This window comes from Medicago sativa, chromosome 6 (genome assembly GCF_051527215.1).
Source record: "Medicago sativa cultivar Bolivia chromosome 6, Bolivia_mono, whole genome shotgun sequence".
Lineage (NCBI taxonomy): Eukaryota > Viridiplantae > Streptophyta > Magnoliopsida > Fabales > Fabaceae > Medicago > Medicago sativa.
The window spans coordinates 76,965,804-77,037,892 of record NC_140754.1 but is presented as its reverse complement, the minus strand read 5'-3'; the positions used below and the strand labels follow the sequence as shown (position 1 = coordinate 77,037,892).

The 72,089-nt window shown below is 35.8% G+C and overlaps 3 protein-coding genes and 1 pseudogene across 4 annotated transcripts; 3 read left to right on the top strand and 1 right to left on the bottom strand.

The window, feature by feature from the left end:
• The first annotated feature begins 36,357 nt into the window (after positions 1-36,357).
• Positions 36,358-40,407, top strand: LOC146916959 (putative terpene synthase 2). The gene is made up of 7 exons (XM_085718822.1): positions 36,358-36,612; positions 36,883-37,120; positions 37,730-38,102; positions 38,206-38,424; positions 38,696-38,834; positions 39,580-39,828; positions 39,941-40,407. The coding sequence occupies exons 1-7, from the start codon at positions 36,496-36,498 to the stop codon at positions 40,232-40,234; spliced, it is 1,629 nt and encodes a 542-aa protein (XP_085574948.1). The 5' UTR covers positions 36,358-36,495; the 3' UTR covers positions 40,235-40,407.
• Positions 40,408-49,145: 8,738 nt separating this feature from the next.
• Positions 49,146-50,458, top strand: LOC146916958 (neryl diphosphate diphosphatase, chloroplastic-like; annotated as a pseudogene). Its single transcript, XR_015015398.1, has 4 exons — positions 49,146-49,352; positions 49,462-49,580; positions 49,679-49,936; positions 50,065-50,458. The product of XR_015015398.1 is annotated as a neryl diphosphate diphosphatase, chloroplastic-like (transcript).
• A 1,328-nt stretch (positions 50,459-51,786) lies between these two features.
• Positions 51,787-55,870, top strand: LOC146916957 (extradiol ring-cleavage dioxygenase-like). The gene is made up of 3 exons (XM_085718811.1): positions 51,787-52,225; positions 54,537-54,904; positions 55,571-55,870. The coding sequence occupies exons 1-3, from the start codon at positions 51,989-51,991 to the stop codon at positions 55,764-55,766; spliced, it is 801 nt and encodes a 266-aa protein (XP_085574937.1). The 5' UTR covers positions 51,787-51,988; the 3' UTR covers positions 55,767-55,870.
• Positions 55,871-56,801: 931 nt separating this feature from the next.
• LOC146916956 (Got1/Sft2-like vescicle transport protein family) lies at positions 56,802-64,523 on the bottom strand. The gene is made up of 6 exons (XM_085718812.1): positions 64,138-64,523; positions 62,359-62,412; positions 62,083-62,156; positions 58,244-58,361; positions 58,090-58,148; positions 56,802-57,121 (listed from the first exon to the last, which is right to left on the bottom strand). Exons 1-6 carry the CDS (start codon positions 64,288-64,290, stop codon positions 57,043-57,045), a joined length of 537 nt encoding a protein of 178 aa, XP_085574938.1. The 5' UTR covers positions 64,291-64,523; the 3' UTR covers positions 56,802-57,042.
• Positions 64,524-72,089: the final 7,566 nt, after the last annotated feature.

Sequence of the window (72,089 nt, the reverse complement as noted above, 5' to 3'; positions counted from 1 at the left end):
AAAAGGTAGCATCTCATGCCAGTCTTTGTAAGTGGTGACCATCTTCTGAACAATCTTCTTGATGTTCTTGTTAGCGGCCTCAACTACACCATTCATCTGAGGTCTATAAGGAGAAGAGTTGTGATGTTCAATTTTGAATTCTTCACATAAAGCCTGCATCATGCTATTGTTCAGATTGGAACCATTGTCAGTGATGATCTTGTTGGGAACACCGTATCGACAGATGATGTTATTCTTGATAAACTTGACAACCACTTGCTTGGTCACATTGGCATAGGAGGCAGCTTCAACCCACTTGGTGAAGTAGTCAATTGCCACTAGAATGAAACGATGTCCGTTGGAAGCTTTTGGTTCAATTCTTCCGATCATGTCAATGCCCCACATAGAGAAAGGCCATGGGGAAGATATAATATTGAGGGCATGTGGAGGCACATGAATCTTGTCAGCATAAATTTGACACTTGTGGCATCTCTTACCATGTTTGTGGCAGTCACGTTCCATAGTTATCCAGTAATAGCCGGCTCTTAACAGTTTTCTTGACATGGCGTGACCTGAAGCATGGGTCCCAAAGGTACCATCATGTACATCATGCATCAATTTCTCAGCTTCTTGTTTGTCAACACATCTCAACAAGACCATGTCATAATTTCTCTTGTATAGGATTTCTCCGTCCAGAAGGAATTTGCTAGCCCATCGTCTCAAGGTCTTTTTATCCCTGTTGGAAGCACCAGGTGGATATTCACGATTCTGCAAGAATTGTTTGATGTTGTAATACCAAGGCTTTTTATTATTCATATCTTCATCCACTTGATCTGGCATATTTTCAATGGTAAACACATGAGCGGGTCTATCAAGACGCTGCACTTTGATCACAGGCACATCATTCCAGTGATTGACACGAAACATGGAAGACAAAGTAGCAAGAGCGTCAGCCATCTGGTTTTCATCCCGAGGGATGTGGTGCAGCTCAACCTTTGTAAAGTATGTCAACAGACGTCTTGCATAGTCACGGTATGGGATCAGCTTCTCATGATGAGTCTCCCATTCACCCTTTATCTGATTAATAACAAGTGCAGAGTCTCCATAGATGTCAAGGTGTTTGATCCTCAGGTCAAGGGCTTCTTCAATGCCCAAGATGCATGCTTCATATTCAGCTATGTTGTTTGTGCATTCGAAAGTTATTCGAGCAGTGAAAGGAATGTGGTGCCCCTGCGGAGTTACGATGATGGCTCCAATTCCTTTACCATAAGCATTAACAGCACCATCAAACACCAATCCCCACTTGCTATTGGGATCTGGCCCTTCATTGATCAGTGGTTCTTCACAGTCTTTCGCTTTCAAATACATGATCTCTTCATCAGGGAAATCAAACTTAATTGGCTGGTAATCATCAAGAGGCTGACAAGCAAGATGCTCAGCAAGGATACTTCCCTTGATTGCTTTCTGAGCTTTGTACACAATATCATATTCAGACAACAGCATTTGCCAACGCACAATCTTTCCAGTAACAGCAGGCTTTTCAAAGATGTACTTGATTGGATCCATTCGGGATATCAACCAAGTTGTATGATTCACCATATAATGACGCAGGCGTTTGGCAGCCCAAGCTAAAGTACAACAGGTCTTTTCAATCATTGTATACCGCCTCTCACAGTCAGTGAACTTCTTGCTCAGATAGTAGATAGCATGTTCTTTCTTTCTAGCTCGTCTTGTTGACCGAGAACACAACCCACTGAATCGTCTAACACTGACAGATACATAATCAAAGGTCTTCCTTCCACTGGTGGGACAAGGATAGGTGGCTCTAATAGGTATTCTTTAATGCTATCAAAAGCTTCCTGACATTCATCATTCCATACAACAGGCTGATTCTTTCTGAGCAATTTGAAAATTGGTCCACAAGTAGTGGTCATGTGAGATATAAATCTTGAAATGTAATTCAGACGTCCGAGGAAACCTCTGACTTGCTTCTCAGTTTGAGGGGCCGGCATCTCTCTGATGGCTCGGACTTTGTCAGGATCAACTTCAATGCCTCTCTGACTGACAATGAAGCCTAGCAACTTTCCAGATCGTACACCGAACGTACACTTGTTAGGATTCAACCGCAGCTTGTACTTTCTCAATCTGTCAAACATCTTTTTCAAATACACAACATGCTGCTCTTCATCACTTGATTTCACAATCATATCATCAACATATACTTCAATCTCTTTGTGAATCATATCATGAAACAGAGTTGTCATACCTCTTTGATAGGTAGCACCAGCATTTATCAAGCCGAACGGCATTACTTTATAACAGAACGTTCCCCACGGAGTGATGAAGGACGTCTTTTCTCTATCTTCAGGAGACATCCGTATCTGATTATAACCAGAGAAACCATCCATAAAGGAGAACACTTTGGATTGAGCAGTACTGTCAACAAGCACATCAATATGAGGCAATGGGAAGTTATCTTTCGGACTGGCTTTGTTCAGATCTCTGTAATCAACACACATTCGAACTTTCCCATCTTTCTTTGGTACTGGTACGATGTTGGCAATCCACTGAGGGTATTCAGCTGTCATGAGGAAACCTGCATCAATCTGCTTTTGCACTTCAACCTTGATCTTAAGAGCCATGTCTGGACGAGACCTTCTCAATTTCTGCTTGACAGGAGGACATTCAGGTCTTGTCGGTATCCGATGTTCCACAATCTTGGGATCTAGACCCGGCATATCTTCATAGGACTATGCAAAGACATCTGGATAATCATGGAGGAGCTGAATAATCTTCTTTTTCACTTCTGGCTCAAGTGCAGCACCAATCTTGATCTCTCGCTTGTTCTCTTCAGTACCCAGGTTGATAAGCTCAATCTCTTCCTGGTGAGGCTGAATGGCTCTTCTTTCTTGTTCAAGCAGTTGAGTGATCTCATACGGTATCTCTTCATCATCATCATCATCCTCATCTTCAGCTTCATATACCGGGAATTCAAAATTTGGAGGAACCATAGGGTCACTGTGTTCAACGGGTTTATTATGGTTCAATCTGCATAATATGATTGGGATGATTTTAGAAAAAAGTTTTTTCATGCAGATTTTTGAAATTAATAAGAAAATACAGATGTTTTGGTTTTTTCTGGCATTACCATTATTTCCAAGAAAAAGGCACTAAAAAGTAAAAAAACAAAGAGTCGTGAAAAAGACGACAACTTTTATTGACAACGGCAATGCCGAAACAAACATGCCCTTACAATGATATCACTTTCGCCTTGGGCAGAGCGAAAGGATTGTTATTTTGAAAACAAAGAAAACATGAGCAACAAAACACATTACATGGAGGCATGCATGACTAAAGGAACATCAATGGCCTCCCAATTTCTCACAGTGCCTCCTGGTATAACAAATGTAGGAACATGACTACTTCCAGCAGCATCTTCAACAATAGCATTGATGAACCAAGCACTGTAGAAAGTTCCCGTTGAAACGGCAGATGTCGGGGAGAATCCAAGGTCCTCTTTACGCTTGTTTTCCAAGATCTGGATTACTTTGCCCCAGCCGGCAGCTTGCCCTTCTTGAACAGCCTTCTGGGCGTCTTTCAGTGAAGCTATGCTAGCACCAGCCCTCCGGGGTTCTGCACCCTCAACAGTCAAGCCTTGAAATGACGTCCCTTCAGCGGACCCTGCTTCAACACAAGAGAAAGATGACACTTGGCTAACCAGATATGCTTCTTCACCATGCACAGTGACAATCTTACCGTTCTTCATAAATTTGAGCTTTTGATGCAAAGTAGAAGTTACTGCACCAGCATCGTGAATCCACGGTCTTCCGAGGAGACAACTGTAAGAAGCATTGATGTCCATGACCTGGAAAGTGATCTGGAATGTCTCAGGACCAATGGTAATTGGCAAGTCTACTTCCCCAAGAACATCTTTGCGAGATCCGTCGAAAGCCTTAACCAAATAGCTGCTTCCCCTCAGAGAAATTCCATGATGACTCAATTGTCTTAGTGTAGACTCAGGCATTACATTTAAAGATGATCCAGTGTCCACCAACACATTGGATATCATGTCAGACTTGCAGTATACTGAGATATGTAGAGCCAAGTTGTGGTGTCTTCTCGCTTCGGGGAGTTCATCGTCACCAAACCCCAAGCTATTGCAAGCGGTAATATTACCCACTATTCCGTTGAATTGCTCCACAGAGACTTCATGATCAACAAAGGCCTGCTCTAGTATCTTCATCAACACCTTCCTGTGAGCTTCTGAGCTCATGAGCAGAGACAAGATGGATATCTTCGATGGGGTTTGCAGCAGTTGGTCAACAATCTTATAGTCACTCTTCTTGATAAGCCTCAGAATTTCGTCCAGATTAGATTCTTCAATAGATTGGCCTGATGGGCCGAGGTTTTTGTCAATAGGAGGAGCGACTGGTGGAGTTATTGTGGCAATGGGTGTAACCACCCTCTTTTGAAACAAGGGTGGACGGACTTTTCCGCTTCTCAGAGTTGTAATTTCACTGGCAACATTGTCAACTGTAGCTGGGGATACCAGAGGCACTTCTACTCCATTCTCAATCATGGTTGCACTGTACTTGTAAGGAATTGCTTTGGTAGAGGTATAAGATACCGGACCAGGTAACCTGATCACCAAAGGCTCAACATTTCTCGTCTGAGATACACTTTCAACAGGAGAGTCATGGAACACTGGCACAATCACACATACGTCGCTGGCAATCAAGTACTTGTCATCCATCAGATTCTGGATATCATCCTGCACCACACAACAGCCCATGGGATTTTGCAGACATTCTGAACAAGAATCATGATCATGTTTGAACAAAGAAGCCTGGCAGAGCTTGACATGTAGCGGTACCAAGGGAGTAACAACATTGCGGACATCCAACACGGGATCCTCTTGAGGAACAGGGACCCTTTCAAAAGCCTCAATCATATTAACAGCAGCATGGTTTGGGAGTGGATTGTCAAGAACATGAGGAACACTATTCTCAAAAGTCAACCGTCCCTTTTCTATTAGGTCTTTCACAATATATTTCAGAGCAAGGCAACCCTCAACATCATGGCCCTGAGCACCCTGATGGAATGCACATGTTAGATCCTGTCGGAACCTGGGAGGCAATGGATTAGGCGGAGGCTTGCCTGGTCTAGTGGCACAGTGTCCCTTGGCAAGTAAAGTTGGGAGCAGCTCACCATACCGCATTGGTATTGGTGGAAAAGAGGGTTTGGGTCGGGGACCCTGTTGTTGCTGCTGTTGCTGTTGAGCAGGAGGTTGTTGTTGCACTTGCTGAGCGATGGCATTGACGGGCACTGGTGGTTGGCCCGGTGGCAGAGGATATTGCTGGTAGAATGGTGGGAAGAAAGGATGCTGAGAGTACTGCATGTAGTGGTAGGGCAGAGGTAATTGTGTAGCCGCTGCAGATGGGTTACCAGACACCATCCCTACATCAGATTCTTTCTTCTTATGATGACCATTACCATACTTCTTTGGTGCACTGGTTGAAGATTCACCTTTCTCAAGGACAATAATACCATCTCGGACGGCCTCCTCTAGACGAGTTCCCATTGTAACCATATCAGAGAAGTTGTTTGGGGCAGAGACTATCATTCTCTCCTTATATTCCTTCTTCAGAGTCTTCAGGAATGTCTGTGTTAACTCTTCCTCATCAAGTCGAGGAGAAACACGGGCAGCTGCCCCTCTCCACCTCTGAGCATATTCACGGAAGGTTTCATCTGATTTCTGAGACAAGGCCTTAAGAGAGTCCCTATTTGGCCTCAGCCGGGTATTGAATTCATATTGACTCTCAAAAGCAGCAGCGAGTTCCTCAAAAGTATGGATGTTGTCTTTGCTCAAACTAGTGTACCAATCTGCTGCATCATCTGTCAAGCTACTCTGGAAGCAATGGATCATCAGTGCATCATTGTCTGCATAGTTAGCCATCTTTCGGACATACCGGATAACATGGTTGTGTGGACAAGAAGTTCCATTGTATTTGTCAAATTCTGGCTCTTTGAATTTCTTAGGAACCTCAAATCGGGACACCAAGCATAGATCACGAGCTTTAGCAGGAGCACCATTGTTTCCCCGACTAGCCTTGACCTCACGGAGTTCTCCAGCCAACTCCCTTAACTGTCTCTTCATAGCTTCCATTGCGGGATCTTGTCCGCGCGGAGTATCGACATCAATTACCTGTTGCACAGTGTGTACAATAGGGTCGGTAACAACGGTAGTTACCTGAGGCATAGCAGTGGACACAGGAATCTGTCCTTGACCAGCAAAACCAGAGACACCAGCAGCAGTATTAGGAGAATAGAAAGGTGGGAGTCCATAAGGACGGCCGTTGGGCATAACAAAACGAGCATCAGTAGCCACAGTAGACAGTGGGATAGAGGGAATCACCTCAGCAGTAACTGGAACAGAAGTGGCTGGTTGTTCCTGTGCAGCCATCATAGTGGACATAGCGTCATGAGCCTTAGCCAAGTCCTCTTTTATAGCAGCCAATTCGGCACGGAGCTGAGCATTTTCTTCCTCAAAGTTAGCCATAATTCTTCTCTTGTGAAATCTTGTCTGATGAATTCTATCTGGTTGGTAGACTTTGCGAGCACGAGCCACTTTTCAGACTGCGGCGGACAAAACCAGGAGGCAATGAGCACGAGAGAAGTTTTTTGTGACCAATGAATGCATATGATGCATGAAATGTGTTAATGCATATGCAAAAGACTCTGTTTTATGTTATCGAAAGGGTTTAGACAGATTAGAAACTTGTAAACATTACTAACAACAATTAACATAAACGGGAAACAAACAACCAACATATAGTTTTACAAGACAATTCCGACATAAACAAATGGAAATAAAAACAGGAAATGGAAGTCTTCAAGCATAGGAAGTGGAAGCATCATCCTCAGACTCAGACTCATAGTCGCAGTATCGTGCATAGAAGTCACGGGCACCTCTAGCCCTCTTGGAGTCCCTCATAAGCAACCTATCTTTCTCTTCAATCTCTCTCTTAGCTTTAGCTAACTCTTTCTTCAGTGTCAAGACCTCATGAGTCTGCTGCTCATCCTTTCCGTCCAAAGTCATGATCAAGTTCTCAGCCTCATAGTATCTAGCCCTCCACTGATGCTTTTCCCGACTCTCCATAGCTAGATGCTCCTGATACATCTCCTGGGTAGGTGGGAGTAGAGGCAAAGGCATGGTAGGAATAAATGCAGACACATATCTCATAGAAGGGTAAGGCATACCAATCTCCTCAGCTTGGTTTATCACCCACTGTGTATAGGCCTCATGAGCAACACCGGACCTTACACCCATATGCTTCACCTCTTTCTTCCGAAGCTTAGACCAAGCTTCCATGAAGTCCTCTCTTATGCCGGTGGGAGCATTGGAGTAGTGAAAGAAGTAAGGAGCTGTAGCAAGATTGATGGGCTTATCTTTCATCGGGAAACCGAATTGTCGCAAAGCAAGCTCCGGGTTATAGTTGATTCCACCCCGGGTACCAAGAAGAGGTACATTAAGAAACTTTCCACCACCAAAGATGATTTCCTTAACCCTAGAAGCGGGAGTGAGCCAAACCACCTCATTAGGAGTGAGAGCCATAATCCTCTGTGAAATAGACCAATTCTCCGGATTGTCGTGGAAAGACTTCGGAAGGTGCGAAATAAACCACCTATAGAGGAGAGGCACACAACAATGAATGTATCCACGACCTTTGCCGGAACGATCGTGAATAGCATGATACGTGTCAGCTAGCAAAGTAGGAACCGGATTCTTGGAGTGGAAGATCATAATAGCATTCATGTCCACGAAGTCATCAAGATTCGGAAAAAGAATAAGCCCATAGATGAGAAGTGCAAGAATAGCCTCAAGAGTGTCCTGACAAGTGGTATTGAGGTTGGCTTTCCCAAGGAGATACTCTGAAGTGAACCCTCGGATGCGAGCTTTAGTGACAAGATTCTTGGAGACATCGGTGGTCTTGAGATAGAGATCCTTAGCAATAACCAATGGAGTAGGAGGATTTTCAGGTCCCGAGAAAGGTACCCCCTTAGCAATAGCTAGACCCATCAAGTGAGAATAAGCCTCTAGAGTAGGCATCAACTGAAAGTCTGGAAAAGTAAAGCACCGATTCTTCGGATCATAGAATTGCACTAGAGTGTGCACAAGCTTCTCATCCACATTAGTATGGAGAATAGGAAGTAAAGCCCCGTAACGATGTCGGAAACCAGTCGGATTCTCAACCTTGAGTGCCAAATCTCTCAAACTAGCCAAATCCACTTCCTTGAACTTGTAGGACTTAGTCATCTTCATTCCTACAATGTTTACAAATTCAACTTGTCTAAGCCCTTCGATAACAATGCATGATAAAAAGGTTTATGCATGAATGCATGTATGCATGAATGCATGATTATGTTCAAGTTCGGAGAAAACATGGTGGGTTGAAGTTCAAAGTCGAGGAGTCATGGGTAGACACGGCGTCCGGTGAAACTAGGGCTTTAGGATAATAGTAACCGGGTTCTAAAAAAGGTTCCCAAGTTGCAACCTCTCCGACGTATATCACGGTGTCACGAGACAACACTCGCTCCATGATTATCCGTGGAAGGTCTAACTTGAGTGTAGTATCGCGTGACGACTAAAACTTGAGACAACACTCGGTTTAGCCTCCGCACTACATCCTAGAAAATGGCCATGGATGGGTTTGGTTATCTACGGTTCATAGCGTCATAGAACAATTAGAAGTAAAGTGCCTAAACGCGACAACACGCGCCGACAACATCACCCCCAAAATGCCTCAGCTATGTGGGATTGATCGCATAATCCAAAACACGAGGCAACCCCCGGAATGAATTGTCGATTATATCCCTCCTAAATCCTAAGTTCACTCAGCCCGGGTGCAGGACTTTTGATATTCTCACCCCACACGTTTGCAAGAAATTAAACATTTATTCACATAGGAAAGCAAGTAAAGAAACGAGTAAAAACGAAAGCGCAAGCGCGGAAATAAAGACTAGGCGTAACTCTCGAATCTCCCCAGTGAAGTCGCCAGCTGTTTTATCTTGGTTTTCGGGTGTCAAACATTGATTACGTTTGAACCTTTCTAACCGGTGATATCTTATTTTTTCTTGGGAAGGGAAAAAGTAAGCAAAACCCTTGAGAATCGAGGTCCGGGAGTTGGTTTCGCTACGGGAAGGTGTTAGGCACCCATAACGACTATAGTATCCTATAGGAACCGTCTTTATTTTCTACGCGCGCGCTTTATTTTTAAATGCTATTTTGAAAGTGTTTATTTAAACTAAAGGTATTCTAAGTGAAGAATTGGAGGGAGAAGAATGTTTTTGGATTTTTATTTTAGTTGAATTGAAGGAATTTTGTTCCTTGCCTACGTACCCGATTAAGGGATCAAATCCACCGTAGTTCTCTTCCAAAAATGTTTTTGTTTTTGTTGGTTGATTTTAAGTTTGAAAATTGGATTTTGAAGAATAGAAAGAGGCCTCAAGGGCATGAGATTATGAAATTGTGAGGTTGAATTAGTCATTTGCAAAATATGGTCTAAACATGGTTATTTTTCATTGAAATTTGATTAAGAAAATGAAAAAGAAAATACAATGGGATTTTGGATCCCAAGGTTTATTTGAAAAATGGTTTGAGTGATGTTTGTTCATATTTTTGGAAAATGATTTTTCTAAGTATAAAACCTAATCATTCATCTAAACATACAATCCTAAACATACATCTAAACATGCATATTCTAGCTATATACCTAAAGTGATGTGTGTGCATGTGTCGGTGCTTGTGTCGGTGTACATCATTAAAGTCCATTGTCCTTTACATCATACCCTAGATACATTCTATGGCCTCTTTGCCAAGAAATTAAAAGCATAGGAATATTACAAAGTTCCTAAGTGTTACATTCTAACTTTGGTACAAATTAAATTGCAAGAAAAATAGGAATGAATATGGGATGAAATGGAGATGCTCATGATGGATATGAAACATGAAATGAAAAGGTTAGTAGCATAGGGCAATATCAAAAGAAATAAAGCAAGAGAAACACTAGAACATAAAGGATAGAAAACAAACCAAAATGAAGGCAAAATGGGTGCAAACATGACTCAAAATTTGTTCATAGAATGCAAGAACCAAGTGACCTATAATTCTCACATTCCAATACATTTTTAAAGGTTTAGAATCAAGTTTTGGAATGGGAATTAAGGCAACATGATTTACTTGGCATTTTAAAACAAACTTTAAGCATATTTGCATCATTTAACTACACAACTAACTTGTAAGCTAAGTAACCTACCAAGATTCACAATTATGCAACAATATTAAACACAAACAGTAGCTAAAACTCTACGAAATCAAGTGGTAGAGGTCATCAACATTCATCAAGCAATTTGGATTAAAATCAAGTAAATTTTCATTCATTCTTAGCACAAAATATCACAAAATAGTAGGAAAATTAGCCACACTATGTTCACCAATCTTTAATATGCAAAGTTATCACAAGAACACCCCAAAGTTATCAAGAAATGTGTATGCAAATTTTTAGAATTTTTTAAGGCATTTTTTAAGACACAAAAACATATAAAATCTCACAATTTTTAACCAAAATAGTAAACAATTGTCAAGAAAAATATCACACACTTTTTTAACCTAGATTCAATATATGAAAATAGCACAAAAATATCAAGAAAATGGTTAAGAACACATAGGAATTTTTTAGGAATTTTTTAAAGGATTTTTTAGGCTAAAAAGTGCAAGAAAATTACCAATTCTAACAAAAATAAGAAAAAAAATACTTCAATACTTTTCTCAAGTTTTAGCACAAAATAATGTCACCAAAATGTTAAGAAAAAGATTAAGAACACATAGGAAAAGATTTAGGAATTTTTGTGAAGAAATTTGGACAGACAGAGGTGCAAATATCAAAATACAGTGGTACACATAGCAAAAACAGAAGCAAAACGCAGGTGAAAGTCCAGGCTCTAACAACCAAAATCCAAACCCAGCCAGCGAGTACAGGGACCGTAGGATTGATCCGGTTGGATCAACTCTAGATCAAACGATCAAGAAGGCAAGAGAATACATCACTAGCGTAGGCTTGCGCGCACAGGATCACAGGCAGGATATATAAACACAAATGCATCACAAAAGCTCATTATTCACCCTTCATTCTCTCTCTAAAACTGAATTAAGAGAGAGAGTCTGCGAAAAGCTTGTCTTCTCCGACCTTCTTCTTCATCTTCCGGCACGGCGGCCGGTCACCTTCCGGTGGCGGCGCCGGTGCCGGAGGTACAAATCTACTCCGATTCAAAAATTTCTTACGTTTTTAAACGTCAAATTCTTTCCTCTTTTCGAATCCGAAATCAGTTTTCAAAAGTAATAGACGGATCGGAGTAGATCTAAAGAATTGGATCCGGCTTAAAAGTCTCAAGAACAAGTTCGCAAGCACATGAATCTTCACATACAAATTCGAACAAAACGCATAGAAAGGGAGGAAAGGTGAGTTACCTCAGTCTCTATCTTCTTGTCCTTCGTTCGTGATTGTTAGGAAACCATGTCCTCTTGCTTCTTTCGAATTCGGCTCAACCTTCAGCTACTTCGAGCGATTTCGAGTTGAATGTGCTGGATTTGCCTTAGATTGCTGTTTTCGATTCTTTCTGGATTCTGGACTTTGATTCGGTTTTTGTGGAGTTTGAATTTGAAAGCTTGATCCTGATCTGTTGATGTTGATGATGGAAGATTTTGATGAATCAGTGTTGGATTGCGGTGATTGGTGGCGTTTTCGTGGTTTGTTACGGTGGAGTTAGGGCGGCGAAGTGGTGGTTGTTTGGATTGTTACGGTGGAGTTGAGTTGGAGGAGAGAGAGATAGTTGGTTAGGGTTGGTGATGTGGCAGAGGATGAATGGGGGAAAGTGGAAAAATGAATAGTGAGTGATGACTGGGCCTGTGACTGGATTTATAGCTGACAAGTGTATGGACTGGACCAATAACAAACTGCCATGTGGCGTAACTAACTTTTGGACAAATAAAAGACTGACATGTGGCACTGGACTATGACTTGGACAAAAATGGACTATAATGCAAATTTTAGAAATTTAGGACTAAAATTAAAATAAAATTGAATTAAAATTGGTAATTGGAAAATAACGTAAAGTGAAACGACTAAAATTGACAAAACGGACTAAAACGAACCAATGGCCTAAATGAGGTACTTTAAAGTAACCTCTCTCTGCCGAAATTTCGTGTGAAATGACCAAAATGCCCCTGGGGCTAAAACGACTAAAAAATGACTCAGATGCAGTTTTAAAATGGATTTTTAACAGGGAATTAAAGCAAGAACTTATACAAGACTCAGAGACAATTTTTTAGAATTTAAACAGGGCTTTGACACATGAAAAGACTAAAATGCCCCTAGGGACAAAATTGACTCAAAATGACTTCAAATGCAATTTAAAAATGGATTTTGACATAGAATTGAAATGAAGACTTATTCAAACTATTTGAAAGGACTCAACCAAATTTTTAAAAGACTGAAAGAAATTTTAACACAGGAAATGACTAAAATGCCCCTAGGGGCTAAATTGACTAAAAAAAAGACCTAACTGATATTTTTTTGAAATGAATTTTGACATGAGATTGAAACAAGGAAAGACTCAAACAATTTTCAAAGATTAAAATGAGTTGAATGCAGGAAATGACTAAAATACCCTTTTATGTGAATTTTGCAAATAACATTGAAATAAAATGCAGAGAAAGATGCAATTGATCAGAGACATATCAAATGACTTATAATGCAAGAAAAGAAGAATTGAACAAGTATTTTTAGGTCCAAAATTAGGGTATAACATACACAACATTAATTCTTAGACAATTTTATTTAGATATAATTTCATCATTACATTACATTGTGGTATCATTACATTACATTATGTAAAAGCATGTACGTAAACTATCATTACATTACATTCGGAAATGCACCTTCCAACTACAACATTACATTACATTACATTCGTCCAGAAGTGTTATTGTTCCATTCCAAATGTTAAATTCTTGTTGGTCTTGGTTTTAAATGATAGTATCTAAGTGCCAACGGAATGAGGTCCAGACCTTGACACTTCGATACCATCATTTAAACGAAGCCAACAAGAAATTAACATTTAGAATGGAACAAAAACACTTCCGGGCGAATGCCGGTGTCCTGCCATTTAACTAGTTTGAATTACCCCATCCAGAGGAAGACAATTGTTGTAGTTGGAATGTGCATTCCAACTACAACAATTGTCTTACCTCTGAAATGGGGTAAATTCAAACTTGCCAAACGGCGAGGACTCAAGCATTTCGCTCGACATTCATGCTTTCCTTTGAAAAGAATAAATTTTTGTCAGGCTTGATTTAGATGACGGTATTCAAGTGCCAACGAAATGAGGTCCATTCCTTGACACTTAATACCATCATCTAAGCAAGCCTAACAAAAATTTAATCTTTTCAAAGGAAAAACATGAATGCCGAGCGAAATGCTTGAGTCCTCGCCGTTTGGCAAGTTTGAATTACCCCATTTCAGAGGTATGACAATTGTTGTAGTTGGAATGCACCTTACCCTAACTAATGACGATCTTCTGGCGGAATCAAGTTGTTGATGATATCTTCAGTTGATCTCAGCAACGTCACCTGCATATCGATCCACTGGAACTTGGTGTGCTCCCAAAACATGGTTGTCACGTTTTCGTCCTTCTTTAACTCCACCCAAGTGAATGATACCCTCCCCTCATCGAGCGTTGGACGTTTATACCGGACGTGTTCCACCCTCCTTGTGTCTCTGGGGTTGACTCCTTGGTTGAATTCATTCAGTTGATCCTTGAGATCTCTTAACGTTACATCAAGGCACCGAACCTTCAACCTCTGAGGTTCTCCGCCGTTGAATGTTGCATGAACGTCGATCCACCCGGCCATTGTTTCAAATCTACACACATAGAAATTAAAAAACCCTAAAAATCCTAAACAAACCCTAAAAATTTATAAAATTCGAAAAAAATTATAAATTCAATCAATATAACTTCATTATAACAGATATTCATAATATATGTTAATATCATTTCAGATCTACAACATAACTATATTAAAAACAAATATTCAAACCCTAAAAAATTAATAAAATTCGAAAAAAAATTATAAATGTAAGCAATATAACTTCATTATAACAGGTATTCATAATATATGTTAATAGCATTTCAGATCTACAAACATAACTATATTAAAAACAAATATTCACAATTTAATAATTAAACAACAACTAAAATTATAAACATATAAACACATATACTAACTAAAATGTATGACAATAGCATAAGTAAAAACTTACTTGTGATTTAGTGGAAGAAAGTTTGGATGATATGGTAGAGATTTTTAGAGAGAGAGTGAAAATTTGAGAGAAAGATGGTGATGGTGAAGATGGAGACAGTGTCGGGATTATGGCTACTGTCTTGAATATATCACGAACACAACGGTAGTTAACTGCCGCTGAAAGCCAATGGTTATTAACTACCGGCGGTTATACCAGCGGTTGTTAACTACCGCTGGGGGTAAAAGTGTCATTTACTTATGTCAATAGGAAGTATTCTATGTCAGAAAAACAATTTTCAAACAAAACTATACTACGTGCTTAGGTGTAAACTGTTGTCAATACATGATATTCCTAAATACACCGTTATATTCTTATTGAGATATGTATATTTTTCTTCATCACGTGTTTCTGTTTTATTTTCTTATATTTTTGCAGCAATGATTATTTTATCTATTTTATATTAATTAGTGTTTAGTTGCAGGAGAATTTGCAGTTCAAGCATAAGATCAATGCATTATATATGCAAGGTCCGGGGTTCAAATCCCGACCACCACCAAAAAAAAAGATCAGGTTCAAACTCGAGATGTTGCAGGAGAATTTACAATTTTGTATTTTTTTTTCCGTCCATTTCATATTTCATCCAATTCATTTGTTTGTTTCATATGTTGTTTCTTGATCTATATTTTGTTCTTTTAAACATGTTTGTTAGATTTGTTTATATATCATGTTAGGTTTGTTTATATAGCATGTTAGAGTAATAATGTTAACTTGTGCCCTTGGGGCATAAGTTAAGCAATCAAATGTAGAAGGTTTTTCTTGAAACTTGTGAATTCAATGTCTTAAAAGTTGCAAAAGTTATACTTTTAATATAAAATTGATTTTTAATTTCCATTTTAAGCTCCTTAACTTGTGCCCTTGCCCTAACGGCACAAGTTAACATGACCCTATTTTGTTTGTAGTACCTACTTCTTCTTCATAACTGCACATTTATTCTTTCAACTAGATCATCCACCCGTGCGCCGCACGGGTTCTACTGAATAAAGAGGCACCACTTTGTCTATCCATAATACTTGTCCAAAAAAAAGTTATACAAAATAATGGACAGTTTCCATATATGGCGTATCATAAAGATGGATTCACACTATATCAAGATAACATTCATATTTTTGGAAAATAGTTAAGACAACATTAGTTATGATAAATTATGAAATAATTATCTTTGAACCATATTTGAAGTCACTTTAGTATTTACACCATCTTCATCATTTTTTTTAAGATAAATAACTTCAGGCAACTTTGGAGCTTCAGGAAAGTTTCTACCTTCTCCTTGATTTTCTAGGGTATGTTTTCATCTTTAGTAATTTGTTCTTAGTTACCATGTGTAACTAAATCTTTTTAGGTTAGAGTTCTAAGATAAACCTGTTGGATAATAAACTTGATTTGGTCCATTGGACTAATCAAGTGTTAGGCCCAATTAGCTAATAAGTGATGTAGCCCAAAGAAAGTTTTAGAGTCATGTAGAACTAGATTGGTAGAAATATCATTAAGTGTAGTTGAGAGAAGAGTGTAGAACTCTCATGAGAGAAGTGTGTAGAACACTCTCTTGAAGTGTGTAGAAAGTTATCCTAGGATGTGTCTAGAACTCTCCCTTGGAGCCTATAAAAGAGGAGAGCTTGTCATTTGTAAATCAAGCAAGCAAACAAGAATCAAAGTATCCTTTCAAGTAATAGAAATTGTTCCTCTCTCAAATATTCTCCTTCTAAATTTCTCACAAAGTTCTCACTATAATCTTCTCCTATTTTCAACAAAGTGGTATCAGAGTCTGGTTCTGAGAATAAATTATTCCATAGTTATGGCGGTCAATGGAGCGGCATCCTTCCAAGTTCCACTTCTCAAAGGGAGTACCTATGATAATTGGTGCATCAAAATGATGGCTCTTCTTGGAGCACATGATGTTTGGGAGGTTGTTGAAAAAGGCTATACGGAATCACAAGATGAGGATTCCTTAACTAAAGCACAAAGAGACTCTTTGAAGGATTCAAGAAAGAGAGACAAAAAAGCTCTCTTCCTCATCTACCAAGCATTGGATGAAGATGAGTTCGAGAAAATCTCAAATGCAACATCCGCTAAGGAGGCATGGGAGAAGCTTAAAACCTCTTGCCAAGGAGAAGACAAGGTAAAGAAGGTACGTCTCCAAACTTTAAGAGGCGAGTTTGAATCCTTGCATATGAAAGAGTCAGATTCTATTTCAGAATATTTTTCTAGAGTTATCTCTGTCTCAAATCAATTAAAAAGAAACGGTGAAAAGTTAGAAGATGTGAGAATTATGGAGAAGATACTCCGATCATTAGACCCCAAATTCGAGCATATTGTTGTGACAATTGAAGAAACCAAAGATTTAGAGACTATGACAATAGAGCAACTTCAAGGATCTTTGCAAGCTTATGAAGAGAAGCACAAGAAGAAGAAAGAGATCACCGAGAAACTCTTCAAGATGCAACTGAAAGAGAAAGATGAAGGTCAACGAAATGAGAGGAGCCAACAAAGTCAAGGTAGAGGTCGAGGACGGGGTCGCGGTCGAGGCCAATTTGGACGTGGCTACGGTGCGCGTGGTTCAATTTTTTCTGGAAGCAGTTACGAGAAAGGAGAGACCTCAACTAGAGGACGTGGGAGAGGATACCCAAAATCAAGGTATGACAAATCTCAAACTCAATGCTACAATTGTCACAAGTTTGGGCACTACGCTTCAGAGTGTAGATTCTCCAAGAATCTAGTAGAGGAGAAGACCAACTACGTGGAAGAAAAGGACGAGAAATTTGAAACAGTGCTGCTAGCACGTGGAAGTAATGAAGGCATCCATGAAAATTCATGGTGCCTTGACACTGGTGCAAGCAATCATATGTGTGGAAAAAGGAGCATGTTCGTGGAGCTTGATGAGTCGGTGCATGGAAATGTCTCATTTGGAGATGATTCTAAGATTCCAGTGAAAGGCAAAGGTAATATCTTAATTCGCTTGTAAGATGGAAGACATCAATTTATTTCAAATGTCTACTATGTCCCTAATATGAAGAGCAATATTTTGAGTCTGGGGCAACTATTAGAAAAGGGTTATGATATTCGCATGAAAGATTCAAGTCTTTCCATCAAAGATGAAAAAAATAATCTCATCACCAAGGTACCAATGTCAAGAAATAGGATGTTCTTCTTGAATATCCAAAATGATGTTGCAAAGTGTCTCAAAGCTTGCTACAATGATGCTTCATGGCTTTGGCATCTCCGATTTGGGCACTTAAATTTTGGAAGCTTAAGCTTGATGGCAAAACAAAATATGGTGAGAGGTCTTCCATCTATCAACCATCCAGACCAATTGTGTGAAGGATGTTTACTTGGGAAGCAATTCCGGATGAGTTTTCCAAAGGAGTCAAACTCAAGAGCCAAGAAGCCGCTCGAGCTTATACATGCTGACGTATGTGGACCAATCAAGCCATGCTCACTAGGTAAAAACAATTATTTCCTCCTTTTCATTGATGATTTTTCAAGAAAAACATGGGTCTATTTCTTGAAGCAGAAATCAGAAGTCTTCGTAACCTTCAAGAAGTTTAAAGCTCTTGTGGAGAAAGAAAGTGGTCGGCATATAAAAGCTATGCGGACTGACCGAGGAGGAGAATTCACTTCTAAAGAGTTTCAAGAGTTTTGTGAAGAGAATGGAATCAGACGTCCATTGACAGTTCCAAGATCCCCCCAACAAAATGGTGTGGCGGAAAGGAAGAATCAGACAATACTTGACATGGCTCGAAGCATGCTCAAAAGTAAGAAACTACCAAAAGAGTTTTGGGCTGAAGCTGTGGCGTGTGAAGTCTATCTATCTAATCGATCTCCAACTAGGAGTGTGTGGGGAAAGACACCACAAGAAGCATGGAGTGGAAGAAAGTCAGGTATCTCACACTTGAGGGTCTTCGGGAGTGTAGCCCATGTTCACATTCCAGATGAGAAAAGAGCAAAGCTTGATGATAAGAGTGAGAAGTTCATCTTTGTTGGTTACGATCAAAGCTCAAAGGGTTACAAGTTATACAATCCAGACAACAATAAGATTGTAATTAGCCGAGATGTGGTCTTTGATGAAGAAGGAGAATGGGACTTTGGAGCACACAAAAAGGAATACAGTTTCTTTCCCGAATTCGAAGAAGATACGTCTCAAGAAGTTCAACAAGTGCCCCGTTCACCAACATCACCCATTGCTGAAGATACAAGTAGTGAAAGAATTACGGCGCGCACACGGAGTCTTCAAGATCTTTATGATAACACGGAGCCACTATCACAACGAAGGCTTGGAGATCTCTATGAGGAAACAGGAGAGACAGATAACATCACACTATTTTGTCTCTTTGCAGATTGTGAACCCATGAACTTCGAAGAAGCTACACAAGATAAGAAATGGAGAGATGCAATGGATGAAGAAATCAGATCCATAGAGAAGAAAAACACATGGGAACTCGTATCCCTACCCAAAGGGCATAAATCCATCGGTGTCAAATGGGTGTACAAAGCAATGAAGAATTCAAAGGGAGAAATTGAAAGATATAAGGCAAGACTAGTAGCAAAAGGCTACAGTCAAAAGGCGGGGATTGATTATGATGAAGTGTTTGCCCTAGTCGCTCGTCTGGAGACCATAAGACTCATAGTCTCCCTAGCAGCTCAACAGAAGTGGAAAATTCACCAGATGGACGTGAAATCTGCCTTCTTAAATGGAGTTCTAGAGGAGGAAGTGTACATCAAACAACCTTTGGGTTACAAGGTGAAAGGACAAGAAGATAAAGTTCTCAAACTAAATAAAGCACTGTATGGTTTGAAACAAGCCCCAAGAGCATGGTACAGTCAAATTGATAACTATTTCAAAGCAAACAACTTTACAAAGTGCCCATATGAGCATGCCATGTACGTCAAGATCAAGAATGGAGATATCTTGATTGTTTGCATATATGTGGATGACTTGATCCTCACGGGAAACAATCCAAATATGTTTGAAGAATTCAAGAAAGATATGATCAAGGAGTTCGAGATGTCTGATATTGGGCTCATGTCATACTATCTTGGCATAGAGGTAAGGTAGAAAGAGGATGGAATCTTCATTTCCCAACAAAGATATGCAAAGGAGATGCTAAAAAAGTTCAAAATGGATGGTTGTAAACCAATTAGCACACCAGTGGAGTGTGGATTGAAGCTATCAAAGTTTGATGGAGCAGAAAAGGTGGATGCTACCAACTTCAAGAGTTTAGTTGGGAGTTTGAGGTATCTGACATGCACAAGACCTGACATCCTATATGCTACTGGGATCATCAGTCGACATATGGAGAATCCAACTATTACCCATCTCAAGGCTGCAAAAAGAATTCTTCGCTATATCAAAGGTACAACCGACCTTGGCTTATGGTTCTCATCAGATAATGACTATAAGTTAGTTGGTTATAGTGACAGTGATTGGGCTGGAGATGGCGATGACCGAAAAAGTACTACCGGATTTGTGTTCTTCATGGGAAACACATCTTTCACTTGGATGTCGAAGAAGCAGCCAATTGTCGCACTTTCGACATGTGAGGCAGAATATGTAGCAGTTACATCATGTGTTTGTCATGCAGTTTGGCTTAGGAATCTATTGAAGGAATTGGGAATGTCACAGAAGGAGCCGACCACGATTTTTGTGGACAACAAGTCATCCATCGCTCTTGCAAAGAATCCAGTATTCCATGATCGTAGCAAGCATATTGATACTCGCTACCATTACATAAGGGAGTGCATCGAAAGAAAGTATGTACAAGTTGCATATGTGAAGTCTCAAGATCAAGTAGCTGACATCTTCACCAAGCCACTCAAGCATGAAGACTTTATCAAGTTGAGAGGTTTACTAGGGATGACAAACCAAGTTTAAGGGGGGATGTTGGATAATAAACTTGATTTGGTCCATTGGACTAATCAAGTGTTAGGCCCAATTAGCTAATAAGTGATGTAGCCCAAAGAAAGTTCTAGAGTCATGTAGAACTAGATTGGTAGAAATATCATTAAGTGTAGTTGAGAGAAGAGTGTAGAACTCTCATGAGAGAAGTGTGTAGAACACTCTCTTGAAGTGTGTAGAAAGTTATCCTATGATGTGTCTAGAACTCTCCCTTGGAGCCTATAAAAGAGGAGAGCTTGTCATTTGTAAATCAAGCAAGCAAACAAGAATCAAAGTATCCTTTCAAGTAATAGAAATTGTTCCTCTCTCAAATATTCTCCTTCTAAATTTCTCACAAAGTTCTCACTATAATCTTCTCCTATTTTCAACAAAACCTCTGTTTATTTTTGTTGGATATTTATTTAATATAATGTCGTTTATTTTATTTATTTTTTGTTCGCAATTAAGTTCCTGATTTAGCGATTTATTTAAAAGGAGTGTAACCCTAGATTATGTACTTAGGTTGTTGACCCTAGTATTTGTTGGAACAAAATATGTTTAACAATGAACCTTAAAAAGAGTTTTGATGATAACAAGGTATTAAAAATTGTAAATTGGACTAGCTAATATTTGTTCAAGTGTACAGGACCACAGTTAAAAAGTTACATCATTAATTGGTTCTGAATGAGCAAATAAAGAGCAAAAGAAAATGAAGCTTAGGTGATTCTGAAGGCAATATGCTCCTGAAGTCAAGCTGCTCCTGAAGAAATAGCGCTTCTGAAGAAGAGTGCTCCTGAAGACAAGAGGTCCAGAAGCCACATTATCAGAAGCTGCATCATTAGAAGCTGAAGAAGCTGCACCATCAGAAGCTGCAGTAGTTGCTTCATCAGAAGCTGCATCATCAGAAGTTGTCTCATCAGAAGTCATTTCACCAGAAGCTGAAGATCAACTAGATTTGCAAAAGATTCAAAGATTGAAGAATCTACATTGCAAAAGCTGTCTATTGGATTCGAAAACACAACAGAAAATTAGTGGAACATTGCAACGGTCATTTCAAAGGTGTTTGAAGGCATGTGCTTGCAATTTGGACGAAAGCGTTGACATTTTACTTTGTACGAATTGTACAACCACGTTCTCCACTACTCTGTTTTGTGTCCACGCTACAAGACAAGAAAACAGCTCCAGAATACAGCTTCGCCTGCATAGATGTTCCTTTGGATAAGGAATGGATTTCAAATTGGTTCTTCATAGGACAACAACCAAATCAGGCAAAATATCATTGGTGAAAGATCAAGCTTCAACAACGACTCTTTGGTGCGCTGGCAATTTCACAACGTCTCTTTCACACCTCTATATAAAGGAGTGAAGACTTAGAGTTTTGGTAATGCAAGAACGCTGATCGAAAGACTCACAACATTTTTACTAGTGCCAAACCTCTGCTGAAATTGTTCTGCATTCACTTAGAATTTCTGTGTCTTAAAGTCATATCTTAGAAATTCTTAAGTCCATTGAGTCTGTATCTGATTTGTATTGTGAGCACCTCTGATTGTATATCAAGTGTTCAACCTTAAACAATTTTCTGTGTAATTTTGTTTAGTTAGGAAGTCTCTTGCAATTGTGCTTGAGCAGGAAGTCTCTTGATTGTGTTCTTGAGCAAAGGAAGTCTCTAGCTTGTGTGCTTGAGCAAAGGAAGTCTCTTGCTTGTGTGCTTGAGCAATTGTAATCAGATATTACTCTTAGTGAAATCTCCTTGGAAGTGCAAGGGGGACTGGACTACTTTCGGATTGTGGAAGGAACCAGTATAATTGCTTTGTGTCGTTCTTCTTCTCTCTCTCTGTTTTATTCCGCTGCATTTAGATTCTGATCATCACTTCAGAAGCTGTCTCACTTAGCTTCTGATCAGTGTGTTCAGTTGTTTAGGAGAAACGAAGAATTTTTAAAAACACAATTCAACCCCCCTTCTTGTGTTTTTCTCACCTTCAATTGGTATCTAGAGCCTTGGTCTGTTGTGTAACACTTAACCGTGCAACAGTCAAAGATCTGAGAAAAACATGTCTACTCCTCCTCCTACTGGTTCTGGTGATACTAGCTATAAAAATGTCTCACATGATTATAGTGATAGTAAGAAAACCAGTGTTGGAAAAGTTCCAAAGTTCAATGGAGATGCTGAAGAGTTCTCTTGGTGGAAGACCAACTTTTACAGTTACATCATGAGCCTAGATGAAGAATTATGGGATATTCTGGAAGATGGTGTTGGTGATTTAGTCCTTGATGAAGAAGGAGCTGCTGTGGATAGAAAGAAACATACTCCAGAACTGAGGAAACTCTACAAGAAGCATCATATTATCAGAGGAGCTCTTGTCACTGCCATACCCAAAGCAGAGTACATGAAGATGAGTGACAAATCCACTGCGAAAGCTATGTTTGCTTCTCTCTGTTCAAATTATGAAGGGAGCAAGAAGGTCAAAGAAGCAAAGGCTCTCCTGCTGGTACATCAGTATGAGTTATTCAAGATGAAGGACGATGAAACTATTGAAGAGATGTACTCAAGGTTTCAAACCTTAGTTTCTGGGCTACAGATTCTAAAGAAGAGCTATGTTGCTTCTGATCATGTAAGCAAGATACTCAGAAGCTTACCTTCCAGATGGAGACCAAAAGTGACTGCCATTGAGGACGCTAAAGATTTAAACACTTTAAGTGTCGAAGATCTTGTTAGTTCTCTCAAAGTTCATGAGTTAAGTCTAAATGAACATGAGTCTACTAAGAAGAGTAAATCAATAGCTCTTCCATCCAAAGGCAAGTCATCAAAAGCTCTCAAAGTGGTTGAATCTGAAGAGGAAGAACAGTCAAGTTCAGATTCTGAACCAGATGCTGCTAAAATGGCCATGCTCTCAAACAGGCTTCAATATCTGGCCAAGAAGAACAGAAAGTTTCTCGCCAAAAGGGGTAACTCCAGAAGCTCAAGGAAAGAAGATTAGAAGGGATGCTTCAACTGTAAGAAGCCGGGACACTTCATTGCTGAATGCCCTGATCTTCAAAGAGAAAAGTCAAAGGACAAGTCAAAGAGGTCTACATTCAAACCAAGCAAATTCAAGAAGCAGATTAAGCAGAGTTTAATGGCAACCTGGGATGATTTGGGTAGTGAATCTGGATCTGATAAAGAGGAAGCTGATGAAGATGCAAAGGTAGCTGTTGGGTTGGTAGCAACAGCAACTTCAGAAGCTGGATCAGATTCAGACTCAGAAGATGAAAACGAGGTATATTCCAAAATTCCCAGAGATGAACTTGTTGAGTCACTTAAAGAACTTCTTACACATTTTGAAGTAAGAACCAATGAGTTGAAGGATTTAAAAGAAAAATATGCTGATTTGGTACAACAGCAAAAATCAACTCTATTGGATCTGAAAGCTTCTGAACAAGGACTTAGGGGCTTTGACTTCATGTGTAAAACATATGAAGATCAGCTCAGGTTCTTATGTCAGAAGCTACAAGAAAAGTGTAATGAAAAACCTTTAAGTAATCATGAAATTGCTCTTGAAGATTTTATTATATCTGGCATTGACAGAAGCAGAGTAGCTTCTATGATTTATAGCATTTACAAGAACAATGGCAGAGGAATTGGTTTTCCAGAAGTGAAACTTGAGAAAACCAATCTAAAATCTTGTTGTGAATGCATCAAGGAAGGTCTGAAAACATTCTTTGTACCAGAAGGGGCTGAGTTGGAAACTGTTGTTCAATCAGAACCTGAAGCTTCTAGTTCTAAGGCTAAGATTACTTCAAAGCCAAAGAACTCTAAGTCAAAGGCTATGATCAAATCTGATTCCAAGATTTCAAAGGTTAGGATCCTGAAAAGATCAGAACCTATTCCTCAGAGTCTGGTGAAACCAAAATCTGGGGTTCTGAAGTCTAAATTTCAGAAGAAGTCAGTTACTGCTTCTGAAGTACCAAAACCTAAGGTGATGGTTAATCAGAAGCAACCCAACTTACAGCACAAGGTACAAGAAGTGAAGAGGCCTTAAGTACTAACCTTCCAGGACCCATAGGACAATGGGTACCTAAATCTAAAAATGTCAATGATGCAGGTATGTCTAAGAGCAGTGCCAAAACAAAGATCATGGTACCTAGACAGCGGTTGCTCAAGACACATGACAGGAGACAAGTCCATGTTCCTCAGCCTAACAATGAAAGAGGGAGGAAATGTGAAGTTTGGAGGAAACCAGACAGGCAAGATCATAGGTACAGGAACTATTGGTAATTCCTCTACCTCAATTAATAATGTATGGTTGGTAGATGGTCTTGAACATAACCTTTTAAGCATTAGTCAATTTTGTGATAATGGTTATGATGTGCTTTTTGAAAAACCCAACTGTACAGTAATCAACAAGGAAGACAAATCCATTGTGTTCAAGGGAAAGAGAGTTGACAATGTCTATAAAATTAATTTTTCTGAACTGGCTGATCAGAAGGTGATTTGCCTACTATCAGTGAATGATAAGAAATGGATGTGGCACAGAAGGTTGGGACATGCTAACTGGAGGTTAATCTCTAAGCTTAGTAAGTTACAACTTGTGAAAGGGCTACCAGACATTGACTATCATTCAGATGCACTCTGTGGTGCATGTCAGAAAGGGAAAATTGTGAAATCATCTTTTAAAACCAAAGACATTGTTTCAACCTCAAGACCCTTAGAATTACTCCATATTGATTTATTTGGACCAGTGAGTACTGCATCCTTATATGGAAGTAAATATGGATTAGTCATTGTTGATGATTACAGCAGATGGACTTGGGTGAAATTCATAAAGAGTAAAGATGTTGCGTGTGATGTATTCAGTAGCTTCTGCACTCAAATTCAATCTGAAAAAGAATCAAAAATTCTGAAAGTCAGAAGTGATCATGGTGGAGAATTTGAAAATGAGCCATTTGAAGCTTTTTGTGAAAAACATGGAATTTTCCATGAATTCTCTTCTCCTAGAACACCACAACAAAATGGGGTTGTAGAGAGAAAGAATAGAACCTTACAAGAAATGGCCAGAACCATGATTCATGAAAACAATTTACCAAAACATTTTTGGGCAGAAGCAGTGAATACAGCATGCTATGTTCAAAACATGATCTATATCAGACCTATTTTGGAGAAAACAGCATATGAACTCTTTAAAGGAAGAAAACCCAATATCTCTTACTTTCATCAATTTGGATGTACGTGTTACATTCTAAACAACAAGCTCTACCTAAAGAAATTTGATGCCAAGGCCCAAAGAGGAATCTTTTTAGGTTACTCTGAAAGGTCAAAGGCATACAGAGTGTATAATTCAGAAACACTCTGTGTTGAAGAATCTATGCACGTTAAATTTGATGACAAGGAGCTTGAAGATAAAACTTCAAAGCAAGATGAAAGTTTTGCAGAGATACAGGTTCCTGAAGCTACTCCAGAACCTGATCAGATAGCTGAGTCTGAAGATTGTCCAGAAGCTGAACCCACATCAGAAGCGCTAGATGAAGCTGCTTCTGATGAAGCACAAGATGGCTCACATCAAGCAGATCCTCCCAGAAACACATTCAAACACAAGTCTTCACATCCTGAGGAGCTAATCATTGGAAACAAAGATAGTCCAAGAAGAACAAGATCACATTTCAGACAAGTGGAGTCAATGATTGGACTAATCTCAATGATTGAACCTACAACAGTTGATGAAGCACTTTCAGATGATGGATGGATCCTAGCTATGCAAGAAGAGTTGAATTAATTTCAAAGAAATGATGTGTGGGATCTGGTACCCAAACCTCAGCACAAGAACATTATTGGAACAAAATGGGTATTCAGAAACAAGCTGAATGAGCAAGGTGAAGTAACAAGAAACAAAGCCAGGCTTGTTGCACAAGGGTATAGTCAACAAGAAGGCATTGATTACACTGAAACGTTTGCTCCAGTTGCAAGATTGGAAGCAATCAGGTTACTTCTTTCCTATGCAGTTAATCATGGCATAATATTATATCAAATGGATGTCAAGAGTGCATTTCTAAATGGTGTCATAGAAGAAGAAGTGTATGTCAAGCAACCTCCTGGATTTGAGGATATTAAATATCCTGACCATGTTTTTAAACTGAAGAAATCATTATATGGCTTGAAACAAGCTCCCAGAGCTTGGTATGATAGACTAAGTAATTTCTTAATCAAGAATGATTTTAAAAGAGGACAGGTTGATACTACACTCTTCAGAAGGACCCTTGGGAAAGATATTCTTGTTGTGCAAATATATGTTGATGATATAATATTTGGTTCTATTAATGCATCTCTTTGCAAGAAATTTTCTGAGTTAATGCAGGATGAATTTGAAATGAGTATGATGGGAGAGCTGAAGTTCTTCCTTGGCATTCAAATCAATCAATGCAAAGATGGAGTCTATGTTCATCAATCAAAGTACACAAAGGAGCTTCTGAAGAAGTTCAAACTTGAAGATTGTAAAGTGATGAACACTCCAATGCACCCTACGTGCACCTTAAGCAAAGAAGATGAAGGAGCTAGAGTAGATCAGAAGCTGTATAGAGGTATGATTGGTTCTTTGTTATACCTCACTGTATCTAGGCCAGATATTTTATTCAGTGTATGTTTGTGTGCAAGATTCCAATCAGATCCTAGAGAATCTCATATGACTGCTGTCAAGAGAATCTTCAGGTATTTGAAAGGAACAACTAATCTTGGACTCCTTTATAGGAAATCCTTAGATTATAAGCTAATTGGATTCTGTGATGCTGATTATGCTGGTGATAGGATTGAAAGAAAGTCAACCAGTGGCAATTGTCAATTTCTGGGTGATAATCTTATATCCTGGGCTAGCAAAAGACAAACTACTATTGCTATGTCTACAGCAGAAGCAGAATACATTTCAGCTGCAAGTTGTTGTACACAACTTCTTTGGATGAAACATCAGTTGGAAGATTATCAGATAACTGCTAACAGTATTCCCATTTATTGTGATAATACTGCTGCTATTTGTTTGTCTAAAAATCCAATTTTGCATTCAAGAGCTAAGCACATTGAAATCAAACACCATTTTATAAGAGATTATGTTCAAAAAGGAATTTTAGATATACAATTCATTGATACTGAAAATCAATGGGCTGATATATTTACTAAGCCTTTAACTGTTGAAAGATTTGATTTTATAAAGAAAAATTTGAACATGCACTACGTGTCTGATTAGATGTTTGCTTGCTCCTGAATAGGATTTTAGGTTCTGAAGTTAGTTCAGAAGCAGTAGTCCATCAGAAGCTCTTTATTGAGGTTCTGAGGAAAACTCGCTTCTGATGATGACGTCAACATCTGAAGTCCATAAGCTGGATTTATTGCTTTCTAATAGTTGAATTAGTGGAAACGTTGGGAGTTACTTTTTAAAAGTAACTTCTGGCCCACTAACTTGGTAGTTACTCTGTGAACTTCTTACGTGGCCTGTATGTGTTGGTGTATAACTAAAAGGGCAATGATGATTTAATAGCTTTGAAAGTACTTTTCACGCGCCCCCAATTTTGTCATTAATGCTATGTTTGTTTGTCTCTTTTGAATTGCAATCGTTATACTTTTAACACTTTGTCAATTCACACACTACTCACTCACAACAAACACATTTTGCTCTCGAACCTCTTGCGAAGTAAGCGCAAAAACCTTAGAACCCTAAATTCTCTAAATCTTCTTCAATCATCATCAAATGGCATCATCAAGCTCGCAACGAGAAGTTTCAGTATCTTCTTCTCGGATGGTCCCTGAATATGACTACAAAGGAAGAAGCATGAAATTGGAAGAATGGGAACTACAAGTTCAGATAGAGAATCCAGTGGATTTCAATTCTCTGACTTTTCATAAGTGTTGGATCAGGAATTTCTATGAAGAGCAAGGACTCATGCATTACTTCAAAATGTTGAATGGACCAACATATGAAGCATTGGTCAGGCACTTCTGGGTTAGAGCAAAAATTTATAACAAAGCTGCATCCATAGCTAAAGAAAGTCATATGGTTCTGCTCTATCCAGAACTGGAAGGAAAATCAAGAGATGAAATGGGTCTTGCGCCGTTCGTTGAAGATGAAATCAGATCAAGCATCTGCGGTATTCCAGTGAGAATTGCACAATGGCACATAGAGTCTGTTCTTAAGGCTGAAGCTTCTGGATATTACTCTGGAATTGATCTTTCAGGTGCTGCTGAAAAACGCATTTGGAAAAAGCAAGCCAACTTGGTGATATACAATTCTGAGAAGGAGAAGAAATATGCTGAATTGAGCATGGAAACTAAGATGCTTCTGAAGATTCAGAATGAGAACCTGTTTCCATGTGGTGACAGTGTGAAACCAAATTTAGCTCAGAAGGTCCTTCTCCAGCACTTCATCAAGAAGGAAAAGGTGAACGTGCCCAAATATATGTTCAAGTACCTCATAGAATGTCTAAAACAGAGTCAGCTACTGGATAAACCCTTGGTTCCTTATGGAAGACTCTTATCAGAGATTTTCTATCAAGGAGGTGTCTTGGATTGTTTAAACAGAACTCAAGGCTACACAGATCAGCTGCTGGATACAAAGACTGGAGCATTCATAAATGCTCAAACTCTCAAGAATATGAAGCTGATCACCAAGGTTACCAAGCTTAAAACTGATCTAAGTGAATCTCTTATTGTATCTGATCTTATGAGAGATTTTCCACCCATCTGCAAACAGGATCCTATTGAAGTGCAGATGAGGTACATTAAGGAACACTATGAGGCAACCAACAAGATAATCAGGTTGGATGAAGTACCTGAAGAAATGTTTGGTGGTGCAGTGCCTCTAGCAAAAGGCAGAAGGACTAAAAGGAAAATAACTGCAGAAGAATATCTAGAGGTTGAAAGGACTGTTAAGAAGGCAAGAGTTGCTTCTGACAAGCTCAAGATTGGTGGATCATCAGTACCATCAATTGAAGAAGCTATTGAAGACATGGATTCCAGGATGATCATGGATGTTGGCGTTACTCTTGATCAACCTGCAATACCAAAGAAGAAAAGGAAGCAAGCAGTAAGGAGGACCAAGAACTTTCCTCGTGTTTCTAAGAAGACTGAAGCTGCTACTAATGTGTCAGAAGTTATTGGAAAAGCTATGGAGATTGCTTCTGAGCTTCAAGAGAGGGTAATAACAGAAGCATCACAACTTCTTAATATTCCTGACAAAGCTGAAGATGATCAAATGAAGTCAGCTGATTGTTCAGAACCCTCTACTACAGGTAATATTTTCACACACTCAGAACCTGTAGTACATGAGATATCCAGTGACTCTCCTTCACATTCTTCAAAATCCTCATCATCATCTTCAGATTCTGATGATGATATACCCTTAGCTCAACTTGTTAGAAAACCAGTAAAACGCCAGTCAACATCAGCCAATACCAACTCAAAGCCATCTCAGTCAAACACTTATGAACCAGTTGGTCATATAATCAATGAGAAGTTGACTAAATTGGCTGTGCAGAGAGATAGAGTCATCAACAATATCTTTCGTCTTAACCCTCAACCTCTTAACATTCAACCCCTCAACATGATTATACTAGAAAATGTTGAGACAACCTCAGAGAAAGCCTCTGAGACAACTCCAGAAGCAACCGCTTCTGATAACGTTGTTTCAGAAGACCCCCCACAACAAAAACATTCACCAGTAAAAGCCTTTTCACTCCCTCAATCTTCACCCCCTACAACTTCATCACCCCCACAACAACAACCAACTGTTCCTGAACTATCTGTTCCTGAACAAGTCACTCCTCAAAAGACCGTTTCTGAACATTCTGTTCCTGAACAACCAGTTACTAAACCCACTCCTGAACCTGAAACTGCCGCTCCTGAACACATTGTTCCTGAGCTAACTTCTGAGGATGATCAAAATGATCATGCCTCTGATATGGTAGTTGACCCCACTCCTGACCAACCATCAACCAGCCAATCCGTAACTACAAATGACCAATCATCACCAAACCTACCAATTATTCACCTAGCCCCTCCAAAACCCTCTAAACAACCTTCACCTCCCACCATATACCTGGATTCTCAAGTTCTAAAGGATGTGTGGGAAGATATTGCTTCTGATGTTCTCAGACTGATAGCAAGCAGAAATGATCTGGGTCATACAATAAGCTATCAGAAGCAATGGAGAAGGATCAAGGAAAGGGTCGTCAACCTAATTTCAGCGCTGCATGATTCCTGTATTGAGGCTCAAGAGCAAGCCAAGCAGAAGCTGGAAGATTGGTTGAATGGCATAGAAGAGAATACTGGAGATGTTGAAGTTCTTGGTACTTGGGTGAAGACTCCACTCAGTATCAGAGGCAAAGCACCTGATGAATTTCTGCCTAAGGAACTGCATCTGAGTATTCCTTCTGAGATCCTAGAGAAGTTTGATGCACCTAACCTGGCTCTAGCTCAGGAGAACAAGGTGCTCAAAGAAGAAAATGAGAGGCTGGAAACAGTGCTAATAGAGCAGAAGCTGAAGATATCAAAGTTGGAAGCTGACATGCAAGAAGCCAAGATCAGAGAAGACAACTACAGAAGAGATATGGACAAGAAGTATGCTGATGTTCAAGAGCTTCTGAAGAAGATTTTAGAGAAATAAGCCAAACCCATAGTTGCACACTTTTAGCTTATTTTTCTGTCTTTTTAGGCTTTTGACATTCTTTGTTCAATTCTGCTTCTAATTTAATTCTTTATGCTTCTGATATTATAAGCTTCTGATATTTCCGCTCTTCCTGCTTCTGAAAATCTTTAACTGTTTATACCTTGTGTGTTTTTATTTGCTTTGATAATAATGCTTGCTATGCTTGTTCATTTAATCTTTGAAGATGGTTAATATGCTTTAAAATGCTTTAAATTAATGCTCTGAACCTTTAAACTTATGTTTTTCTCATCTCTTCTTTTTGTTTTTGTCTTTTTGCTAATGACAAAAGGGGGAGTATATGTGATAGTATTTAAAGGCTCTGAGCCCCATTAATTAATGTTTGAAATTTTTGAACTTTCTATCTCTTTTTATCGGTGTATCAAAAAGGGGGAGTATCAAATTTCAAATAACAATTAATTGAACCATTCTTCTTATCTATAAGTCAATTCTTTCAATTTTTTTTTAGCTCTGATATTATTGTGCGAAAAATGAATTTAATTAACCTGGATAGAACTTAGGGGGAGCTTACAAACCTCACCTTAAAAACTATCAGACTCAGGGGGAGTTAGAGCTTACAAACCTCAGACTCTGAGCTTACAAATCTCAGAACCCCAAGGTCAACTTGTTAATTAGATTAACAACAATTGATCAATTTTTAAATACTATTGTTTGTCATCATCAAAAAGGGGGAGATTGTTGGAACAAAATATGTTTAACAATGAACCTTAAAAAGAGTTTTGATGATAACAAGGTATTAAAAATTGTAAATTGGACTAGCTAATATTTGTTCAAGTGTACAGGACCACAGTTAAAAAGTTACATCATTAATTGGTTCTGAATGAGCAAATAAAGAGCAAAAGAAAATGAAGCTTAGGTGATTCTGAAGGCAATATGCTCCTGAAGTCAAGCTTCTCCTGAAGAAATAGCGCTTCTGAAGAAGAGTGCTCCTGAAGACAAGAGGTCCAGAAGCCACATTATCAGAAGCTACATCATCAGAAGCTGAAGAAGTTGCACCATCAGAAGCTGCAGTAGTTGCTTCATCAGAAGCTGCATCATCAGAAGCTGTCTCATCAGAAGTCATTTCACCAGAAGCTGAAGATCAACTAGATTTGCAAAAGATTCAAAGATTGAAGAATCTACATTGCAAAAGCTGTCTATTGGATTCGAAAACACAACAGAAAATTAGTGGAACATTGCAACGGTCATTTCAAAGGTGTTTGAAGGCATGTGCTTGCAATTTGGACGAAAGCGTTGACATTGTACTTTGTACGAATTGTACAACCACGTTCTCCACTACTCTGTTTTGTGTCCACGCTACAAGACAAGAAAACAGCTCCAGAATACAGCTTCGCCTGCATAGATGTTCCTTTGGATAAGGAATGGATTTCAAATTGGTTCTTCATAGGACAACAACCAAATCAGGCAAAATATCATTGGTGAAAGATCAAGCTTCAACAACGACTCTTTGGTGCGCTGGCAATTTCACAACGTCTCTTTCACACCTCTATATAAAGGAGTGAAGACTTAGAGTTTTGGTAATGCAAGAACGCTGATCGAAAGACTCACAACATTTTTACTAGTGCCAAACCTCTGCTGAAATTGTTCTGCATTCACTTAGAATTTCTGTGTCTTAAAGTCATATCTTAGAAATTCTTAAGTCCATTGAGTCTGTATCTGATTTGTATTGTGAGCACCTCTGATTGTATATCAAGTGTTCAACCTTAAACAATTTTCTGTGTAATTTTGTTTAGGTAGGAAGTCTCTTGCAATTGTGCTTGAGCAGGAAGTCTCTTGATTGTGTTCTTGAGCAAAGGAAGTCTCTAGCTTGTGTGCTTGAGCAAAGGAAGTCTCTTGCTTGTGTGCTTGAGCAATTGTAATCAGATATTACTCTTAGTGAAATCTCCTTGGAAGTGCAAGGGGGACTGGACTACTTCCGGATTGTGGAAGGAACCAGTATAATTGCTTTGTGTCGTTCTTCTTCTCTCTCTCTGTTTTATTCCGCTGCATTTAGATTCTGATCATCACTTCAGAAGCTGTCTCACTTAGCTTCTGATCAGTGTGTTCAGTTGTTTAGGAGAAACGAAGAATTTTTAAAAACACAATTCAACCCCCCTTCTTGTGTTTTTCTCACCTTCAGTATTAAGTACTTAAGAGGTGATATTACTAAGACTGAGTAGTAACTCTGCTGAACCTAGGATGTAACTGGTTAGTAGTTAGAGAAACAAGAGTCTCCGGGGATTAAACCTTTATCGAACCATTCTCTTGAAAGCCTTAGTAAGGTAGACGTAGATTAGGGTTGCCCGTTTGTAGAACTACTAAGAGCGTAGATAGGGTGTGCAATGAGTGTCCTAAGATTCATAGATGGGCTGAACTAATGGAACCTTGGCCTTCCTTGCCTTGGGAAAAACTGGAATGCCAATTTAAGTTTATGCTTCAATTATCTTTGAATTAATAAGACCACACACGTAAGGATCACCGTGCGATCAGCAGTTGCAGTTAGCCATCAGAGGGATAAACCTAGATCAACCGAGATAGTATAGACCCCACACATAAGGGTTATCGTCGGATCATCAGTTGCAGCTTGACAACCGACTAGGTTAGAACGTCCCAACGGTCTTATCACTTGTATAGTCTACCTAAGATAAATAAACACAACATTACTGTTACTTAATATCCCACAATATAAACAGGGGGGTTTGAAGAATACTAACCGTTGCTTACTTTTCTGCAACCAAAACAGGTAAACTTGCTCTGTTGCAAACAGATAAAAATTGAAAGCTTTCTAACCCTTAACTTTTATATCGTCAACTTACAAAAATAAGTAACGCGAGTTGTTTGGACGAAACGACAATCCTTGTGGATACGATACTCTACTTATCACTTTATTACTTGGTAAACGATTTGGTACACTTGCCATAACCGACCATCAATCATACCTAACACAATCCTGACAAGTAAAAAGTAAATTTAATGCTCATGTGTGAAGTGGGACTCAAATCCAACAATGTGCTATCATCTTGTTAAACTTAGGCATACATCCTAGCATTTTTTATGTGAAAACATCGAGCGTAGATCACTAAGATCTTTAATTTCGAGGTTATAAGGAGGCTAGGGTACGAGAATATATTGTATTTTTGGGAAATTTTTCCTAAAGGGCCTAGAGTATAAGAGAATTCATTACTATTTACAATTGTACAATTATGTACGCAATATATACAACCTATGAACAATATGTAGTAATCTAATTACAAGCATTTACATTTCTCCTTTAACTGTTTTCATAAACAACCCAATGGTGATATAAAAATATGAATGAACTATTCTTGACAATTTATTCTATTTTTTCATTTCTTTTTCATTTTTATTTTTCTTTATTTTTTCAAGATAGTTTTGAAAATGATTAAAACACTTGACTTAACAATGAATTACAAACCTTACCCTATGTCCCAAACTTAAATGTAACAAACATTTTCAAACAAATGTTCTCCTACCATAAGACAAGGGGAACGATTTGGGTAAACAATGAATAATCAGGGGTTTATAATTCAAAAAATAATGAATTTGCAGCGCAATTCAATACTGAATTGTTTTTTGGAAAACAGAGTAGATTGGCAGGGCGAAGGTGGCTCACCTAGTGAATTTGACAGTTCATAATTGATGCAGATTTTATCGTTATGGTTCAAAGGTGCTATCAAATACTCACTTTCTCAAAGGGTACGCTATATTTGGTCAATTATTTGTGCTCAAATTAAAAAAATCATATCTATGCTTTCAAACATACCAACCAAATAGCAGGATTCAACTTAAAAGTACTAAGTTAAAACAACAAAATTGTCGGTCACCATGCATATAGTGTAAGTGAAAATGTACCTCACATTTGGCTGGTTCTAAATTATTCAAAGTTAAACAATCTATTGAGGAGCAATGAATGAAATGGTTTTGCACAAATTACAAGTTTTAAATACTTGTAAACATTCTACAAAAGCTAAAAGCATGTACCTTGGTTTTGCAATCATCAAAATTCCAATCATCACCATGCATTTGTTGACGATTTAACCAAAAACCTCTGATATTTGATGCTTTGCATCATTCATTCATCCAATCAAAACAAAATTTTGAAAATAAACCAAAATAAATAGTCAAAATACAATATCACCATAATGTTGGGCAACTGATTCCTACCAGACTTAAGAAATCATATTGTCCACTGTCTTTCAAGTAAAAATAACTTTATGGAAAGGAATTGATATTTGCTTGATGAGAAAATGTCGCTTAGCGAAAATTGCACAAAAAAAAAAATCAGAATACAGATTCACAATAATAAATGAGTTTTGCAAAATATAAATTGGCATCAAGGTAAATATGATGGGTTGCCTCTGAGCAAGCAATTTTTCAATGTCACTAGCTCGACACCGATTCTAAATTTGGAGCCTTCATATCATAATGGTAGCTACATTTTGCTCTTCACCACCCATAGAAATTTTCAGCTTCTGTCCATTCACTGTCTAAACTCCTCTCGACATTAGATCCTCAATTGTGACTGCTCCATATGATTTCATTTCTCGAACAATGAAGGATCCTGACCAATCAAATTTAAGCTTGTCCGAAAATAGTCGCAATCTAGAATTAAACATTAATACTTGTTGTCACGGAACAAAATATCTTCTTAATATTCTTTTCTCATGGTAACAAGTGTTTTATGGACACTCTTTAACGATACGAAATTAAGAAGTTATTCATTTAAAAAATTAAATAATTCTACTTTTGTGGCGTAAACAAGGTATCCTCTACGCGCAACTGCGGAAACTAATTCGTTGAGCCTTGTGGGACCTAAATCGGCGACAAACTCTCTCAAAGAGTTTTAAAGTTGTTGCATGCCCAGAACTGTATCGAACCCAAAATATTAGTTAAACTAGAAAAGACATGTGTTATCTCATTTAAATCACATTCATTCATATATACCTTTGCTATTAAAATAAAACTTAAATTTAACTTATGTGTGCACCCACCAATTTTTTATTTTTATGCGCTGGCCTTCAAGATTCAAATATTTTGTGCGCACACCAACAGTTTCAATTACGCATACCTTTGTTAACTTATATATTTTTTAGTGGTGACTTCTATTTTTTTTTGATGATGTCGATTAAATTATATGTCCAGTCACCAACAGTTCCGGTTAAACATATAATAAATAATTAACTTTTGTAATTGTTTGTGCATATAACATGTGCAATAAATTAAAATATAAAATAGTTAGAGTCAAAAAAAAGGCTAGACAATTTACGTATAGGGTAATATAAAATAGTTAGAGTCAGAAAATATAAAATATAACATGTGTTTAACTTTTCTTGGACAAACTATTATTTTTTGAATTTGTACACACATGTTTTTTCTCTAGATATAAATTAAATCTTTTAAATAGATCAGTAGTACACATCTTAAATAGATTAAATGCATTTAATTGATCTACTATAAATATCGGTCTAGACCTCTTCTTTCCCCAACCAAACCATAGAGTTGAAGAAGAGCCATTGATCAAGCATCCCATTCATTTGAAATATTAAGTATGTCTTCAGCAGATTACATCAATCCTAATGAGAAATCGGTTTTGCAAAGAAATGTTGCAGATTTCCACCCTAGCGTTTGGGGAGATTTTTTCATTCCTTATGCTTCAGAATCTATGGTACGTAATTCTTTAAATCAACATCAAGTTTATATATATTATGAATAGTGATTGAAGAGTACTAGGAACATTATCACGTATGCAATAAACCACTTAATATTAGCCCAGATTCAAGTTACTTACATTTACCTTATACTATTTATTTACTCATGAATGACAATAATGTAGACTCATTTTGCTAAATGCAGTTCATAGGTTGATCCATAACAATAATTAAGTGTCTTTTATCAATTTATTCTAAAATCATATGTATGTTTTGAATACATACAGGAACCTGATATGAATACTGCGGCACAAATTGATAAACTAAAAAAGAAGGTTAGACAAATGCTTGTCTCAAAAACAGAGAAACCCTTGGAAAAAGTCAACTTGATTGACTCAATATGTCGTTTGGAACATATTTACAAGAGTTATGTTCAAAATGGAGAAATAACACTCAAAGACAACGTTCATTCTCTTGCTGTGCTATTTAGGGTGTTAAGGCAACATGGACTTTACGTTTCACCTGGTATATATATCTCAACTTATTCACATTAATGATTCATTTTTTATGTTTTTAATTTGGATCGCAAATTGAGTAAAACAAATTAGAGTGGTAAACATTAAAAAAAAATCTAATTGTAAAATCAATACTTAAATTAACAACGTAATATTTGACTTTGTCATGGGTGTGTCTAATATGAATGTCTAAAAAATGGCATACCACTGTTAGCCTGTAAATCTTTTAGTAAAAAGAGAATTTTATAACAATAAAAGATAAAAAATAATTTTTTTTTACATAAAATAGGAGTGTCTTTCGTTTGATCGGATACATATTAGACAACTCCTTATCTGTGTAATGTTCACATCCTCATTTCTTTGAATTATTCTCTTTTAATTATTTTTTTTTATATCATAGAAATAGACACTTAATGATTATAAACTAATATTAATGGTATACATGTAGGATCTTATTAAGTAAGACCCTTTTTCGTACTTCAGAAACACGCTATACATTATCTAGATTGCATAATGAATTTTTCAATCTTGCTTTAGCTTCTTATTTATATATATTTATAAATTAATATGTCTCTAATTGTTGTTTAATATTATTGTGGTTGTCTAATAAAAATACTAGATGTGTTCAACCAATTCAAGGACGAGCAAGGAAACTTCAGGGAAACATTGGTCAGAGATGTTGAGGGCATGTTAAACTTGTATGAAGCCTCACATATGATGGTTCATGGTGAAGAAATATTGGAAGAGGCGTTCGCTTTTACTTCTGGTCACCTTGAGTCCATGGCCACCCGATTGAGTCCTTCTCTTGCAACACAAGTAAAACAAAGCTTAAGACAATCTCTGCGCAAAAACTTGCCTAGGCTAGTGGCAAGAAGTTACATTTCCATCTATGAGCAAGATTCATCCCATAATGAAATTCTACTTGCATTGGCAAAATTGGATTTTAATATGCTCCAAAGCCTACATCAAAAGGAATTTGGAAACATTAGCAAGTAAGTACATTTTGAGCCTACATCAAAATATAAAAGTATATTAAATTGAGTTCAAAAAATAATGATACTAATTTCCTATACTATTTTTTGTCTGTATATATAGGTGGTGGAAGGAGTTGGATATTGCTCAAAAACTACCGTATGCACGAGATAGAGTAGTAGAATGTTGCTTTTGGGTTATGACCGTATATTTTGAGCCCCAATATTCTCAAGCAAGGAAAATGATGTCAAAATTTATCTCCATTTTATCATACATTGATGACACATATGATGCATATGGAACTATTGATGAATTAGAACTTTTTACTCAGGCAATTGAAAGGTTAGCACATCATACAATATTATTGTTAAGAATAATTGAATTCATGACCAAACTTTAGAGATAAAACAATATGAAATTTATCTTTAATCTAGTCATCAAGTTTAGAGTTGGAATTTTTTTAATAATAACTTCAATTTACCCATCTTCAATCTTGGTTGCTAATTCAATTTTTGTTAAGAAATATAGACATTTTCTTCGCAAGTATTTCTACACGATATGATTCTTTTAACAATAGAGCAATGGTTAATATTGCAATCAAAATGATTTTTAGGTGGGATATTAATTGCTTGGAGGATCTTCCGGATTACACGAAGTTGCTTTATAAATCACTCTTGGATGTTTATCAAGAGATAGAGCAAGAAATGAAGAAAGAAGGAAGAGAATACACCCTTGACCCCTTCTTAAAAGAAGTAAGAGTTTTGCTTTATTGTTAGTATTATTAGTAATAATAAAGCATTAATTAAAATTTGTTTCTTTTAGTGATTTATAATTTATTCCACAATTGAACAAAGATTTCATTTTAAACTTTGTATGGTTATCAAAGGGAAGTTTAGGATTTTATTTGTACACACTATCAATATAAATACATATATCATATCAAATCTCAACTTTAAAACATTTTTACATCATTTTAGGAATTAACATGATAAAGTATCACCATAATGACTTGGCCAAGAAAAATGTATCTTCATGAAGTTATTTGATTGAATGTAATGTTAAAAAGTTTTCAACTATCAAATAATAAAAATTAATGTAAAAAACTTATTATCCATGGTTTTATTAACTCGGTTCATTAACATGATAAAGTATCATCATGATGACTTGATAAAGAAAAATGTATCATCATTAGGTTTATTTGAATGAATGCAATGTTAAAAAAATTTCTACTACAAAAGAATAAAAATTAATGCAAAAAACTTATTATCCATGGTTATATGAACTCAGTTCGTAGTAATAATGATGATAAATTTTGTTTTGTCGTAAAAGAGCTCCTTTGTAATATTAATTCTACAAAAGATATATCTTGACATTTTAATTAGTGGCTTGATGAAAACTAAAAAAAAATAGCTAATAAAATTTAACAACATTTAATTACATAGGTTTTTTTGGTACACAGCCTATTAACGTTTATTTTATATTGTATACTAATGACAGTTCAAAAATATAATCCAAGCTTATATGAGTGAGGCCAGATGGCTGAATGCTAACTATATACCAACAACAGAGGAGTACATGCACATATCAACAATATCAAGTGGTTACCCAGTGTTGGCTACGACTTCTTACATTGGAATGGGAAACATAGCGACAAAAGACATCTTTGACTGGGTAACTAACAATCCAAAAATTGTTAATGCTGCTGCTATACATTGTAGGCTTAGGGATGAAATTGTGTCAAGCGAGGTATTTTTTTAAAAGCGTTTTAAAAATTAATATAATAAGTTGACATAATGAAGAAATGTGACTCTTGATATATCTAATTTATCTAATATGATTTATATAATTTGATAAACAGTTTGAGCAGAAAAGAGGACATGTTTCTTCGTACTTGGAATGTTATATGAGGGAATATGATTTGAATAGGGAAGCTGCCAATCAAGAATGCCAAAAGAAAATTGACAACGCTTGGAAAGATATAAATCAGGAATGTCTTAAGCCAACTGAAGTTCCGTTACCTATTCTTACGTGTGTTCTCAATCTCTCGCGTTTTATTGAGGTTTTTTACAAAGATACAGATAACTACACACACTCTGACGGACTAATGAAGACATATATTAATGATTTGCTTGTCAATCCCGTAGAAATTTGAGTATTAATTTTGTTCTTTCTATGTTCTTTGTTTTTTTACTCTAAATAAAAAAAACACCACATGTGTAATTTATTTTGTTGAATTTAAAGATTGTGTCATAAAAGTAATTATCTTGTAATGCATATGAGTTTTGATGAAGGTTGATTTGTAATTATATTTATATTTTACATTCATTGTGGAAACTTTGACGACACAATTTTATTTTTGAAAAACTTACAAAATTATTCAAAGCACAAGGTGTTCCATGAATAAAAAATTGTATTATACATAAGTACTAAAAATATATTACAAGACTAGAAATCACAACCCTACAACAAGTAAGAAAGCAAGAAAGCAAACTAAACACAATAAACATAAACTCAGCAACATCCCAAAGAAGATTATAGAAAACTAACAAAAACCAATAGCACTTAAATATTTTAAGAGGCAGAGCCAAAACTACAAGAGAAATTGGACACCTTCCAGAACCTAGCAAACATTATGTTTTTTGCTGGCGGAAAATAATATTATCTCTCATAAAGCCATTTTTATTCTTATTTGTTACTGTAGTTTTTTGTTGGTCAATATGGCTAGATAGTTACCAAGCTAGAGGGGGGGTGAATAGCTTTTTAAAAGATTTTCCGGAGTTTTGATAAAAACTGATTTTATTGAAATTGACTATTGGAATCGTGCTCGAACAATCACAATCAATGAATCAAAAAGACAAAAATATGTGCAATAAGATTTAATCTTAGAATTGAGAGATTCACGATACAAATCTTATTATACAATCAAATGTTAATACAACCAAACCTATATGAACAAAATTACTATGCTATTAAATCAAAAACACAATGCAAGTGTAATTGAAGAATTGAATAGACTTTGCAATCAATTGATCTAAGCAAATAATGTGAAACCTAACTCAATGAATTAGTTAATTTTTAATGAAAAACTAATTAGATCAACACTAGCAATTAACCTATCAATTATTCAATTAATCACTAGATGCGCCTAGGGCATGCTATCTGTGCCCCGAGCATCTCAAATGTGAGAAGCGCATGCGTAATTTCATTCGTTTTTGTGGGTTTAGCCTGTGTTTTTAGCCCAAACCCAGATAGAAATCTTGACTATAAATACCAGCCTTCCTCATACAGAATTTCTAGTTCAAAACTGTGGCAGTTCAAGAGGAAGGCAACTTTGGAGCTTCAGGAGAGTTTCTATCTTCTCCTTGATTTTCTAGGGTATGTTTACATCTTTAGTAATTTGTTCTTAGTTACCAGGTGTAACTAAATCTTTTTAGGTTAGAGTTCTAAGATGAACCTCTGTTTATTTTTGTTGGATATTTATTTAATGTAATTTCGTTTATTTTATTATTTTTTTGCTCGCAATTAAGTTCCTAATTTAGTGATTTATTTAAAAGGAGCGTAACCCTAGATTATGTACTTAGGTTGTTGACCCTAGTACTAAGTACTTAAGAGGTGACATTACTAAGACTGAGTAGTAACTCTGCTGAACCTAGGATGTAACTGGTTAGTAATTAGGGAAACAAGCGTCTCCGGGGAATAAACCTTTATCGAACCATTCTCTTGAAAGCCTTAGTAAGGTAGACGTAGATTAGTGTTGCCCGTTTGTAGAAATACTAAGAGCGTAGATAGGGTGTGCAATGAGTGTCCTAAGATTCATAGATGGGCTGAACTAATGGAACCTTTACCTTCCTTGCCTTGGGAAAAAATGGAATGCCAATTTAAGTTTATGTTTCAATTATCTTTGAATTAATAAAACCGCACACGTACGGATCACCGTGCGATCAGCAGGTGCAGTTAGCCATCAGAGGGATAGACCTAGATCAACCGAGATAGTATAGACCCCGCACATAAGGGTCATCGTCGGATCAGCAGTTGCAGCTTGACAACCGACTAGGTTAGAACGCCCTAACCGTCTTATCACTTGTATAGTCTACCTAAGATAAATAAACATGACATTACTGTTACTTAATATCCAACAATATAAACAGGGGGGTTCGAAGAATACTAACTGTTGATTACTTTTCTGCAACCAAAACGGTTAAACTTGCTCTGTTGCAAATAGGTAAAAATTGCAAGCTTTCTAACCCTTAACTTTTATAGCGTCAACTTACAAAAATAAGTAACGCGAGTTGTTTGGACGAAACGACAATCCTTGTGGATACGATAATCTACTTATCACTTTATTACTTGGTAAAGGATTTGGTACACTTGACATAACCGACTATCAATCATACCTAACACAATCCGGAAAAGTAAAAAGTAAATTTAACGCTCATGTGTGAAGTGGGACTCAAATCCAACAATGTGCTATCATCTTGTTAAACTTAGGCATACATCCTAGCATTTTTTATGTGAAAACATCGAGCGTAGATCACTAAGATATTTAATTTTGAGGTTATAAGGAGGCTAGGGTACGACAATATATTGTATTTTTGGGAAATTTTTACTAAAGGGACTAGAGTAACAGAGAATTCATTACTATTTACAATTGTACAATTATGTACACAATATATACAACCTATGAACAATATGTAGTAATCTAATTACAAGCATTTACATTTCTCCTTTAACTGTTTTCATAAACAACCCAATGATGATATAAAAATATGAATGAATTATTCTTGACAATTTATTCTATTTTTTCATTTCTTTTTCATCTTTATTTTTCTTTATTTTTTCAAGATAGTTTTGAAAATGATTAAAACACTTGACTTAAGAATGAATTACAAACCTTACACTATGTCCCAAACTTAAATGTAAGAAACATTTTCAAACAAATGTTCTCCTACCATAAGACAAGGGGCAAGATTTGGGTAAACAATGAATAATCAGGGTTTTATAATTCAAAAAATAATGAATTTGCAGCGTAATTCAATACTGAATTGATTTTTGGAAAACAGAGTAGATTCGCAGAGCGAAGGTGGCTCACCTAGTGAATTTGACAGTTCATAATTGATGCAGATTTTATCGTTATGGCTCAAAGGGGCTATCAAATACTCACTTTCTCATAGGGTACGCTATATTTGGTCAATTATTTGTGCTCAAATTAAAAAAATCATATCTATGCTTTCAAACATACCAACCAAATAGCAGGATTCAACTTAAAAGTACTAAGTTAAAACACCAAAATTGTCGGTCACCATGCATATAGTGTAAGTGAAAATGTATCTCACATTTGGCTGGTTCTAAATTATTCAAAGTTAAACAATCTATTGAGGAGCAATGAATGAAATGGTTTTGCACAAATTACAAGTTTTAAATACTTGTAAACATTCTACAAAAGCTAAAAGCATGTACCTTGACTTTGCAATCATCAAAATTCCAATCATCACCATGCATTTGTTGACGATTTAACCAAAAACCTCTGATATTTGATGCTTTGCATCATTCATTCATCCAATCAAAACAAAATTTTGAAAATAAACCAAAATAAATAGTCAAAATACAATATCACCATAATGCTGGGCCACTGATTCCTACCAGACTTATGTCTCACTTAGCCACACCCTGTTCTACATAATTTCCATGCTCTCTACTTATCCCCGCTGGGACTTCGCGGTGGGCTTGATGTGGTGAGCTTCATGGCCATGACCTCACTGCAAGCTCGCTTGGCCACACCCTGAACTTCTTATTTTGGGTGCTCTCCACCTATCCTCGTTGTGAGCTCGTTGTGACGAGCCTCTTGTTGCATGATGGTCGGATTAGGCAAGTGTACCAAATCGTTTACCAAGTAATAAAGTGATAAGTAGAGTATCGTATCCACATGATTTGTCGTTACTTCTAAACAATTTGCGTTACTTATTTTAGTTTGACAATATAGAATACAAGAGTTAAGGGTTAGATATTGCAATTTTTATCTGTATGCAACAGAACAAGTTACCTATTTTGGTTGCAGAAAAGTAAGCAACGGTTAGATTCTTCGAATCTCCCCTATTTATTTGTTGGATATTAAATAACATTCATGTCGTGTTTATTTATCTTACATAGATTATACAAGTGATGATTCTGTTGGGACGTTCTAACTTAATCGATTGTCAACTCACCTCCCCTCTTATGTTAAAATCTACAATTTCCTCCCTTAATAAGTTTTTTTATTTTATTTCTAGTAATCTAAAAAAAATAATTAACACTCTCCGAAGAAAATTAGTATTGTGGGTCCACTTTAATATAATCAAAATTCATATTCATATTTTTCCGGTTTTTATTCACAACTTCATTAACCTCTTAGTTTTAAACCCTATTATAAATTATAAAATATATACTAAAACAAAATAAAATTTGGCTTCATGCATATAATGTTAGTTGGGTATATTTGGATGAGATGTCACTTTCAGCTTAGTAAGAGGTCGTGAGTTATTGGGTTCGATTTCAAACCTAGGAATGCAACATTGTTAAATATCTCGAGAAGAGTTTTGTCAATCACTGTGGTTCTACTCCGTTCGATGGATTAGTCTCTATTGTTGCACGTAAAGGGTATCCGATTAATGCATAAAAAAATAGACCTTTACAATTATTTTAGTGATGTAGCAATTATTATGGATGACAAAAAGTATAAGTTTATATGCATAGATAAAACCCGCCATGGGCGAAAAGTGGGTAGGTTAACTCTTGCAGGCGGATAAAATATATTGATATTTTAGTACATTTAATTAATGGATGCAAAATAAAGTTAACAAGGGAGTGACACGTCTACATAAAAAATATAAACACTCCATTGCTTTTTATTGAAAATATAAAAAATATAAATTATCAAAAGCAACTAAAAGTGTAACAAAATTTGTATATTTAATATAAAATAAACAAGTTTCCATACAAATTTACAATTGTTAAACTTCTTAATATGCTTAAGTTTAACATGTGCAAACTTGTACATGGCAAAAAAAAATTCATATACCTAAAGTCGAGTTCTATGATTTTAGAAATTTAAGAGTTTTAAAATATATATTTTTTTAAAAAAAAAGGTGTTTTAAATTTATTAATTGCATAACTTTGTATATTTAATATAAAATAAACAAGTTTCCATACAAATTTACAATTGTTAAACTTCTTAATATGCTTAAGTTTAACATGTGCAAACTTGTACATGGCAAAAAAAAATTCATATACCTAAAGTCGAGTTCTATGATTTTAGAAATTTAAGAGTTTTAAAATATATATTTTTTTTAAAAAAAAGGTGTTTTAAATTTATTAATTGCATAACTTTAAACCAATATCTTTTTTATTCTTAGCAAAGAAAATAATTTTTAGACTATTATATTTATATCTTGGGAAAAAAATAATGTTTAGTCATCATGTCAAAAAATTAACGTTTAAACTAGTATTGATATATAAACACATGAGAATATATATTCGCTTTTGGGTACAAGGGAATATATAATCTAACTGTTGTAAAAGAAAATAATGTTTGTACTATTTTTTTTAGATCTTTCTTGGGTAGAAAAATAATGGATTTTGTGAATTTGTGAGAGAAGAAGAACCAAAGATTAAAAAAACACTAACATATGGTGTAAATAAATTTGCAGAAAAAAGAAGAGAGATGAAACAAAAAACAGTAAAGAAAAATATGTCAAGGCAATTGAAATGAGATAACGAAAGATTTTATTAGATTTCTTAATTTAAAACCTAAAGACGCATTAATTGAATGTGAGGGTAAGTATGTAAATAACAGCAAGGTCAATTTGATGAGAAGGCATGTTCTTCATCAGGACGACTGGCTTGTGTGTCAGGATGTGGGAACTTGGAAACAGCAACACATTTGTTTTTTGCTTGTGACATATTTACCTCTCTTTGGTTTCATGTTTGCCTCTGGTTGGGTATTTCTTCGGTTTCCTCAGGTGATCTTCGTCAACATTTCATTCAGTTTACTAATATGGCGGGGATGCCTAGATCAACTCTTGTGTATTTCAGAATCATTTGGTTTGCCTCTGTTTGGGTCCTTTGGAAGGAAAGGAATGACCGTGTTTTCCAAAATGTGGCTTCTGATACTTCCACCTAAATGGCAAAGGTTAAACTAAACTCTTCCTTATGGTTGAAATCAAAACAGGGATTATTTAGCTACAGTTATCATGACTGGTGGAATCATCCCCTTCTTTGTATGAGTATCCACTTGTAATTTTTTTTGTCTCTGTTTTTTTGTTTTGGTGGTGCTTGTTTTGCACCTTGTTACTGTAAATACTATTGGGTGGTTTGCCTTTTGCACGCCTTGTGCGAGGTAAATCACAGTTGTTAATATCATATATCATTTTAGTTTGTTTAAAAAAAAGTATGTAAATAACAAAAATATATTCAAAATATGTAAAATGCAATTATATGTTTCATTTTATTTAGTGTAGTTCACATTGTTCATTTAATTGGTCCACATCCGCGGGGGGTAATTTACCCACAAATTTGTAAAGGATGATCTAGAAAAAACATAATATCACTTATTTGATTAAAAAAGAGAGAAAAAAAACAATTTAGAGGAATGAGTTCGGGTCAAAATTGACCTTAAGCTCATTAATAGATCTTGCCACTTATTTACTTTTTTTTTACAAGTACACTATATTAACTTAGTGATGTATTTTACTTGTCATTCTTTTGATTCCACATATTCCTATTCCCCGTTCCAAAATACATGTCGCAATCAACCACTTACATATGCCGATACACAACTTTGGTTATTAATATCTTTAATTATATTAATACAAAATTAAAAAAAAATTGATATTTTGAAAATATTCATTGAGACAAATCAAACAACATCTTACATGCGAACATTTGTATTTATATATTAGTTAACAAATATGGTCAAATTAAACTATGCAAATAATTCACAATGAAAAATTGGGTCATGTATTTTGAAACGGAGTGAGTACTATTTTAATACTAATTTGATATAAAGAGCTAAAATTCAAATTTTAGTTGTGAGAATTGTGTATATTGTGTGTGTCTCAAGTTGGATAAGCTCGGGTGGAGTTAAAATCACGTGTTTACCAAATCATGAAGTAAAATTAACCAAGTTGGTAGAAATTTTACCAAGCAAATTAACCAAATGGCTTCTTGACCTTTACTAAATAATGGAGTATTATATTTGAATGTTCCATGGAAACTTACTAAAGCAATAAATAAAGAGTAAATTATACTCCCCTCCCATCAAAGATACTTGAATTATACTCGATCGCCTCCCCTTTTATGTTAAAATATAGACTCCTCTCCCCTCAAATTCAAAACATATTAGAAATTTTTTCACTCATCTCCCATAAGAGAAGCTTGAATTAGATTCCCCTCCCCTTTTATGTTAAAATCTACACTTTACTCCCTCAATTTTTATTTTATTTATAATAATCTACAAAAAAACATAAAAATCTAACAAACTTCGAAAAAAAAATAGTATTGCATGTCTATTTTAATATAATCATAATTTGAATATGTATTTTTCGCTATTTTTTATTCACAATTTCATTAACGTGTAGTTTTAAACCCTATAATCAAATATGAAACAACCCAAAATAAAATTAAAATATGTGAAAAATTACTAAAGACAATAAAGCATGATTATTTAAAAGTTAATTTTATACTCTAAATTATAAAATCAATAGCAAAATATTCAAATTTAATTATCATTGACATTTAAATTATAAAGAAATGAGTTTATTTTTCTTAAATGATAGTTCAAAATTAGTATATATCATAAATATTTTTATTTATTTTTTTTGAAATCAAATATTTTTATTTATGTTAAAATAGATTAAAGTATAGTGCATATTTAGTTATTAAGGGATGAGGTTGTAATTCAAACATCTTATAAGGGAGGAGAATATAAATTTTATTTTTCAAGGGAGGGGAGTGTATATTTTAACATAAGAGGGGAGGGGAGTGTAATTCAAGCTTCTAGGGAGTGTAATTTACTCATAAATAAATTAAGAAGCGTGTTATCCTTTAAGATCGATCTTTGTTTTCGTGGATTGAGCCTTCGTAGGAAACAGTGTTTTCCTTTTTTCCTTCAACTAAAGCAATAAATTAATTAAGATCGATCTAAAGTGCCTTACGAAACGTGTTCTCCTTTAAACTAATTATAGCATATCATCCAAAAGTTTGACATTGAACACTACTTTGCCGAGGAGATCAAAGTGGCTCTTGAAAACCTGCATTTGATGTTGAACACCAATCCTATTGATTTTGTGAGTAGCCATGAACTCTATGAAGTTGCACTTGCATTCCGCTTGTTGGGACAAGGAGGCCATTATGTAAATGCAGGTTTGTTTAATATGTACCATCTCTGCGCACGCGCGCGCACACACTGATATATATTACTAGGAGTATTTAGTTAGTAATATAGTGACTAACTATAATTGTTGTGTAGATTTATTTGACAGCTTGAAGTGTAACAAAAGAATGTTTGAAGAAAAACATGGTGAGGATGTGGCGGAGCCAGGAATTTTATAGAGCCTGGGCAAACATTATAGAGCCAGGAATTCATGTGCGCTCGCGTGTGAAAATGTTGAGTTTGCCCAATTTTTTGTTTTTTTAAGTGGGTTAATGGGCTATTGGGTTGGACCAAATATAAAGAAAGTATCGATTGAGCCCGGGCGAGTGCCCGGGCTCGCCGGGTGGTGGCTCCGCCCTTTCATTGCCCTTTACAAAGCATCACAACTAAGTATTGAAGGAGAATTCGAAGATCATCTTAATGATGTAGGATACCTCTGTTGTGAGCTTCTACATGCATGGTTGTCGAGAAATCAAGAACATAATGAAGCTTTATATGTTGCAAATGCTCTTCAGAATCCACTTCATTATGGCTTGTCAAGGTTTATGGATAAAAACATATTTATCCATAATTTGAAGGCTGAGAAGGATTTGATATGTTTAGAGGAACTTGCTAAAATGAACTCCAGCATAATTAGGTTCATGAACCAGAATGAGACCACTGAAGTTTCCAAGTATGTTTTTCTAGTTAAAAATATATGTTGACTTTATAATAATTCAAATTTTACATAGTGGTCACTAACAAACTTTTCAGAACAAAGGATTGAGCTCACGAAACCCATCTCTTTAATTTATGTTATTGACGACATTTTCGATGTTCACGGGACATTGGATCAACTTACAATATTCACAGATGCTATTACCAGGTATTAAATTTTGAACAAATATATACATCTCATTAGTTAGTTAATACATACACACACATATACCTCTACATGGATATACAAATATTACATTGATGTTTCACTGGCACAGATAAACTTCCAAACTTCATGAAAATATCTTTGAATGCACTTTACGACATTACCAATAATTTTGCTGAAGAGGTCTACAAGAAGCATGGATTCAACCCTATAGACACTCTTAAAAAATGGGTATATACTAACTAACTAAACGTCTTGTATATTTTATTATATATATAAATTATTCTTTCAAATGACCGAGTATATACAAAATTATTTGGGTGAAACAGTGGATACGCTTATTGAACGCTTTCATGGAAGAGGCTCATTGGTTGAAGTCTGGTCACTTACCAAGGGCAGAGGATTACTTGAACAATGGAATTGTGAGCACTGGAGTCCATGTTGTGCTTGTACATGCATTCTTCTTGTTGGATCATGTTAATGGTATAACAAAGGAGACAATTGATATCTTGGATGAAAAATTTCCATATGTCATATATTCGGTGGCGAAAATTCTTCGTCTCTCTGATGATTTAGAAGGAGCTAAGGTAAGAAATATGTCTTCCAAATTAGAATATTTAATAAGTATTTGATTAAATTGTTCAACTGATTAACTCAATTGTTAAATGTAAAGTTCTAATGATAATTAAGAATGATTATCCATGGATGAATGCAGAGTGGAGATCAAAATGGTCTTGATGGGACGTCATATCTTGATTGCTTCATGAGTGAACACCAAGATATTTCCAGTGAAGACGTGCAAAGAGATGTTGCTCGCATGATTTCAAATGAATGGAAATGTCTCAATAAAGAAATTATGGTCGCAAATAAGTTTTCATCATCATTTTCCAATTTTTGTCTCAATGCTGCAAGAATGGTTCCCCTCATGTACGAGCAACCCAAGCCTCTCTAAACTCCAGGAACATGTCAAGTCATTGATTAATGTTGGTGTTGGATGCAATTAGTACATTATCAAATATTGTGATCTGTTGTATATGTATAACATATTGATTTTGTAATTTATATTAGGCAATATTTTTTTTATCAAATAGTCCATTTTCAAATAAAGTGAAGTGTGCCATGTTTCTATCAAAAGCTTAATAATAGAAGAAGGAAACCAATTCTAAAAGGTAGTAGTATTATTCAAATATGGAATAACAAGTTGCTGAATAATAAAAGAATGAAGTTATTAATTAAATGAGGGCTGTAGTAATAAGCTGGAGTTGCATTACTAAATTATGAAGGAAAATGTCCAAATGGTTCCAATTTATTTTAGGTCACGAATGAAATGAATGGTATTTTTTTAAAAACAAAAAATTTGTTATATATATATATATATATATATATATATATATATATATATATATATATATATATATATATATAGGCTAAAATAAAATAAAAAAAGGGGAATTAGTCACTTTAGTCCCTGAATGGGAGAGGATTCGTCACTTTAGTCCTTGAATGAAGAGAAATTGCAAAACAGTCCCTGCATGGTCAATTTCAGGGACTAAAGTGACTAACGGAGTCTACATTCAGGGACTAAATTGACTAACGAAGTTTGCATTCAGGGACTAAATTGACTAACAAAGTCTACATTCAGGGACTATTTTGCAATTTATCTGCATTCAGAGACTAAAGTGACGAATCCCTTCCAATTCAGGGACTAAAGTGACTAATTCCCAAAAAAAAATAAAGAAGAAGGGGGCAGAATTTGTTTTATTAGAACCCGTAATCCCTACCCCTCATTTTTACCAACAAAAACCCCAACTTCTCTTCTCTGTACCGTAACCCCTTCATTCATTTTCACCAAAACACACCTTCATTCATTTCGACAATCACACAATGTTGAGTTTTCAGATTTTAGGTGGTGAGAGATAAATTTTTGAAAAAAAAAAACCTAATTGTCGAAAATGACGGATGTTTATTTATTTCGTGTTATATATAGGAAGAGTTCATATTATATAATCTGAAACAGACGTTCAGATTATATAATCCGAGCAAATGACATTTTTGGAATAAAAAAATAGGGCGCGCGAGAAACACATATAGGATGGAAAAAGTAATAGTCATATATTTATATATATGTGATTGGTCTAAGTGGTAAGGGATTTGAGTCCCTTAAGCATGTGGTTAGTGGTTCGATTTCAGGCTCATGCATATGAAAAACATTTCATCTCGTGTGTCCCACAGGTTCCTCGACGGAACCAATCATTACTAAGCAATAGTGAAAACTTTGTATCAATATCATGATTACCCAAAAGAAAAAATCAAACAAAATAAGAGATAAACGTTAATAATTAGTTATTAGATTAGTTTTTTCTCCTTCGTCCAAAATTAAATCTAAAATCTCCAACTCATTTTCCTTTAACTCATTGGTCCGGGTTTGTTGAATGATAAGTCCCTAAAGTTAGGCTGCTAAAAAAAACATCCCCCTGCCTACCACAACCTACCCACCTTATTTATTAGAATCATTATTTTTCTTTTTACACAAATTTGCACGTCTTCTACATTCTCTTTATCTTATCATCATTCAACTAACAATTTGAACAAAATTCAAACCAAATAGAAAGAGAATTAGAAGCAATTAATTAACAACAATGGCGTTGAAGGATACATTTTACATATCACATGGATCACCAACGTTGTCAATAGATGATTCCATTGAAGCTAGAAAGTTTCTACAATCATGGAAAAAAGATGTGTTTGAAGAAAGACCTAAATCTATTTTGGTTATTTCTGGTCATTGGGATACAACCGTACCAACCGTTAACGTTATTGAGACAACCAATGATACCATATATGACTTCTATGGTTTTCCTAAACCTATGTACCAGGTTTCTTTCTTTCTTTCTTTTTATTTATTTATTTATTTACTTTTATTTTTTTGTGTTTTATAGGATGATGACAGATTCTCAATATTTAAAATAATAATTTATTAATTTACTTTTCTTTATTCATCATCTATTCAAAATATTATTTAATTTTTTTATAAGGGAAAATAGTATATGGTGAATTAATTAAATAGTATATCGGCCAAAAAATAATTAAACATGTATCTAGTCTACATTTGGACCAAATACATTGATATTTTAAAGTTATGAGCAGTATCTTTCTTATATTTTTGTTTTTTCTTACAAGTTGTATTGTAGGCAAAGCAAATATAAACGTGCTAAACGTAATAAAAAAAATTAAAAAATATAAGTTTGTTATATAATAATTTTTTTGTCAAGTATTTTATTGATTAAACTGTTCCACAATACGTATGGAAATTTAGGATCCAAACTCTGTAATTTTTTCTTTTAATAAATGTTATGAGTTGAGATTGAGCTCTGTGAATAGAATAATGTTAAATTGTTCTATAATGTTGAGATTGAGCTCTTGTCAAAGTTGAATAATCATTGCTCTTGTCAATGTTAAATTGTTCTATAATGTTGAGATTGAGATTGAGCTTTTGAATAATCATTGCTCTGTGAATAGAATAATGTTGAGATTGAGCTCTTGTCATTTGTGGGTTTTGGTCGGTGAGTAATTGTTGGATATCTAAAAAGTAATTTCTTTCTTTTTGTTTTGTTTATACACGTGAGTGACAAGGGCCACCTGTAACATGACAATAGGCTTGGGGACCCCAACAATGAGTAAGGCCACTGGTGGCCCTGAGGGTGGGCGTGAGGGGCGGCAGCCCAGGGCACCATTAATTTAAGGATACCAAAATTATTATTTTTACTTACTTCTTTCGGTCATTATTATAAGCAAAAATCAACTTTTTAGATTCATTCATTAAATGATGTATTTGGTCAATAATATAGACTAAATACATCATTTAATAAATAAACCTAAAAAGTTAATTTTTGCTTATAATAGTGACCAGAGGGAGTAGTAGTTAGTACTATATAGATATATATCTTTTTAATTATTTTGATTAATTATATTGAATATATATTTTTAGAAAATTTTGATTATAAATGAATCTTTTGCAACAAAAAATATAAAAAAAAAAAAAACTATTTGAATAATTTAAAAGGAACAATTTTATTGTTTCGCCCAGGACACCAAAAATCTTAGGACCTGCCCTGAGTAAGGCAAACTTTTGCTGTTAGATATTTTAGTTTTGAAGCAAACTCTTATATCTTTGTTGGCAAATCACTTGGAGTTAAAAGAGCATGCACTTTCGGTGTAAATCCATTTTACACTTGTAATCAATAAGAGCTCACTATTTTATTATTTTATGTTTGATTCCACGTTTGTACATCTTAGAAACACGTTTGGGGTTAGTGAAACATGATTTCACCATAAATTGTGATGTTTATCTAGCTCTAATGATTACATAGACTCAATTCTCAAATTTATTGACATATATACATGCAGAAAAGCAAGTATGATGATCCAAACTATCCTAAGTTGATTAAAATCATTTTTTTTGTGTGTTAATATATCTATAACATAAATCCCTCTAGGTTCAACTCATTTTCAACAAAAATCATTTCAATCAAAATCAAGTACACAGAATCAAATTCAAAATACAGTAATAAAGGTGGTATGACACGAGTACATGACAAAGTCTTGAAAGATGTAAAGAAAAAGAAAAAAAACTAGTTTTCACCGAAAATACATATCCTTTAAACTCAATCTTATGCAAAATAATTCTCCATAAATAGGGCTTGAAAATTGCAACCGCATCAATTACATTTTGTACGTGCAGTGAGTACAATATCGATAACTAGGGTTTAGTATTTGTTTAGGTCATGCCTTGAGAATGTTCTCAAAGTGGGTATTTATGGTCATTTTTGGGTTTGTATTTCCGTAACTTAGGCCCTAAGTAACTTAAGCCCCAAGTCACGTTTTTGGGCTTATGAGGCACGCTCTAGATGCTTCTAGAAGTTCATAAGGCAGTGGCGAGATTCCAGGGGGTTAGGACTCGCCCTAGGACTAACAAGCCTTTGCGAAAGGATATTGAGCCCTTAATATAATATTTGATGGTCCACCTTTGTACAAAAATATGTCTTGAAAGCTCAACCTATATACAACATTCCGAAAGAATGCTATGTTTTTCCTTTGACATGATATTACATTATCCATGTTTGATTATCTTAAACACAGTATTTACAATATACACTTCTCTCTTACATTATATGATTCCTTTACCAGCTTAAATATCCAGCACCTGGAGCTCCACAATTAGCTAAAAGGGTGAAGGAACTACTCAACGAATCCGGTTTCGACCGCGTCGATGAAGACAAAAAAAGAGGTCTTGATCATGGTGCTTGGGTTCCACTCATGTTAATGTATCCAGAAGCTGATATTCCAGTTTGTCAGCTTTCTGTTCAATCTGACTTGGATGGAACTTACCATTATAATTTAGGAAAAGCATTGGCACCTCTTAAAGATGAAGGTGTGTTAATAATCGGTTCTGGAAGTGCTGTTCATAATTTGGGATCACTTAATCCTCGTGGAGGTGTTGCACCTTGGGCCTTAGAATTTGATAATTGGTTGAAAGATGCTCTTCTTGATGGAAGGTATGTGCCCCTTTTTCTGCTTTGATGTTCAAGTTTAAAGATTACATGTCTGTGTTTGGTTCTGCGATAACGAATACTAATTATAGTCAAAAGCGAGTTGAATTTAAATTGTTTATGTTTGCATACATTCACTTAAATGTGAGTTGAACAATAAATTTCAAAGTAAAGTAAATTTGAATCGACATCACTCAAATATGAAGCGGAGTCTATTTTATGTGTCTGAAATCACTTCTGGCTCTTCCTACCGTGAAACCAAATGCACACGTAGTTGGTTTTATTGAGGGTATTACCAAGGTTTTGAAAATTGGTTAGCGATTTCAATTCTTGCTTGTCAAGTCTTATGATGTCTCCACAACCAAGGTTTCAAAACAGTTCGCGACTACAGTTATGGCTGCAGCGTGCAGGTTCATTACGTCGTGATCACATAGCCATATTTGACAACAATATCAAATATTGCAATGCGGTCGTGACTAATACGGTCGCAAATGAAAATTGTGTCTGATCAGCTGCGTCAACTATATTTCATCGCAGTTTTATGCAATATATAAAGAATCAAAACGCTGTAGCATATAAAAATATCGGGTGCTAACTGCTAAGTATATGAATTTGTATGGTTTGGTTCTTGATGGATTGGTTGTGAATGTTTGATTTGAATTGCATTTGTAGGTATGAAGATGTGAATCATTATGAACAAAAGGCGCCGCATGCGAAAAAGGCTCATCCATGTCCAGATCATTTTTATCCATTGCATGTTGCTATTGGTGCTGCTGGTGAAAATTCAAAGGCCAAACTTATACACAATAGTATCAATCTGGGAACTCTCTCTTATGCTTCTTACCAGTTTACATCAGATTCCAGCTAAACTTGTGCTACATAAATTCAGTTTCAGTTGCATATACTCTCTATGCATAGTTATTCAATATGTATCTATGATTATGAATGTGTTGCTTGGAAGCAAGTTACTTATTTTCCTTATTGTTGAGATGTTGGATGATTCATTTGTCCTGCTCTTTGTTTGGTTTCAACAAATGTTCACACAGTCTGAGGTTGGAGGTGTTGTTTGGTAACTGATATGAGTATGTAATGTGACAACTCTTGATACAACCTTGAGATTTTATGTTGTTTCACTTTCAAAAACTATTGAAGAATGTTAGTGATTTCAACACTCATTCTAACACTATTTTCAACGTTCCCTCTTATTGGGTAAATTCTATGCAGATCTCGTTAATTTAGAAATAGTTCATGCATAAAGTGGTGAGATTTACACAAAAAAGGTTCCTGACAAATGACTCGTGTGAGCTTGAGATTAGGAACGTTCGCGGTTTGGTTCTTCGATTTGGAAAACCAAAACAGTCTTTTACAACTGTTTAGTAAAGTGAATTGAACGATCAATGATTATTCCATAACCAAATTGGTAAGAAAGTTCAGTACACAAGTTATATGTTTCCAAAATGAACTGAAACAACCTTTACAGAAACCTGAATTGTACCTTTTTGAATAAAATTGATTCTGTGAACCAAACCATACAAGTTGCCATTATTAACTAATGTACTGTTAAAAGTAACAAAAATCAAACCAAAACTAAGTATTGATTCAAACCAAAACTAAGTATTGATATGGTTAAAATAATCGTAACAGAATTGAACCGTTAAAACAAACTGAACTGCACCAAAAAGAATTCAACGGTTACGGATTGTTCACAATTTGATCTAGTTCTCTTTGTGAACTTCTCGTCAAAATCAGTTCTTTTCTTTTCAATATGGTTTGGTTCAGTTTAGTTCAATTTATTTTTTATTTTTCTAAAAAAGTCCTATTTCAGACATAGTCGAAAGCACCACTGGGATTTCATCATTTGAAAACAACTTAAATAAAAAAAGTGCAACGAAAGGACGACAGGTCGAGAGAAACAAAGCTCTTTACATTAGCTCATCGACAATATTATACAAATGCACAAAGATTTTACTTCTACCAAACAAATAGAACCTAGACAGATTCCAAAAAAGAAAGGGGCAGGCAAGGATGAATCACAATCCATCCATTTGTATTTTTGTGATAGTCTTTCTTCAGGATTGCAAGTATACCCAGAGTATCATCAATGCAATTCAACATAGAATGTTATAGCCTTTTGAATGATTAACCTAAAATTCTGTGTCAAAACATGAAACCATGATCTTTGAAACCATGGACCTAGCAAAAGGGATGTAGCTCAAGCTATACCTGTAAATCAAAATATCAGAAATATAGAGGGAGAGTTAAAATATTGTACAAGGAGTGGAAACAAGCATAATATCACATTTGGATAATCATATTGCATGCTCAAAGACGTATCATATTTTATGCTGGAGTGAGTGAAAAATTGACTCTAATATGTATGCCATGCATTACAGATTTTTATTTGTTTTTCAGCCTGAATTTGTTATTGTCATTATATTCTTTTAAAATAGATAATACACAATAAGAAACAAATCAAACAATATTAAAAGTTAGTATTTTTTTTTCTTTTATAAAGGCTTTATAAATTTCTGATTAATAAAAAAATCAATTAGTTCAAAGTATAGAAGTAATTTTGATCCATTATTAATGTAAAGCTATTTTGCAATATCATCCAATCACATGCCACTGCATTGTTTGAATTCTCTTCCTATAATAACAACTGCCGCATGAACTTTTGATGATATGACAATGGATACAAGTGTGGGACAATATATCAAAATTGAAGTATCAGTTTATCTTTCTTTTAAGATGAAACAAAATTTGGAGAAGGTGAAAATTATTATAAATAAAAGTGGCACTAATGATCCTTTTAAAATCGTCCATCAAGGAGATTTGAACTGTCCCTCCTTAAGATTATGCAAAAACTCTTACCACTGAGCAGACATGTTTAAGTGTATAATGATTTACATAACATAAAATACATTAGTGCAATGTTAGAAGCTTGTGCCTTGACTGTGAGTACTTAACAAAGCTGAAACGGAAAATACATTATACTGATTTCAGTTCGGTACTGCCATACTGGCCATGTAGCATTTTTTTCAGGGCATATGTGCTAATTCATTACACTAGGATCCTATGTAGCATACTCCCTATTTCCTCATTAGATTCATGAGAACTAATGTGTGCCTACATCACACTGAAGGTACTATAAAAAAAGGTTACATGGAATGCATGGAAAAATTATCACATACCAAATTAGTGCTCCAAACTCCAAGATAATCGCAAGAAATGTCAGTAATTTGTTACGAACCTGCTCCATGGAAAACAATGAAATAATAAGCTATTAAAAGAAACTATTTTCTGTCAGAAATAAAACAAATCTTTTGCAGATGCAGTTTGACTTACATAAAGTGCACAAAACAACGCAATTATCATACTTGCGATGTATATGGCTGTTGCATAAATACGAACAGGATCAAGCATCATCGATACTTGCTTTTTGGGACCTATGAGGAATGCTGTGCTGCCATAAAAAAGACTCACACTTAGTATTTGAAGGCAATCAAACAGCTACAAGACGAAAGTTAAAAGATAAATAATCCACAAAGTTGGATTTGCATTTTTCAATCAATTTTAATTTAAAATGTCACGAGTGTAGGATGAAATGATAAAGTGCAACTAGCAACCAGTTTTAACAGCAGAGAATCTGTCTCACCAAAGGGGAAAATATTTGTTTTTAAGCATATTGCAACAAAGGAAAAACTATCATTTAAGTATCAGCTGTCTCACCACTGATTGATCTGGCTATTGCACACTGGCCACTCATCCAGAAAATTAAAAATAGTGAATGAAGTTTACAGGTAGAGATGAAGGCATCCAGGGAGAGGACCGTAAAAAAAAACGTTAAGGCTCCTGGAAAAGTGTTTACTAAAAAAATAGAAAACCGTCTCTAATTCTCCATTGAAATTGTTATTATGATAAATTCATTCAGAACCATGTGTGGAGCCCATATGTCCATATACAAATCCTGTTTGATCTAACCTATTAGATCTCGAACTCATTGATACAGAGCTGTAATTTGCAACCGTCTAAAAGCTTTGTTGACTAACTATGACAGAACTCTAAGCTAATTAGCTTAACAGAAGCAGTTGAGCTCACCCCCTGCAGTATGTCGTGCATATATCAATGATAACCTTTAAGAATACAAGATGTCGGATAGACATAATACTGAATGTAACCCCACCCAAGGAAAGAAGATAGAAGGAAAATTAAGTCTCGAATAACATTATGCAAATCAGTCCGGCTTTATATAGTTCCCAACAGTTCCTCAAACAGGACTGGAGGAAACATGTGAAAAGTGTTTACTAAAAAAATAGAAAACCGTCTCTAATTCTCCATTGAAATTGTTATTATGATAAATTCATTCAGAACCATGTGTGGAGCCCATATGTCCATATACAAATCCTGTTTGATCTAACCTATTAGATCTCGAACTCATTGATACAGAGCTGTAATTTGTAACCGTCTAAAAGCTTTGTTGACTAACTATGACAGAACTCTAAGCTAATTAGCTTAACAGAAGCAGTTGAGCTCATTCCCTGCAGTATGTCGTGCATATATCAATGATAACCTTTAAGAATACAAGATGTCGGATAGACATAATACTGAATGTAACCCCACCCAAGGAAAGAAGATAGAAGGAAAATTAAGTCTCGAATAACATTATGCAAATCAGTCCGGCTTTATATAGTTCCCAACAGTTCCTCAAACAGGACTGGAGGGAACATGTGGAAATTGTGAAACCAAAAAAATTCACACTTTTTATTCATGTTGATGTCTTAAGAAAGTAGTTAGTTATATTCAACCCATTTCCAGCATGGGAAGCTCGGTGTTTGGCACAAAATCTTTCCAGTTGCTCGTCAGCCTCTTCTCCACCGTTTTTTGGTGGTAAAATATTTGATGAGATACCTTTTTTGTGAGTGTTTATGGCGTTGTTTACTATACGGCTGTTTGTGCTATTATTGTGTTGCAGGAATGAGGCATATTTAATGCTGTTTGTAGCCGGTTTTTGCAGTTTATTGAGCAAGATGTTGTTGCGGTCATTCTCCACTATGTCAGACCATAAAATTCAACAGTTTCAGCCTAGAATTCTCTACATATAACTAGTATTATGCTTGAAAATATTTGAAATATATGACTCCGTGCTCACCGTATTTATTAACTTGAGAAAGGTATAAAAGATTACACTCTGACATGGAAATAAATACTCAATCATTGCATTTTAAGTTTTTATAGTAAACATGGAATCATTCATTCATGAATTTATATATGTTGACACCCAGCAACAAAATGGATTGTCAAACAGAAAATTTGTCATTTTTTTTAAGTCATGCTCCTGGATTCGCTATTGATAATGAAGTTACAAATGGCATGTATGAATGTTTGGTTAAAATGGTGGAAGATTTGGAATAAAGAGGCAAGATTGATTTCCAGCTTAAGGATTTCAAAGGGGTTCGATTTTTTGGTAGTGAATTAGCTGCATTTACACTTCAAATCTCTGTTGTCAATGCGGAAATGTGGCGCGGCGCAGCCATCTAAAAAAATTAGTGCGGCGTGGGAGCGGGGTGTGTAGCGGGTGCTATTTCGGTGGTGTGGCCACTAATAAATTTAATACTAAATACCATACTATTCAAAAAGAAATACTAAAATACCTTAAACATTACTCCAAATTTCATGAAGTATTCATAATATAAAATAAAAGGGATAGCAAAATCGAAAATCGCTAATACCAATTATATACAACCAGGACACATTATCGTTTTACTATTGATAGGTCTACTTTGACGGCTTTCCACTTCTGCCACGCGCTGACACGGTGGTCCTGATTTTTCCGCTACGCTCCGCTATAGCGGCCGTTTTGACAAGAGCTTCCAACTAAAACTCCAACACAGTGGTGGATTACTTACGGAGATGGACATCAAGAACTGCTGTCGGTCACTCTGCGAGTACTTAGTTTGACATGTATCTCATTTGGTTGTGGGCGGAAATGGAGTGCCTTTGAAAAAGGAGCAAAGCAGAGACGTAGAAAAAGCTATCACACAACCAAACCCATGTTATTCCTTTCACTAAAGAATTATTCTGCCATTAACCGTTATGCCGCCATGTTCTATTCCTTCGTGGCGACCGCCGTGATTAAACTTCAATGCCCGCCACCTTTGTATGGAGGTCAGTTGAATCCCGCCTCCGATTTCAACAACATATCACCAGACCAAACGTCACATATTTTTTGGTGTTGTGAGTCAATTCATGCACGAACCAAGAGCTAGACACTGACATGTTGTAGACCATGTATTACAATATCTCAAAGTCACTCCGGGAAGAGGACTCTTGTTCAAGAGAAGTGGATGCCTGACGATGAAGGCTTATACCAAAGCCCTATTATGCAGGTTGTGCGGGAATCTTAGTCTCGTAAACTATGACCAGGCAAAGTTTAGAGCTATAACACAAGGGATATGTGAGTTATTGTGCATGAATGTTGTGTTGTATTGTATGAACATGAAAGCTCTATAAAGTTGTTTTGTGACAACAGATTGGCCATCAGTATTACTCATAATCTTGTTCAACGTGACAAAACAAAACACATTGAGATAGACCAATGCTTATCAACAAAAATCTAGACAGAGGATAAGTAGCAACGACTTAGATTTTTTTTGCGCATCAATTGATTGATGTGTTCACAAAAAGTTTTCCAAAATAACAATTTAGTCAACTTGCAAGCATTGAATGATAGATAATCTTTTACCAGCTTGAGGGGGAGTGTTGTAAATAATTATTGTAATTAGTTGGAATTGGTTTGTATTAGTTGTCACAGACCCAGTTGACACTTGCCCATTTATTTAGTACTTGCTTATAAATATAGATTAGTGTTTGTGCTGTTGACACGATTTGAAATAATATTCAAAAATACCTTTTATATAGGTAAGGCAGTATTATAGGAAACAATCGACTTCTAAAATATCTTCATATGATTAGTGTTGTGATTAAGGACGTAATAAGTAATGGAACAATATCCCACCTGGAACCCCTACTAAAAAACCCTCATTTTACATTACAGGCCGTAGCAATATAATAACATTCTTTCTCAAATATTTGAAATTCGTGAATGGAAATTGGATATCCACAGAACAGGAGACATCACCAAACAACAACAAAGTATAATTAAAAAGCTGCAAAACAGTACATACCTTCCCAGTGAAAGCAAATTTCCAAGAGTGAATGTTATCCCAAACTTGATTGGTTTGAGGAAAACAAGCATGGACTGTAAGATGGTAGGAAATGCCATTAATTAGTGATTATTCATCTCTGCCGATATAAATTTTACTTAAGAAACTAATATACCATGTTTAGGAATAAATCATGTTCCTAGCACATTTACATGACAAAGGTGAGAAGTCAATATGAGATTCATCCCTTAGTCTTGTAAACTAGAAAGGAAAACACAGTTGTCTTGTCAAACTTACCAACAGTGTACAGGTTACTCCAGCAGCAAAGCAAATGGCAAAACCATATAATCTCTGGTCACAAATAAAGTTTATCAGTTAATTTGTGCAAGATAATAAACAAATAGAAACTATTTAAATGAAGCAATTATCAAACAAACAATTCAAGATGACTGAAGTTCGCGTAAGGAATAAAACTTGAGGAGGTTGATGCATAATTTAGTTTAGAAAGTCTAAATATTGTAACATGTAGCAACAAGAGAAGTCTAAATACAAACTAAATGACCCTATTCAACTGCTTTAGCGGGTCTCATTTGAAAACATTTAAAAAATTGATACTTTGAGCCTTGTATGTATGTATTATTATATTATATATTATATGTATGCATTATATACATTATATCCTAACAATTACAAGAACCTCCAATGACAAAAAAATTATGCTTCCTAAAATCTTATGTTTCCTTTGTTTCATGTTTGCTTTGGTTCTCAAGAACCTCAAAATACGATCCTCCAAATAGGCCACATTCTCAATTAATCCAGTTCATAAAGATTCCTAGTCATATGAAATGTACTCCACTCATCCAGTTCATTTCGTATTCCGACAATTTTTTCCTTAATTTCAACTTTTTACAAATAATTTGTAAAATCTGATGTTTCTTTCTCTGTAAAATCTGATGTTTTTACAAACAGGTTATCTCTAACAACAATATACAAAACTCTAAAACGAAACATTTCCACAATAAATGATAATCTCTATATTTTCTCATATGTAGTTTCTCAATCCCATACCCGAGAAGACAAACATTACCATATCTTAATGAAAATTCATAGTTAGAAAACCAGCACTCATGAGGAGCACAAATTTACTATCTTTCCTCAACAACATGGTATTGTAAATCTGAAGGAAACAATAGAATAAAATATCTATGTGACTACCTCTCAAGTATAGTAGTATTCCACATAATGTTCAGATAAACAATTACTCACCCAGTTATTTTCTATCCTAATACAACTTAAATCTCTTGATCTTCCAACAATCACTATGTAGCACCGACACTTCAGATTGACGATGTCTACGAGTGTTTGACACTGACGCTTTTGTTGTTACATTCGATTACTTCTTAATCCCTCCCGACATTTAGCCACATTTCCAAGATAGTGTCCACTTCGTGGTTTTGTGCAAAGCCCTTAAGGTTTTGTCCTTTGTAAAAGGCACCTCCATGAATAGCCTCAATTCTCAAGTAATTTGAAACTATTTTAGTGTCGAGAACAGTAGCCCCCAGTTGAGGCTAAGCGGCCAAAGGGTCTATTACGGAGCTTAGACCCTCGTTTCCAAAGACGATGCCTTGTGTAAAGAATAAAACTGTGACGGTTTTGCACAAAACCCTAAAGCGGACAATACCTCATAAATATAACATGCGGTCGAAACACTTTTACTAACTCGAATTATTACCATGCGTTAGTACCCTGTACGTGTCGGTGCTGTGCTTCGTAAAATAGTAACTCAAATCAAAATAGAAAAATCAAATGCCACCATATCACAGTGTCAAAGATCCATACTCAAATCAAAACCTAAATATCCATTTTTCCTATTATGAGTGCGCTTTTTGCAACATTAAAAAATATATATTTCGTGTCTGGTGTTTGTGTCCGTGCTTCATAATACAATAATTCAAATCAAAATAGCAAAACAACTTGAATTTGAAGATCTATACACAAATCAAAACCTAAATATTCAATTTCTCTGTTAAATCTGCTACAATTGAATTTGAAGAGAAAATAGAGAGAAAAAATTACCTGTGTTCTAGACAAAGTACAGTTGCGATTGAAATCATCCATGAAAGCGAAGGAGCTTTCGTTTTCCAATGCAGCAGCTTGTGCCTCTTCGTCTTCCACTTCCATTCCCACCATTATTTTCACTTTCTCGAAAGCTTTGTTCATTTTCTCCATTATTTACCCTCACTTTCTCGGGAAAATGGAAAAACGAAAATCAGAGAGAAGAAACTATGGATCTGTGGTTTATGGGAAGAAAGAAAGAGTTTTATTAGAAATTTGATTATAATTAAGTAATGAAATTGCTTAGATTTTAAGGAATTGGGTTTGGGAATTTGATTGAGATGTTATAACGACTCACTTCACTCAAACTAGCTTATTGACGAAGAGATCTCTCTAATTATTGTTTTGGATAGTTGTCATTTTGGTATTTTTGTAACAAAATAAAAAAATAAAAAAAAAAATAAAAAAAAATAAAGGTAATTTTGATCCAGAATGTGTAACCACGTGTCAAAATAGTCGTTTAATGTATCGAAATTTCAATAGATCATGATGGTACACTTTCGTTAGTCCAACTAGTTCTTGACCTTAAAATATTTCGTTAATATTGTCATATTAGTTATTCAATATACTTACTTATTGTTGTAATAGTCTTTATAAATATTTATTTATTGTCATTTCAGTCTCTAAATTAAAAGAGTTATTGTGAGTATTTATGGATTAGTTTGGTGTCACGGATTATTTTGACTAACAAAATGCACAATCAAAGAGTATTTTGAAATTTTGATACATTGAGAGACTATTGTGACTACTCGTTACACATTCACGATCAAAATGACTATTACCCGTGTAATTTTTATTTTTTTGTGATTATATGGGGTGAGGAATGGAAACAAGATTTGCGCTTTTTAACCTAATCATGTTGTTGTTACATTAATAACCTTTTGATCTTGATGATCCAGCTCTAATAAAAAGTACTTAGTTTTTTTATTTATAATTTTGATCTTACGTCAAGGTCGTTCGATAATGATCTGATGGTTGAGGATTCGTGAGTGTGTGAATGCGGCTTTTCATAGTTTCGTTCGCAAAAGCGACATGCAAATGCCCCTAAAGATGTGGAAGTGATCATGGTAGGATTGGACGAGATGCCAACAAAGGCTCTGATGACAAGAAAGTATATAGGATTTTAGTCATCAAATAACATCACTTTTGCAGTAAAATATGTCGATTTAGTTTAGAATTCATTAAAAAGTCGTGAAAAACATGAAGACAGAAAGAAGCCTTGAAGCCATCGAAACTCATTCGGAATATACAACTTTGTAATCGTGTTATTCATTTTAGTTTTACAAGTTTATCATTGATTAAACTTCGCCCATAGTCATTACGAACGTTCTGGTGAGAAGAAATGGATCAAGGAGCAAAGAAACCAAGGAAATAGCTACTACCTAACTTGTGCCGCATGCTATGAGCCCCTTATCGTGAGAATGAAAGGAAATCCACTATGATCACTACTATCTATCTTGCATCACGGGCAATGAGCTACATCGCGGGATAGAGTGATTATATAAAAAATAAAATAAAAAAAGGACGAGTTCAACACCTATCTTGCATCGCGAGATATCGGCCGCACCGCGAACTAATTATCCTAAAATTTAGGGAAACGGAAGTCTATAAAATATTGACCCTCTAGGTTAGAAGAAAAGCACCTTTTGACGAGCATAAGAAGGCATAAACACAATTTATGGAGGTGGGAAGCGACCAAAGCCATTGAATCATCTACTGGTGATCCTTTTCTCATGTTATTCATTTATTATATGTGTTCAGAAATCATGAGGAGCTAATTCTTCTCTAGCTTAAGTTATGAAAGAGAAACTTCCCTGCAATTAATTGTCATGTAACTTTAAATAATTCTATGAATATTAGTCTATTGATTTGTGTTTTATTTGATTTTTTCGATTCTTAATGTTTCTTATGAAATCAACGAGTACTAACCTTAACTTTGGTTTATAAATCGTATAATGAGTCAACGAGTACTAACCTTAACTTTGGTTTATAAATCGTATAATGAGTCATCAATGGTTACTAACCCTACTTTTGTTGGCTTGACCTAATTCAACCAATCAATTATTGATTTGATTTAGACATAAATTAATAATAGTTGATACATTACCCCTGGTTAGGTTGAAATAGTTCCTAATATTAGTGATACCTTGGCATTCTTAAACCTTCAAATTCAGTTAGGGTTCCTAGGAGTAGGCAGTGTGATGATAAAAAAGTATTAGTGACCAAAACATTAACATGACTATTTTGATCAAAGGTAACGAAAACAAGTAATCAATAGCATTGCCTTCATAGTTTGTAGTTACTTAATTAATTAAGGGAAGCAAATCCGCCATAACCTAATCACTTTCGCTCTTAAGTTCATTAAAACTAATTGTTTGCAATGTGGAAAACCCCCTATTTGTTACTAGTAACCTAATCACTATGCAATAGTTACGTTGAAGCTAGACAATTCATGTCGATACGAACTCTTTCACAAGAAAAATTACTACTTGACGACAAACTAGTGCACTTGCTAGCTTTTGTTCATCAGACGCTGACCAAATCCATGGATGCCATTCTAGCATCCTCCTATGGGATTAGTTGAGAGAGGATTTGGTTGAGAACCGTTTAATATGTCCTTGTTGCCGAATTTTAGTAAGCATTGTGCAGCAGTCATTTGAATTCGAGAAGTAAGTTTAAATATAAATATATGAATAAATTATATAAAAGTAAAACAAGATCTCAATTGTTTTTGGGATGTAGTAAGGACCTATGTTCCTTGTTATCTTCAAAAGGAAAAAAATATGATTAAGTAGACCACGACCTTTCCTGATAGGATGTTGGATTTGGGGTAAGAAGGTATTAGTAATTAGTATGGCATCTAAGTAATAAGAATATTAGTAATATATATGAATATCTTCTATGAATATATTCATATATATTACTAATAATCTTACTCCTTCCGTTTCAAAATGAGTGTCGCTTTAGCTAAAAAATTTATTTCAAAATGAATGTCACTTTCAGTTTCCAATGCAATAATAACTTTTTCTTTTCAATTGTACCCTCCAATTAATACTCTGCACACTACTTCCAAAGTATTACTTTTAAAACTAACCAATAGTTATTAAGGATAATTTGGTAAAATAACCATTCTTTTTCTTTTAATCATTGCATTTCTTAATATGTGTATAAACACCTAAAACGACACTCATTTTGAAACGGATGGAGTATTATTTAGACACCCTACTAATTACTTAAATACCTTCTTACCCTAAATCCAATATCCTATCATTTGCATTGCATTCTCAGAGAGATACACATGGAGACGATCAATTTTCATCTTCCTATTGATGAAATGACCAACGCTCTAGACAATGTATCATACTTGCTACATTTTGTTGGAACAAAATGTGTTTAACAATGAACCTTAAAGAGTTTTGATGATAACAAGGTATTAAAAATTGTAAATTGGACTAGCTAATATTTGTTCAAGTGTACAGGATCATAATTATAAAGTTACATCATCATTGGTTCTGAATGAGCAAATAAAGAGCAAAGGAAACAACAAAAATTTGAAGCTTGGACGCTCCTGAAGGCAACTTGTTACTAAAGGGAAAAAGCGCTCCTGAAGTTAAGTCGCTTCTGAAGTAAGGATAGTGCTCCTGAAGTTAAGACGCTTCTGAAGTAAGAATAGTGCTCCTGAAGACAAGAAGTCCAGAAGTCATATCATCAGAAGCTGCATCATCAGAAGCTGCAGAAGTCATATCATCAGAAGCTGCATCATCAGAAGCTGCATCATCAGAAGCTGCCTCATCAGAAGCTATTTCACCAGAAGCTGAATCTCAACTGGATTTGCAAAAGATTCAAGAATTGAAGAATTATCAATGCAAAAGCTGTCTATTGGATTCGAAAACACAAACAAAGGATTAGTGGAATTTTGCAACGGTCATTTCAAAGGTGTTTGAAGGCTTGTGCTTGCAATTTGGACGAAAGCGTTGACATTGTACTTTGTACGAATTGTACAACCACGTTCTCCACCACTCTGTTTTGTGTCCACGCTACAAGACAAGAAAACAGCTCCAGAATACGGTCTCGCCTGCATATATGTTCCTTTGGATAAGGAATGGATTTCAAATTGGTTCTTCATAGGACAACAACCAAATCAGGCAAAAGATCATTGGTGAAAGATCAAGCTTCAACAACGACTCTTTGGTGTGCTGGCAATTTCACAACGTCTCTTTCACACCTCTATATAAAGGAGTAAAGACCTAGAGATTTGGTAATGCATGAACGCTGAACGAAAGACTCATAACATTTTTACAAGTGCCAAATCTCTGCTGAAATTGTTTTGCATTCACTTAGAATTTCTGTGTCTCAAAGTCATATCTTAGAAATTCTTAAGTTCATTGAGTCTGTATCTGATTTGTATTGTGAGCACCTCTGATTGTATATCAAGTGTTCAACCTTAAACAATTTTCTGTGTAATTTTGTTTAGTTAGGAAGTCTCTTGCAGTTGTGCTTGAGCAGGAAGTCTCTTGATTGTGTTCTTGAGCAAAGGAAGTCTCTTGCTTGTGTGCTTGAGCATTGGAAGTCTCTTGCTTGTGTGCTTGAGCATTTGTAATCAGATATTACTCATAGTGAAATCTCCTTGGAAGTGCAAGGGGGACTGGACTACTTCCAGATTGTGGAAGGAACCAGTATAATTGTTTTGTGTCGTTCTTCTTCTCTCTCTGTTTTATTCCGCTGCATTTAGATTCTGATTATCACTTCAGAAGCTGTCTCACTTAGCTTCTGATCAGTGTGTTCAGTTTTTAGGAGAAACGAAGAATTTTTCAAAACACAATTCAACCCCCCTTCTTGTGTTTTTTCTCACCTTCAATTGGTATCTAGAGCCTTGGTCTGTTGTGTAACACTTAACCGTGCAATAGTCAAAGATCTGAGAAAAACATGTCTACTCCTCCTCCTACTGGTCCTAGTGATACTAGCTATAAACATGTCTCACATAATTATAGTGATAGTAAGAAAACCAGTGTTGGAAAAGTTCCAAAGTTCAATGGAGATGCTGAAGAGTTCTCTTGGTGGAAGACCAACTTTTACAGTTACATCATGAGCCTGGATGAAGAATTATGGGATATTCTGGAAGATGGTGTTGGTGATTTAGTCCTTGATGAAGAAGGAGCTGCTGTGGATAGGAAGAAACATACTCCAGAACTGAGGAAACTCTACAAGAAGCATCATATTATCAGAGGAGCTCTTGTCACTGCCATACCCAAAGCAGAGTACATGAAAATGAGTGACAAATCCACTGCTAAAGCTATGTTTGCTTCTCTCTGTTCAAATTATGAAGGGAGCAAGAAGGTCAAAGAAGCAAAGGCTCTTCTGCTTGTACATCAGTATGAGTTATTCAAGATGAAGGATGATGAAACTATTGAGGAGATGTACTCAAGGTTTCAAACCTTAGTTTCTGGGTTACAGATTCTAAAGAAGAGCTATGTTGCTTCTGATTATGTAAGCAAGATACTCAGAAGCTTACCTGCAAGATGGAGACCAAAAGTGACTGCCATTGAGGAAGCTAAAGATTTAAACACTTTAAGTGTCGAAGATCTTGTTAGTTCTCTCAAAGTTCATGAGTTAAGTCTTAATGAACATGAGACTACTAAGAAGAGTAAATCAATAGCTCTTCCATCCAAAGGCAAGTCATCAAAAGCTCTCAAAGTAGTTGAATCTGAAGAGGAAGAACAGTCAAGTTCAGATTCTGAACCAGATGCTGCTGAAATGGCCATGCTCTCAAACAGACTTCAATATCTGGCCAAGAAGAACAGAAAGTTTCTCTCCAGAAGGGGTAACTCCAGAAGCTCAAAGAAAGAAGATCAGAAGGGATGCTTCAACTGTAAGAAGCCTGGACACTTCATTGCTGAATGCCCTGATCTTCAAAGAGAAAAATCAAAGGATAAGTCAAAGAGGTCTACATTCAAACCAAGCAAACTCAAGAAGCAGATTAAGCAGAGTTTAATGGCAACCTGTGATGATTTGGGTAGTGAATCTGGATCTGATAAAGAGGAAGCTGATGAAGATGCAAAGGTAGCTGTTGGGTTGGTAGCAACAGCAACTTCAGAAGCTGGATCAGATTCAGACTCAGAAGATGAAAACGAGGTATATTCCAAAATTCCCAGAGATGAACTTGTTGAGTCTCTTAAAGAACTTCTTACACATTTTGAAGTAAGAACCAATGAGTTGAAGGATTTAAAAGAAAAATATGCTGATTTGGTACAACAGCAAAAATCAACTCTATTGGATCTGAAAGCTTCTGAACAAGGACTTAGGGGCTTTGACTTCATGCGTAAAACATATGAAGACCAGCTCAGGTTCTTATGTCAGAAGCTACAAGAAAAGTGTAATGAAAAACCTTTAAGTAACCATGAAATTGCTCTTGAAGATTTCATTATATCTGGCATTGACAGAAGCAGAGTGGCTTCTATGATTTATAGCATTTACAAGAACAATGGCAGAGGAATTGGTTTTCCAGAGGTGAAACTTGAGAAAACCAATCTAAAATCTTGTTGTGAATGCATCAAGGAAGGTCTGAAAACATTCTTTGTACCAGAAGGGGCTGAGTTGGAAACTGTTGTTCAATCAGAACCTGAAGCTTTTAGTCCTAAGGCTAAGATTACTTCAAAGCCAAAGAACTCTAAGTCAAAGGCTATGATCAAATCTGATTCCAAGACTTCAAAGGTCAGGATCCTGAAAAGATCAGAACCTATTCCTCAGAGTCTGGTGAAACCAAAATCTGGGGCTCTGAAGTCTAAGTTTCAGAAGAAGACAGTTACTGCTTCTGAAGTACCAAAACCTAAGGTGATGGTTAATCAGAAGCAACCCAACTCACAGCACAAGGTACAAGAAGTGAAGAGTAAAGCCTTGAGTACTAACCTTCCAGGACCCATAGAACAATGGGTACCTAAATCTAAAAATGTCAATGATGCAGGTATGTCTAAGAGCAGTGCCAAAGCAAAGATCATGGTACCTAGACAGTGGTTGCTCAAGACACATGACAGGAGACAAGTCCATGTTCCTCAGCCTAACAATGAAAGAGGGAGGAAATGTGAAATTTGGAGGCAACCAGTCAGGCAAGATCATAGGTACAGGAACTATTGGTAATTCCTCCACCTCAATTAATAATGTATGGTTGGTAGATGGTCTTGAACATAACCTTTTGAGCATTAGTCAATTTTGTGATAATGGTTATGATGTGCTTTTTGAAAAACCCAACTGTACAGTAATCAACAAGGAAGACAAATCCATTGTGTTCAAAGGAAAGAGAGTTGACAATGTCTATAAAATCAATTTTTCTGAACTGGCTGATCAGAAGGTGATGTGCCTACTATCAGTGAATGATAATAAATGGATGTGGCACAGAAGGTTGGGACATGCTAACTGGAGGTTAATCTCTAAGCTTAGTAAGTTACAACTTGTGAAAGGGCTACCAGACATTGACTATCATTCAGATGCACTCTGTGGTGCATGTCAGAGAGGGAAAATTGTGAAATCATCTTTTAAAACCAAAGACATTGTTTCAACCTCAAGACCTTTAGAATTACTCCATATTGATTTATTTGGACCAGTAAGTACTGCATCCTTATATGGAAGTAGATATGGATTAGTCATTGTTGATGATTACAGCAGATGGACTTGGGTGAAATTCATAAAGAGTAAAGATGTTGCGTGTGATGTATTCAGTAGCTTCTGCACTCAAATTCAATCTGAAAAAGAATCAAAAATTTTGAAAGTCAGAAGTGATCATGGTGGAGAATTTGAAAATGAGCCATTTGAAGCTTTTTGTGAAAAACATGGAATTTTCCATGAATTCTCTTCTCCTAGAACACCACAACAAAATGGGGTTGTAGAGAGAAAGAATAGAACTTTACAAGAAATGGCCA

What these genes read in the sequence shown, in the direction of transcription:
- LOC146916959 (XM_085718822.1), top strand. Translation starts at nt 36,496, where the DNA reads ATGTCTTCAGCAGATTACATCAATCCTAATGAGAAATCGGTTTTGCAA. An exon ending in TGGACTTTACGTTTCACCTG is followed by an intron (nt 37,121 to 37,729) that starts GTATATATATCT and finishes TAAAAATACTAG; the next exon opens with ATGTGTTCAACCAATTCAAG. An exon ending in TTGACCCCTTCTTAAAAGAA is followed by an intron (nt 38,835 to 39,579) that starts GTAAGAGTTTTG and finishes TACTAATGACAG; the next exon opens with TTCAAAAATATAATCCAAGC.
- LOC146916957 (XM_085718811.1), top strand. Translation starts at nt 51,989, where the DNA reads ATGGCGTTGAAGGATACATTTTACATATCACATGGATCACCAACGTTG. An exon ending in TTCCTAAACCTATGTACCAG is followed by an intron (nt 52,226 to 54,536) that starts GTTTCTTTCTTT and finishes TTCCTTTACCAG; the next exon opens with CTTAAATATCCAGCACCTGG. An exon ending in GATGCTCTTCTTGATGGAAG is followed by an intron (nt 54,905 to 55,570) that starts GTATGTGCCCCT and finishes TTGCATTTGTAG; the next exon opens with GTATGAAGATGTGAATCATT.
- LOC146916956 (XM_085718812.1), bottom strand. Translation starts at nt 64,290, where the DNA reads ATGGAGAAAATGAACAAAGCTTTCGAGAAAGTGAAAATAATGGTGGGA. An exon ending in AATTTGCTTTCACTGGGAAG is followed by an intron (nt 58,362 to 62,082) that starts GTATGTACTGTT and finishes TTTTTATGGCAG; the next exon opens with CACAGCATTCCTCATAGGTC. An exon ending in GAGTTTGGAGCACTAATTTG is followed by an intron (nt 57,122 to 58,089) that starts GTATGTGATAAT and finishes TTTGATTTACAG; the next exon opens with GTATAGCTTGAGCTACATCC.